Here is a 65,690-nt window from a genome sequence, read left to right on the forward strand (position 1 = left end):
GTTTCCTTGTTAGCGTTTCATCAGATCCTTTGTCGCGACCGTTTCGCAGATCGTGCATAACAATATGGCCAACGCTAATATATTTTTAACTCTCTGCAGTCAGAATGCCAGCTAACGTGATTTATTTGATCCAAGAAACGTTGGTACAAATAAGCCGCTTATTCGCCAAATCGGTTAACTCCGTGAAAGAAAATGTGAAGAAAGTCGGAAAAATTATACAAGATAAGCATCGATCAAAGTGCCTTGGCGTTAAAATATAAAAGATATCCGAAAGTGGAGTTAGGATCAGTTTGATCTGTGAACAGTTCAGATATAGTTGATCGTGAAAGTATATGAATACGTATAGAAAGTTTTCATACAAATGGTGGAATGCCAAATATGCTGGCACGATTTTTTCGGTTACGAAGATATCCAGTTTATTAAGCACGAACGTTGTATTCAAAAATATCTCCTTTCATCTCCAAGATATTGTCGTGTGATCGATTCATGTAACTTTTTTTGCGTTATATTGAGGAAGAAATCAAGCATGAAATAGGAAGACGAGGCCAAGGATTCTGATAATCAGCGACCTTTTTGATTCACTCCGCATTTAGAAACTCATAAAGCAATTCGTTCTACGAAGAGATTTATCAATATCAACATCTACAGCGAAATTCAGAGAGTGAATTTCTTTTTGTAATTACTCTTTCAAGTAATCATACGGGCATAGATTGTTTCCGAAGATATCGGACTTTAAAATATTATATTTTAGAATTATGAAATGTAAACCTAACGCGATAACGTTTCTTGACCATAGAAAACAAATGATCGTAAATCTTTTCCTCGTGAATTCATTTTTGAATTAGCAAGTTGATGGAAAGTAATGTTACAATACTCCTAAATGGAAGCAGTTGCAACATTGAACAAACGACAAACGCTGGAACAAGAGGTCATAGAATAATTCAGCCCGCAGCGAAGTTAACAGCTACTACAAATATAATTATTCATTCCTTCTAATACATCCTTTGTTCTTTAACTTCCACGAAACAATTGCTTTTTACCTTGCAATAATCGTTTAACTTTATACTCGCGAAACAATGGAGAACGGAATCAATTTATTTCATTTTATCCCTTGGGAAATTTTATTTCGCCCCTCAAAGTATACATGCGAAGTAGGGAGCCAAAGAGGAAGTTTCGCGTTTCACAAAGAAATAATAATCGTTGTTGGGAATTTTTTGTTGGAATTTAACCACGTCACTTGTCATTTTGGAGGTTTTGTCTCGTCGAGGAACGAGGTCGTGCTTATTTAATCAAGATTCTCAGTCGAGGCTAATTCCTTATCGCTCCGATTGCCTCGGTGTCGACTCGTTTACGTCCGGTTGGCCTGTGCATTCGGAATCTTGGCAGTCGCCTCCGAAACACATAGGTAGCTTCTCCTTACGCGTAGGACACGGCACTCTGTCTGGCATCATGGCGCCTGATAAGAAAAATTGTTTAGACTATCGTAGGAGTGTTGAATTTCAGAATGGCTTTTACTCGATATATTATAGTAATAGTATAGCGTATAGGGAATATCTGTCATATATGGGAATAGATTGTTTGTTTATATATTGTTGCGCCACATATCTGGCTATTTACGTGTATATCGAACCTATTAACTTTGATTATTTTAATTGGACCTATCTATCGGGTCTTTTACCATTGACTATTTTAACTGCGGCTATTTTACTTGTTTATTTATTTTGACGGTACATTTTCTATTACGGCGTTGAGCATATAAATTCTTTACAGTCCAACGTTCCAGACGAGGATTGATCATTTTCTAGCGGTGTGTCAGGTTTTATCCCATTCTTCTGTAAGTGCCCTTATGAACAGGTGTCACTCGTTATTCGTACGAATTCCCACTTTCACTCTACATATATGCAGCTGCGACGTATAATTCAAAGAATTCTTTTCTCACTGATCGATCGTCATCGTCACTGATACGATTTGGTTAATACGATGAAAAAGGCGGACCGAGATTAATCGATTGGCGATTCGACGAGGTTGCAGTTAACTCAGCCGGCTCGATACTCTGCGTAAATCGATTCCGGTTCCTTCAAGCTTTTGTCGAATTGGCTCGGACCTCGTGATGATTCGCGTAACTCCATTATCCTGGTGGCTAACTCGCGAACAGCTTGTTCAAAAGCTCGTTTGAATTAACATCTTGGCATCGGCGTCGACGAGCCTATCGGAGTTGCATAGCGCGCGAATTAATTCCTCCCTTTCCGGTGCTCCGATGTTATCGCTACGACGTTCCGTGGGCAAACTTAAACAGCCTCGAGCTTTCTCCGTGGGAATACAAAAGAAGCTGAGAAAACTTTCGACTCCGGCTGAAAGATTCCACAGTTGATTTTAATTGTAAAAAGGGATGAGGACGAAAATGTATGTTTGAAGTGGCAGACCGGCGACCCAGAAACTTCGTTTCTTCTCCAAGAAACCGAGTCAGAGTTCCTTGTACGTTCTCTGAGAATTGCAGACAATTTTTAATACTAAGTCTTTGATCCTTATAAAACCAGGTCCTTCGCAAAAAGACGACGTGAACGTAAGGGAAAAGCTAATTTCCCCTTGGGTCTACCTGCGAACTATCCCTCTAGAAGGTCGTCTCCGAAAACGACGAAATGCTCAATTAGGAACACGATTTTGGCCGACGATTCCTCCGAATTTCGGCCAGAGAGACCGGGCATTAACGGTGAATTTGTTGCAAATGTTACGACACTTACCGGGCGTTCCGACGGGATAACTCGCTATCGCCGGCTGGCCATAATCGTAGCCATAAGTGGGCACAGGTTTTTCAACCGGTCGATACCGAGTTTCCGATTCAGGGGCGCAGCAGTTTCCAACGCGATTGCAGCACACTCCATCGCAGCAGGTCCGCCTCCATGAACAGCAACTTCTGCTGGTGACATCGGACGGCCTATCGTAAATAGCGAATGTTTCTATTATCTAGGAACCAGTTTTTCCACGTGGAAATGTCACCCAGTATGGAAACATTTCTACGTAAAATTCGTTTTGCGAGGGAACTTAGAAAGAATTGGGGCGCTTATGACGAAAACGACCCTTGTCAAAGTTGTGGATTTTTTTATGTAAATTATAATGCGTTATAGTAGAAAGAAACGAGAAGAACAACATGCGGAATCCGTGTTATGAAAAATGATCCATGACCTGAGTTATCGTGAGAATGAAAATTCTCGTGCGTTTCTTTCTGTGTTCGAACAGGTAAAAGGGTAGGATCTAAATAGCGGTTTGTTTCATAGTTTGAACGTTGTAAATACTTCGTTTTGGATATTTTATATATTTTTCCGTATTATGTTCATCCTATACATGTTTGAGTATTTCAATTTTTCACGAACGTATAAGCATCCACATTCTACGATAAAAATTAGATCAAGGATCACTTTTGTTAGGAACCCTCCAATTGTAAGGAGAAGTAATCTCACGATCGAGGTGCCATGCTATTTCGTGGTGGCATCGCGCTATTTCTTGGTGGTGTCACGCTGCTGATAGTTGGTCTGTCCCTTTCATAATATCTCGTGGTGTCCGCCCCTTCAAGCAGCGGTTTGAAAGTTCTGAAAGTTTAAAAACGATTTACGATTTTCCAACGGTATGACACATCGTAAAAATCGTCAATTTGGAAACATTTATTAAAAATTAATTCTAAGTTTAAAAGTCCGAGGGCACGAGTAATAATGAAATAAATTAAACAAAATGATCGCGGCGCGCTCCTCTACCAAATCGCCCATATAGTTTATAAAAGAAAAAAAGTATACCTGCAGTGGTCACACATTATACTGGAAGAATTTGGAGGTTCCGTAAAATCTCAATGACGCGTGCTGCCGGATAATTTCGATAGTAGTTGACTGCGTATGTTTGTACAAATTCATATTTTTATTAACTATAACTATAGAATTTAGACATATATATATCACTTCACTTTAGATACTTTATACATTTTTACATATTGCTTCTATTATGTTTAATTTTCTATCTTCCAATTTTCCACACATGCATAAAAATCCCCAGTCTACTCATGCGTACAAGGTTAAGTTTCCATAGTAACAAAGATGCACATAATCGTAAATACATATATCAAAGCATCGTTTATTGTTGAAGAAGTGATATTACATTGGTCGGTATAGAGACTCGGAATTTTTTTTATTTATCTACAGGGAGATATCATTTACGATCTGCGCAACATTTCGAGGGAGCTTCCGGTTCCTTCTGCTTCGCTTTATCCTTGCAACAGCCGGACATGCAACACCCACCGGCTGCCTCTCTCGCTCTGAAAAACGACACGAATTTGCATCTTATTTCCCTAGGAATGGTAGAATTCGTAAAGTCAAAAGATGTCCTAATTCCAATAAATTCGCAGTAAACCTCCCCCGCTGTTTTTTTTTTTTTTTTTTTATTTTTTATGCTACGGTTTCGCTTACCCGACATTTTCGAATTGCGAAAGTATATTTATAGTTTGTTACGTGAAGTACTTTCTGTCGATTCGTGTATCCGGGTGGAAAAAATTTACGATGGTGCGTCGCGTAAATTCAATGATTCCCTTTGGAACTATTACCGTGTACCTATATGGCCGCCGAGCCCGTCGCTTAACGCTTATAATGTTTACCGGTTGGCTCTTCCCCTCTGAAGCCAGCTCTTTCTTAAAGGCTTCCTTAGGAAGAAAACTCGGTTAGTTTTCTTGGCCACAGCATAATTTCTCCTTCGGTGGTGGCGATATACCTCCGGTACAACACCCTCCTTCCTCCTGCGGTCCCGCGCAACATTTAGCTCCGCAACATCCGCCGATTGTCTTTTTCTCTCTGCACATTCAGTCGGGTAATTCGATTAAACGCACGACTTAAGTGTCCGATTAAACCACCGCTCTGCTGCCCCAAACTTCATTCTGTTTTTTAACCTATTTCATTCTTAAGATTCTAGATCTTATCTTTTTTTTTTTTTTTTGTTTTGTTCCTTCATCTTTAATTTTCTCATGCTGGCGGCCATACAGGAAGTATTCATATAATATCGGAAGTACGATAAAATGTTGAAAATACTAATGGCTGCAATAACGATTAATAAATGAGACTTTCGATAGCCGAACTAATCAATTTCGTTTTACACGAAGACCTTAATTTTAGTAATCAGGTACATAATTAATATTCAACGTTTTAGCGATTTAATCGAAGGACTTGTTTCCAATAATGTAAGCGATACAAATAATTGGAAATTTCAAGCCATATTTTGCAAGATAATGTTTGTAATTGTCATCTTTCTGTGCGTTTCAAATTATGAAGTTAATCAGCGTGGCTCCTGAGCGTATAAAATACTAACAGGCTGCGGATGTTTATGCAAATTCTTGTGGAGAATATGGAAATAGTAATGGAATAATAATAATTTTAAAAAATGGGACCTGAATAGAGGTTTCTTTCGCTTGATATTTCATACCACAAAAGTGTACATTTCAAAAATGTTACGATTCAACATAATTCAACCCTGTGCTAGAAAAACATCAAAACCGCAGTATCAGAGGGAAATTTCAAAAACTACGAAAATAATGTTCGATCATTGGTTGCAACGATGTATTCTTTTCGTGAACATTGTATGGAAAAAAGTAATTTTTTATAAGCTTCCAAATAAATTTTCGTTTTTGTTGAAAAGCTCGTTTGAGTTGTGTCACGTTTGAAATATAGTACACGCGAGATATATATTCGTATTATTTATATTCCGTACATTTCTACATCTCCAAATTTCCCATAAACACTCGCATTCTAGCAATAGCTACATTTTAAAATCTATTAAGGATGTTAATAGAAAATATAGACATCGTACTTCTTCGAGCAACATCCACCGAAATCCTTTTCCTTGGCCTCGCCGTTCTTCTTCTCGCCGCTGTGAACGTAACACACGAAAGTTTATTGCAAGACGGAACTTTTGAACGATCAAGGAATCTTACAGAGGTATATATATATATACTAACTGGTCGCATTTGCACGTCACTTGTCCTGCGTATCCCTTTTGGCTCGTAACTTTTCTGTAGGACGAAAACAGGCTGCTTAACTTTTTAGTTTTTACGCATTAAGTGGCTCTAAACAAATTCTGTCATTCTTAGAAATTCAGAATGCAAGATAAGAGCCGGCATTGCTCGTTAAATCACCCTAATAGATTTACAATCATTTTTCGATTAATTTCGAGACTTACGCGCAATGATCGCACATGATGGATTCGTTTGGTTTTCAAGACAAACTAAAGAAGATGAAGAATTTGTGGAATAAGCCGTGAATTTTGAAGGTTTTGCGGGAAAAAGTCCAGCCGGAGATCGTAATACGAACAAACGCACTGCCGATCGAGCCTCTTCATCTTTTTCTGTTGGCAATCTGCTCGCCAATTGGCAGCCGCTCGATTTCGTCTCGGGTCACGTGCTCCACTCGAACGAACCTCCGCAATCAATTCAATTAAAATTGTCACACAGCGAAAAATTTGTATTGCTAAGCAAATACATCGTATGCGTTTCACGGAAATCAGTTACCTCGAAATAAGAGGCAATCACATTTACCATATGTCATATTTTGCCTTCGAATACGGGGGAAAAATGCATTTTGTCGAATCGATATAAAAATCGATGATCTTTCTCGATGTCTCAAAATATGTAAATGATGAAAGAGAATCATTGAATGGCGGTACGTGGAGTTGTCGTTGAACCATGCAACGACGTACTTGAATCAATTTTCGGTATTATTGGGACGGTTCTGTGTATGCACGAACCGGTTGGTGAAGTATAGTTCTCGAGGATCTTGCGGTGCATACGTATATTCCGTGTCCTGTACAGGATGTCCCGATATTTAACAGTCAGACTTTGTCAGTAGGGTAAATTACGGTTATTTGAGTCGAGCTAACAAGCAAAGCTCAGGATTAAAATTTGGCTGAGAATTTAGATGGAGGATTTTAGATGGAGGATTTTGGATGTAGGTGTTTTATACACTTTCGAGAATCGTTCGTTGACTAGTACTTTATCCTAACACGTTAAAAAACATTCTATTTTTATTAATAAATATTTTCCCATCGGCTTCCCATAAGGGATCGGATATTGGAGGATGGTTTCACTCTTTAAACTTGAGGTGTCGCTAGTAAGAAGAAGCGCGCTTTTGGCTGTTCTTTAAGCCTACAAAATTTCATCGAAACCGGAGCAAAATTGCGGTTCTTGCTTGTAAATAAGTAATTTACCTCGTGATTCGCCAAATTCGGTTATGAACAATCGTTAAGCTCATTATTACCGACGTGATGAACGACGTGTTATCGTTGTAATTATTTTATTACAGCCATAATTATTTACGAGGATATAATTCCTATCGATCGAAACAAAAGAAACTTGCTCAATGTTAATATCATCAGTCGTAATTATCATACTTGAGCCTGTATATACATAGCGTGTGTATATTGTTTTATTCTTGGAAGGTAAAGAACAGACGTACAAAGTTTGGCTGTTAAGACCTAGGACACCTTATGTAGCCCGATATGAACATTTTCGAACAGCTGACTGCCGCGACTTTCATCCCTGAGAACCAGGTCACAAGGTTGAACCATTCGGTGTGAACCACTTGAGCGAATCTATTATTAAATTGCTTTTCACGGACCGATGAAATCTTTCGTAGCAAGAAAAGATACGTGTATACCACGTGAACATCTTCTGGGAAACGTGACTTTCAGAAATCGATGGAAATTCGTAATTTACGAATGGTCGTTCGAACGCAATAAAATATTTTAATTACACGCAAATTGAAGATGTACGTACGTATACACGTGTGTATATAAATCTTTGCACGTGTGTACATGATATTATTTTCCAGTTGGAATATGGTCGGATGAGAGGTAGAATGTTACGATATCGGGAAAGTGCAACGAAACGTTTATACCAGATGGAATGAAACACGCGGAATAGCCGGCATGAGTGGAACCAAGTGGAAATACGAGCGTCGACAAAAAGAGGCAATTACATTTTCGATGGTTTGCAGAGGTTGAATGAACGAGAGGGCATGAGTTTATGGGCATCGTTCGACGAACTTGAGAATTTCGCCGTTAAGTTTATGGCCCTATTTTCAGGAGCCGGTATCAGGTAAAATTCGCAATTTATGAACAATTTATCAACATTCACCCTGTCGTAATCGCGGTTGATTTGGCAGATTAAGTATTTTTAGACACATTGTACAGTTCGTCGACGTCGAGAGTAGCGAATGATGCTGTTAGTATACTATAATAAATCCTTATGTATTCATCGCTTGAGATTGAAAACGGGAAAAAAATGGGAGAGAAGAGGAACGGCAAGAAGGTGTGGGAAGGGTGGGAAAGAAAAAAGAGGGAAAGAAAAGGAAGAAAGATGGAAGGGTGAAGAGCAAAAGAAGGAAACAAGAGGAAAAAGTATAGGAGAGAGCTAGAGGAAAAAAGGAAAGAATGGAAATGAGGTGTAACAAGGAATGGAAAAGGGAAGAAACTAATGGTAGGAGGGTCGAAAATAGAAATGAAAGGGAGAAAAACAAAATGGGGCAAGGGAAGAAAGGGAAGAGGTGGAAGAAAAAGGAAGGGTGGCGGCGACTAAGAGAAAGGAAGAATAGCAGAGACTAAGAAAAAGGAAAAAGGAGGAAGCGGCGAAGAGAATCCGCTAAAATAGCAGTATATGTATGTTTGATCCTGCTCCTATATGACAATGAATCGCTCCCCTTTATACAACACACCGAAACAAAACCAACAAATGCGTCTCAAAAAATCCCTAACCGAAAATATCCATAAAGTTACTTCTAAATCTTGGTGGATTCTAAAACGCTAGAATCCTGTGAATGGAAACTTTGGATGGCGCAAAATTAATGTTCACGATTTCCGACATGAAAATGTATATAACACGGATATACGAGCCCGCGCACATAGCAGGGTTCCTTCTTTCCGTTTCTCCTGGTTGTAAATTGCACGAATTATCGTCGCTTCATCGGACAACTCGCGAAACCGAATATCTCAACAATTAGAAAACATTGGGTCGAACTTCGCTTTTACCATCGTTCCTGATCTCGAGTGGCGCACGGTTCGACTGTTTTCTCATAAATAAATTCACCGACCCCCTTTTCGGAGAATTTGTTTTAACAACGTTTTAAGAATACTCGTAAAATTTTCTTCAGAGTTTAAAGGGAAGAATCGTGTACGTTCGACCCCTCGTTTCATCGATACTTGTATATCGTAGTCGGGTCATAACCGAGCGGTATAATAAGCGAAATATTCTGGAAATTTTGGAGCTCTCGTTCGGGAAATGAGGTAAACACGATAATCGTGCTAGGATTAGATGGTCGTTCGTCATTAAGGGCGGCGGCTTAATGAGGCGTGGTCCCTTCATTAATAAAGTTTAAATTGAGCGTTGTAGTTGAGAAAAATTGTTAGGCAGTTAATTACCGGCGTGATAAAAGGACAGTCGCGTCCAGCGAGATTGAGAAACTTCCCGTACAATGGGGAGAATTTCATTTTCCCCTTCATTTTCCCCGACGATCTTCGACGTGGTCTTCCGCTGAATTACCTTCGAAGACACGTCGAACCTCCTCGAACTAAAATAATCTAGCCGATCGTAATTGAAGACAGAAACTTTACTTTTCTATTTTTTTCCAACGAATGCGCCTCGTTTCCGCAGGATCAAAGTGTCAACTGATTATTTTGCGCTCTGTTTGATATTTGTAGACAAATGTATCGATGGAAAATGTTTACAATTGCACGAATGACGCCTACGGGTGGTTTTGGTTTACGTCAAATGATTCGACTCCGGTTCAAACGTAACCGATAATCGAACGAATTCCCATCCAAGTGCGATTAAACACGTGTCATCGATGTAGATACATCATGATGTACTTTCATCGCGGGCAATTGACAAATGCATAATATTCGCATGAATGAAAAATCGAAATTCATTAGAAGAATCGGGGTCGCACATGCGATACTGCGTTTCGCTCATTAATTAATGAATCGTGTTTTTATCCAATTAGAATTAAATTCTAGTAAGTTACAAAGCGAGAAAAAGAGAAAGAAATTTGAACGTATAGTTATTATGGAAATATTTGAACATTTATGAAATCATATTATGAATGTTGTATGTTACACAAAATACATTAAAATTTCATCAGCGCTGTAATGAGATACGAGTAGGATGACTGTATTTGGTAAAGGTTAAAACAAAACCGAAAATGTACATACAGATATATATCGAAGTTACAAGATAGTTATTACAAACATATTATACATTTCACAATGTTTGCTAAAGTATTTGAACAGTTAAATGTGTATTACATTCATAAACGTCAATGTTTTATAGAACAATCCTTAACAGTAATTGCTCGTTTAAGAGGATTATTTATATTATAAACTATTTTTTTTTTTTAACTTGAGAGACAAATTTGATACATATCAAGAATCGGTAGAGCGACATACAAATATTTATTCTTTAGATATACGACCCTAACCAACACCATTGACCAAGTCAAGAAAATCCCTGATTCGTTCTTTCGCCACATTTTTACCTGCTGTCAGCTCCACGTCCCTTGCTTTTTCACCATAGTCGATTAGTCAATAGGAACCTTTCTGTAATTAGTCAAGATCAAACAAAAACACGTTGATCCATTCGTATCATTTTTTATTTTCACTTCCCCAAATGTTCATGCACACACACATACACATGCACAGTAATCGTTGTGTGAAGTACAATAAATCTTCAAGATGTTGAGAAACTTACATTCTTATATTAGTATATCTTCCGTGACGTATATTTTCAGATTGATTTCAATACCAACGCGATCATGATATTCGAATCTCATTACGGTGTTATTGAAATTTCAAAAGCTTTCATATAACACAGACATAATATATTCATAAAAGCTGTCCATGGCAAGTATTCAAATGCTTTCATGAGTCACTGTCTAGTGGCAAAACTAGATAACGATACGAATCTTGCTTGGTTTTCCTACTCCATCTTCAACGTACGTACATGTACATTTGTAGATACATTTGTACATACTCTCGTTCCAATTCTAGAACAGGACTAAGGGCAGAACATGAGTCCGATATATGATCTCCCCGACCTTTGCGGAAAATTTGAAACTCAGAAAATACACAAAATGTGCATAATATGTAGGAGTATATAAATTATGCCAAAAACAGAGTACATACTCTCGTTCTAATTCTAGAACAGCACTAGAAACGTACAAAGTCCGATATATGATCTGCTCGACCTTTATAGGCAATTTGAAACTGAGAAAATACACAAAATGTGCATAACACGTAGGGATATATAGATTATGGAAAAAATAGGCTATTTATTATAATATTCAGTAAGCGAAGTATATCTCTCCCTAGATTCCATTATTTTTTTTTTTTTTTTAATCGTGATTATAAAAATATAATTTTGTATAAATATCTGCAATGTAGAGACATAGAAACAAATTGCAGAAACAAATTAAACCAAGTACGTCGTGAATGGTCTAAAAGTCGATGTAAATTTCAAGTTAAAACAAACATGAAAAGATATTGAGAACGTTGACGCCTCGGCTATTGCGAGTTTTGAGTACGCAAACAGAACTTGAATATTTAACAAGAGGAAAACATTTGGATTTATTGAATTCTTTATGAAAATCATCGAAAGAAACACTTTGATTTCATTCTACTGGTACAGGATAATGCTTGAAGTACTTCGTGATAACTAAAGAATGTAGCTGATAAAAGCCATCTCAAACCATCAGAAATAATAGAGGTCTCTTCAAAGAGCAATATAAAAATGGTAGAAGAGGGCACCGCAATAAGATTAACGACGCAAAAAGGGACAATAAACTCATAATTTGCAAAGGACGGAAAAAGGAAGAAATTAGACGGTGAGCAAAATTAAACGACCGCGATTAAACGATCAATTGGTCTTAACGAAATACACATGCACACATAGATAGGCGGTGGGTCCGGACAGCGCTGAGAAAACGTCAGGCAATCGACGTAGTGGGGTGCGGCACATGAATTTATCGCGGAGTAAAAAGTGTGAACACATTGTTGGAAAGGCGCCAGGTAACGCCACCATCCCCGAATCGCCCGCGAATCGAATACCATGCTCCATTCTGACCGGCCATAAATTCCTTTTTTTCTAATTCTGTTCTTCGCACAAAGCAGGTTTACGACCAGACGTGACGCGTTCACCGTGTCACGGAAAGTTTCGCTCGACTTTTTCGCAGCTAATTGCAGGCTAGCGATTTCTTGACCATCTGTGGGACACGTAGTACGACGTATACGCCTTTCTTATCGATAACCAACCGGCCATAAATCATTATCAGACCGATAATTCTACTTTTTCTTTCTGGTAATCAAGGGGAACTTGGGAGGTAATTCCAGATGACTATTTTTTCGAGCAGTTATTACCTATCGTATGTTATATCGTTACTTCGCGAATAGCGATAGACTATTCGAGAAAACAAAGATGATCGGAGAACGCTCCAACGAACGATAAACTATGGTGGATTGATTCCATTCTTTTCGAACTACAGCGAAAATACGCTCACCAACTCGCAACAATCGATCCTTCGCGCGAAATGCTCGCGGTCCAAAACTTGAACATTTTCTGACGTTCCCAGGAACGATTATAATTTTCAGTAGCCATCGTGGCTGTAGCAACCACATCTTGGACAGTTGCAGAATTTCGCAGTTTGGAGATTCCCTCAGGACTCTCCGATACACGGTCTTTCAAATACTGAGCGTAATTCCCTTAGAATCGGGGATTATTTCTCTCGATTCCGTAAACATTGATCCATCTTAATCGACACGCCTGACCAAATCTTCGTCAACGTTTGCTATCAAGAATCCCTTGGTGATGCACGGAAAGCTCTTTTAGAGAATCATGACGATCGGATTCTGTCCTTTGATCGATCGTGTTTGACGACTGGGCTGGTTCTCGCGGGCGTCGAGAAGATGTTTTAAATAGCCGGTTACTGCCAAGTTTCTGCACTCTCACGGCCAACGACAGAGATAAACGAAGCCTTAATGCAACGTCATCGACTACCGACAGGAAACTCGGATATACTTGATGGGAGTGACGTGGCAAGGTTGATACAATTGGTCGATTGTTAAAGATTCTTCAATCTTCGTTTAGCACAACGAGTAATTAGTTCTTAGATGTACTTAGGGCTTACAAGAAGCAACTGTTCTTCCTTCGCAGAATTTCCAACTTATATTTTAAAAGTTCTGATTTTATTATGACTCGACGGTTGAAGTTCACTGTCGACGATTATAGACGTTGGTTTCAAAAATTTGATGCAGAGTGCAAAATGTGCGCGTAGGGAATAATAGTTCTAGTTACAGCTACAGTTACTACACAAAGTATCGTTACATACTCTTACTTTCTAACGAAAGGCTTTTTTATGGAGTTCTACGTTTCATTTTTGAAGTATCAGATTTTTTGAAATCATACAATAGTACTATCGAATGATACAAAATTTAAGAAACGCAATTGATGAGGATTTTTCAGTATTTCGCGTTTTATTTTTAAATCTTACTGTATCACTTCCACCAAATATACGTTTCTCTCCGGTCGCTCGAATTTTCGAGCAGAGTCGAACAAAATTTTTTTCGGGTTTATGCCACAGACATCTGGATAAAAGGATAACGGAACGGCGGGTATGAAGGGAAATGGCCGAACGCTCCTTTTCTCGACGACCGTGCACCGTCGAGCCGGAAAATTCGGTGAGCTCGGATTAATCCGGCCAACGAGGATTAGCGGCTAGATCCCTTAGATCACAGGGTTAGCTCGCCACCTAACTGTCTTTCTCGTACCGCCGCTTTAATAACGGTATTTTGTAAAGCAGACTCAATGTATCTGAAGCTGTGAACCTATCTGCAATCTTACATTCCGGGCGCAACCCCTGCAGGCTCCAGCTCGATTTTTCCGCAGTATTTTACACTCTACCCACGCGAAACTTGCAATTTTCTGAATATGACGAGCGAGTGACAATAAACAGCTCACGTTGGAAAATTCGCTTATTTTACCGACGTTTATCAACATTGACTGTAAAAGTTATATCGTCGTTCATGAAACGGATGATTAACATTCCCTTGAACGCTTCCCCTTTTTTATAGTCGCTGTAAGTAGAATTTATCGTATTTATTGTACGATTTTCAAATTTTGAGTCTCAAACTCTTAATCCATTGAGAACCAAGCACACGCAAAAAATAGTTCGCAATGTTATAAATACTTCAATTTCTTTAAACTTGATAAAAGAAATATTTCGATAGTTAAAATACTATAAAATAGATATCGATGAACATTTACAAACGAGATTTTGCATTAACGCTTAATCCGTAAAAGAAAACAAGATTGGAGCATAAAGATTCGAGATCCATAGTAGGATTAATTTAAACACTTACGACAAAATCGATATTTCTACCTTTTATAGCGACCGCTCTTCTATTTTCCTCCATTAATTGCCGAAAAATAAATTGTTTTGTCAAAGTTGGAGACCTCAACTCGACGAAGTGTTAAAAATCACGACCCCACAATAAAGGAAAGATAATTCCGGGAACTGTTAAGGGGTGTGTTCTGTAACTGTACACACACGCATCCTCCGGAAAGGAACATTCAAATCGTCGCATTGAAAAGCCCAATAGAAGCGAAGAAACAGGAGGACGCGTCGACTGGTGCATCATTATCTTTCGTCGTTTGCCTCGAGGTTGTTTAGCCTCTTCGCTTTTCGCAGTACTTTTGCCACTTATAACCCCCGTTCAGCAGCACCACCTTCTTTTTTTCCTACTAGAGTCACCCTTGCTCTTTCTCCTACGCGTGTTGTCCGCCTCCCTCGGTGTGTTATTTACCCCTTCCCGTGGCTGACGCCCACCGTTCCACGCCACCCCTTGGCCCCCCCGCCCTTTTCCGGCCGCGCGCACAGCTTAGGGATTGTTTTAATACCCCGATGGGGCAGAACTGTGTGACCTACTTCCACCACGGTGAATATAGACGCGACCTAAGCCACGTTTTCAGAAGTCGGTTAGAGGTACATTCACGTTGCTGGCCCGAACAAACTAGCCGTGTTTCTTTCGTCCGTCGACTACATTACCGAAAATCCTATTAACGATAATTTTCTCTTAGGGAGAAACGAGTTTCGATGGTATCTTTCATCTGCTCGTTGAATGGCTGGCTCTATCGAATCTCGTTCAGATTAGTCGAGTTATCAATTTAGTGAATTATCAATTTAGTTGTCTTAGTTATATCACATGACTGTATTTAGTTCACTTTAAACAACCATCGTTTCCTGTTTAATTCACTGTAAATAGATCCATCTATCAATAAATTTATCGCATAGGGTAGAAATCATTGGAAATCCTAATTTCTAATATTTCTGAATAAATAATCCTATAATAGTGTATATCCTTTATCCTATAATAGTATATAAGCCCTTTAAGTATCGAACCCTTCCTTTTTTTAACATCCTGTATGTGTGAAATGTTAATTATGATGTTAACGTCATAACTGATGTAGACGAGGTACACCAACGATACAGAGTCGAGTTTTGGCTTAGGCAACCAATATCAGATAAAGCTGGAAGTTAGAGTATTATCATAGACATAATTATTACCTAATCAACCGCTGTTTTGAGATTCGTAAATAACCGCAACATTTTGGTTGCTTACAGAGAGGTTAATACCGACCTGTAAGAGACATCGACGCGTAAACGAGGTTGTAAACTTACAGAGGCAAAGGTAAGAAAAATAGCATCGTCGAGGGAAGTTAATTTCCGCCAGACGCCAATATCTCGGTGAATATGCTACATTGTCGGAAGTTTCGAACGTTCGCTGAATGATTTTCCTTCCGCGTTCCTGTAAGGAATAAACCTCATCCGCTAAGCCGATGAATACCTTAAGGGACGAAACTTTCTCGAAGTTTTGACAGTTTCGAAGAATTGAAGGAGCTGAATTCGCGTACGCGATTAACCCCTTTATGGTCATACACGTATATAGCAAAAATAAATAACGTTTCCACCGCAGCTAAGTTGGTACAGTAAATTCAAGGTCATACCCTAACGTTAGCATTCGAGCGTTAAAAATATAAGATGTAGCGATATAATCACAAAAGTATATGTATCATTTGTATATAGTCGAAAAACAATTACGCTGAGGAGGATAGTGCATCTTTAACCGATTAGATTGAGAAAAATCGTACGTTGAGGAATTAAGACTATCGTTTTCTTCCCACCATTTATCCCGTGCTACATCTCCAATTTTATTTAACGTTGAACCATGCATACAGCACTATTTCGTTCTTTTGTCTCTCATCGCACAATGATTACACGAAAGCGGAGTAATATCGTCTTCTTTCTTTTAATACTCGAGTATCTCCCTGCGGCTCTCCTGACGAGAGCTCTAGAGGAAAGGTACGCTCTGCAAAATCTGTAACGCGAATAGGAATGAGTTCGTCTCTGTTAAACGAAGAAATTCTGAACAAATGAAAATGTATCTACCTCTGGGTGATGTCCTACGTAACATTTGATCATCGTGTAAGCCTTGTCGCAAGGATCGTCACTCTCTGAAAGTAGGTAGTTCGATGTTAGAATCATAATAATTGCGCACGAATGATCATGACCCGGTAGAGCAAATTACCGTCTCCTATTTTGAACAAAACTTTAGAATTCTCAGCGATCGTGTATTTGAATCATGTTTAGTGGAACGCTGTTAACCTAATAATCCTAAGAACTTAATATCCATCTACATAGCACAATTTACATGGAGAACGAAAACGCGTGAAATACTCACGAACAGATTTACACTTGTTAAACAATTTCTTAGACGAGTCTTGCATGCTTCGTGGTAGATGTCGAAGCGCCCTTTGCACATCTACCTCCGCGTTCTTATCTAAGATACCGTGCCTCATCATGAAGCACTTGAGGTAGCACTTTAAGTTTTGATCTTCCTGTTCCAAGTCTCCGGCTTTCATCCGTCTTAATGCGGCTGAAACGTTCAAAGAAAGATAGTAATACTTCATTACCGAAGCCTTTGGCTTCATAATTACAGATGCTGTATAGCATACCCCATGAAACCTTCGATTCTCTGCGACAGTCCTTCCTAATATCTGCCTTACCAAGATGCTAAAAAAGGACAGAAATAATTGACTGAAATTTTTGACAAAATTTGTATCATTGAATCTTCCTTTCTTAAAGTACAATCGCTTACCAACAAAATTAGGATCGTCGATAGAACGAGAAAGAAACGACAATTTCTTAACATGTTTCTTCTAATGCTCTTGATTCGCAAGCAACGATTTAAAACCACTTCGAACACCAACGCCTCAACTGGAACCTTATCAGCTCAATAGCCAGTTGTTACTCGACCATTCGTATAAACGTCAAGATTTACGTAGATCAAAATTATGTCGGGCAATTAATCAATAAATGGAACTCAAAGCAATTCGATAATCAATGGCAAACGTATCAATGAGTCTTACTAGCGCTCCATGCTAAAACAGATGTCAACTTGTCAGATTTACTTGTCCGTCCATCGTCGACATAATCGATCAGACATAGCAAATCGAGCCACGATAATTCAACTAAGGAAACGTTCGAGCAATGCATTAATCATAAGTTGTCTAAGGGTCAATCGGGATGCGCTAAGTATCGGAAATGGCGCGTGTCATACTAGAAAGATTCTAACATCAAGAAAAATCCGAAGATTTCCCTTTCCTTTTTTTCTTTCTGCCAAAAAGTCGGGAAAAGAAGAATTGAACGACAGCAAGTTTTTTTCCAAGAAAACTTCCAATCCCATGAATATTTCGGTATTCTGTCTGTCGCGACGCCGATCAATTCGTCTCGGGAACAAAAAGCTCACGAACTTTTTCCTGGCGACCGGCGTTGAGATACGTTTTCGATCAACCTAGATATTCCAAACGACCGGGAATATTCTATTCCCTGGAGCATCCCGTTTCTGGTTCCTTTCGTTAAGAATTTCTTACCTTTTCCCTCACTTCGGAAACTGGCGAATCATCGTCAATTTCTTGACGATTGATCTTGTCCTGCCAGATGTTCCATAAATATTATGCTCTGCCTGTTGAAAGATAGCAGCGATATTTAACCTTGCGACAATTTATCTTAAGTGGACACGTCACGTACTGAACAGTACCGAGCAAGTGTCGGAGAGAACCTCGAATACGACACGATTACATATTGAAACTTACAATTAGTCTACTATAACGTATTTACGCTTACTATTGCACGAATAGTTAGCTCTTGTTCTCTTCGTCTCTATATAAAGTTGTATTTTGTCCGACATCTAAATTAGAAGAAATGTTGCGTGTATAATTTCTCGTTTCTATTACTCTAGAATTGTTGCTAATTATTTAGAAAGCTGCCGTCATCTTGGATTTCGATGATTCTACTAATATGGTGTAGAAGTCAACATTTCGGGCAAAGTTTTTCTCTGCATGTTACAACCTCACGCCTAATCCAATCCTATATAAACTATGAACAAAAGATAAAAATTATCTCCGGGTTAGGTACTATTTTATCCAGCCACCGTGAGACAGCCGGCAACCCATTATGCTAACGCATACGCTGTCACGGACACACAATAATAGGTAGAATAATGTATTCTACAATGTTATAGTGTTACTGACAGTCTTTTACAAATACCTCGCAAACTAAGAGCATACAACAATATATAGCATATATGTAACTCGCATACAGCGTTATGCAGACAAAAATACATAGTGCCATTTAAAAAGATCAAGGTATCCTTGGCTTGTCATCGAAGCAGAATCTTTTTTGAAATTCGTAATATTGCAATTTATAGTCGACTGCAAGCCGATTAACTTTTGATTGCGTATTGACCAGTGAGGACTGATTTTTAGACCACTCTGTATGTGTAAATCGTCAGATTCCTTTCAAATTTTGTCAGTATAATCACGATAGTTGTATTTCGTCCTAATGCTAATGAAATTCCAAAATTTTATATAGCATTGTGGCGGCACTCGACGACTTCGCGACACAAGCATAATGTCATCAAAGTGTAATGCCTAATGTGCAATCGATATCCCTACGGTCCTTCCGCCGAATATTCGTAAGAATGCGTAGGCGGCAACGGTCGCAGACGTCTAACAAACGCGTGCATAGTGGGAATATCGAGAGGTAACAAAAGAAAAGAATCTGTTCAAAGATTCATTCGGTTTTGAACAGCAACAGAAGTGCAAAGGGTCAAGTGTAACAGCAAAGTGCAAAGGGTCAAGTGTAACAGCGAAGCAAACATAGTCGAAAAGCGAGGATTGTTGATTGTTGGTAGGTGACTGTCGATTGTTAAATAAATTATATTGTTGAACATCGAGAGTATTTTTTGGGCACCTTACATCTAACACCACGTCAGCATACATAAAAAGTTTCTAATAGTGTTCGTATACTTTCGTCAACCATCCTATTTCTAGTAGACTATCCAAGAGTTAAAAAGAAAAAGTTGATCATTCGAACTCATCGGAATATGAACTGTGCCAATCGTTCTTATGGAATGATCAAATTACAGCAACCGTTGTACAAACTTATTGCGTCAGTTATATCTTTCTCTTCGAATGAATAGGGATCGAAATGGAAAAACTCTGTGAACCATTATCGTTAAAACAAAAAAGACGAACGTACAAGTTGAGAAGTACGACATTGTTTCTTTGATTCACGTATTTTTCCAGTATCCAGATATTAGTCATCGATGATATCTTATACAGGGATTCCCTGGCGGTAAAGTTTGCTTCGGCGTGTACTTAAACCGTCGTGAGGGGTCACGACGTTTAAAATACGAAGAGAATTACGATTCGCGACTTCTACTCCACTGAAGAAGCTTTGAAATTGTAGAAAATTGAAAATAATCACGTGATGGGCAAGAAAACGGGAAGAAAATTACCATTGATGACGAAAACAACGGTGAACATCTTTTTCTGTGGTTTTGCATGCCGCGCGTGTGCTATTTTGTATCTAATAGCTGTGGTTTTATTTATAGGAGCAGAAAAAGATACTTCCAAGGCGGGTTGAAGTTTTCGTATGGCAAAACTACCTTCTGATAAAAATACGTGAGTATCTCGAATTTACCATTTTATCGCATTCATAATGTTCATTATTATTCGAAGATATGAATGAATTGGTATTATAGTAGCACAATTAAGATGATACATGTTCTGAATGGCAAATATACTACATATGTGCTATTCTTTGCACGCATAATTGTTATGTATGTAGGTTATAAAAATGTGAAAAGAAAAAAGAAACGGATTTTCTATGTTTCCGTGATAATCGTGCAATGCTATTTTTAGTCATTCTCGTAACATAAAAACAGGATGTCATATCCATCATATACATCTTATGTAAACATTCATGTGTCTGTCTACGTTACACCTTAAACTTTTCATGCGTCGTTACGCTGATTCTAGCGCAAGAGTCCCGTCGACTCGCTTTTGAATCGACTCTGCGCGCGAGTTTTCTTTGTCGTGTGCGTACTGCTCTGCGCAATAAACAAGCTGCGCTACTTTGAATAAGAAGTGTGTTGTTATATCGGACTGATTAAAATCCGCATCCACGATTGCCCGCTTTCTTTTTCTTGTGTCCGTATATCATTTTCTTAAAAAATTTGCGATGTAAATACGCGCGATAAATTAGGTTATGTCGAGACTAGCAAAAAAACAGCAGTGGCGCTGCGGACATATCGTGACACGAGTATAATTAAAATCAATGTAACGTACAGTGCTTCAAGACAAGATTATTTTCCAGTGCATTTTCCAACGCATTTGTTGGACAAGAAATGTCGAACGGATTAACGGTGTTGCATAATGACAAAGACTCTAACGAAACAAGTATGAAATTCAAACATTGATCTTTTATTCATCCATCGCGTACACAATTTTCATAATCGTATTCTTTTCATTTCCGATCTCCAGACTGCAATGTATCCACAGTCGGTGCTAGCACTGCTGCATCTCCTGCGGAAGGATTGCAGGAGAGTCACTTGACAGGGGTGAGTTTCATTTAATTAAGATCATTTTTGGAATAGATACCTGTTCCAAATCCATAGCACTGGCTTGTTGTTGTCCTCTTCACAGATGGAGCAGCCAAATATCTCAAGATCAATCTTGAAGAGACCTGCCGAATCAGAACCTGAAGGTCAGTGGCTGGTTGCACGATCTTATATCACGCTATTGAGCAGCACTTAGTTGTTACGCATGTGCATATTAAAGATGATTTGATAGAAACAAGCAGAACATGGATCATCTTATAAGTCTTTCAGGTTCAAGTTCTTTTGAGCAAAGGAAAGCCAGCTAGAATACACCAAGTAAATTAATCTGTTTCTATTATTTTTGTCAGGTACAACCAGTCCAAAGAAGCGTCACAAGAATCCACAGCCCAAAAATGCGGTGTGTGCCCTGAATGAATTGAAAACTGGTGCGGTATACAAGGTAGTTGACCAAACTGGTCCTACACATGCTCCAATATTTACGATAGCAGTACAAATAGATGGACAAACTTACGAGGGCAAAGGACGTACCAAGAAAATGGCAAAACATGCTGCTGCTGAGCTAGCTCTTAGAAACATTATACAGTTTAGAAATACACCAGAAGTTCATCAAGCAATTAACACTTGTCAACCTTCTATTCCTCTTGAACCAGATTTTACAAGCGACGTTACGGAACGCGATAATCATCTAGTAAATGCTTTCAAAACTTTGACCCAAGAACCAAAGAGCACAAATAAATTTTTAGAGAAAGGGCCTGTAGCGCTTATTAATGAATTATATCCTGGTGTAGTGTATAATTGCGTATCTGACAATGGAGAAAGTTATGCAAAATTTACGATATCGATCACAGTCGATGGAGAAACATTTGAGGGAACTGGACCAAGTAAAAAATTAGCGAAAGCTGCAGCTAGTAAAGCAGCGCTAGCTAAATTAAGGAACGTTCATAGTTCTTCGTTCTGTATACCTCTTCCGGTTCGTGTATTGCCAAACTTTTCCAGCGGACATTGGCAAGATCAAATGACGTTACCTCAAATGTTAGCTGATAAAATTGGCAAGATGGTAAACCAAAAATTTAGCGAATTAATTCAATCGAAGCCGCAACATGCTCGTCGTAAAGTTTTAGCCGGCATTGTTCAAACTAAAGGATCGGATGCAGAGTTAATATGCGTAACAACTGGTGAGAAATAACTTTTTTATATAATTTCTTGTATAAAAACTGAAAATTTATACAAAGAGATTATATTATTTTCTTTTTTCTTTTTACATAAAAGGTACCAAATGTGTTTCTGGGGAGCACCTTAGTGTTAGTGGTGGTGCTTTGAATGATTGCCATGCAGAAGTAGTTGCAAGGAGATGTTTGTGCGAATATTTGTATAAACAATTGGAGCTTCATACAGAGGATCGTGGTGCGGAATCTATCTTAGAACCGGCAAAAAAGGGTTTCAAACTAAGACAAGGAATTCAATTTCATTTATATATAAACACTGCTCCTTGTGGAGATGCCAGAATTTTTTCACCTCACGAAGAAAATGAGTCTGTCGACAAACATCCAAATCGAAGAGCAAGAGGTCAGTTGCGAACCAAAATAGAATCTGGAGAAGGTACCATTCCTGTAAAGAGCTGCGAAGGTATCCAAACATGGGATGGTGTACTTATGGTATGATGTATTCTATGTCGAATACGATCAAGTAAATACTCTTCATTTCCGTGCAGACTTTAGTGCAAATATTTATTTCAACTTATAGGGCCAAAGACTGCTGACGATGTCGTGTTCGGACAAAATAGCTCGGTGGAACGTACTTGGTGTGCAAGGTGCACTTCTAAGCCACTTCATCGAGCCAATTTACTTCCACAGCATCGTTCTTGGCAGTCTATTGAACCCAAGCCATATGTACAGAGCGGTCTGCGGACGTATCGAAAACACAATTCAAGGGCTACCACCACCCTATAGACTCAGTAAACCGCTAATGAGTCTTATCACATCTTCCGAAGTTAGACAACCTGGAAAAGCACCTAATTACAGCGTTAATTGGACAATCGGTATGTAGAGGAAAGGAGGGTGATTTAAATACTTCATTGTAATTTGTTGTATCTTATAGGTCAACCAGAAGCTGAGGTAATAAACTGTACCACTGGAAAAGACGAGTCAGGTAAACCCTCTAGAATATCCAAGCAGGGGCTCTTCAGGAGATTCTACAATTTACTAGGTAAACTTGATACTATAGACGACGCTGATAAAAATCAGTGCCGCCATTACTTGGATGCGAAATCATCCGTACAGAATTACTCGGTAAGTCGAAATAATCTCATTAGACACCGATACAAGAGCTGTGTTCATCATTATTTCGTTTAATTTTCCCCTGCGAACAGCTTGCCAAGCATCAATTGAAGGAAGCTTTCGTAAAGGCACATCTTGGGAGTTGGGTTAAAAAACCGATTGAACAAGATATGTTTGAAGTCGATATCTGACTAAATCAGGGTAATAATAAGATCTCTGCAGATGATACAGTGTTTCGGTTATCAAACTATGTAGTTCCTACTGCAAACTAGACCGCTCGTTCAGCGTGTTATGATATGGCAGAATGTGGCATCAGTAAAGCATAAATCATAGGTTCTCACGCATGTCTGGGACTTTGGGTTGTACGATATGTTCATATACAGAATCGTGTTCAGAATGTGAAGAAAAACGAGCCATTAGTGGCTTATCTAGTCTTCGAGCCGTCGAAGGTTTTACGATTCGATAGTTGCTCAGTTTAGATATAGGGTTATCATAACTTTCGATACTTCGAATCTTAATCTTAATCGTTAGTATGATGTCAATTTCGACAATTTTTATAGACTGTTAGATGAGTAAAAAAATTTTCGTTTCGCAACACAAATCATGTTGAAAAAAGTGAAAAGTTGCGTAGGTATTCACAAGTCGATAAATTTCCACGTTTTGACACATATCTAAAAATTAGTTTAATGATTGGAAATTCTTGTACTTATTCTATTTAAAAAAAGTAATAACCAACAGGTAGTTATTTGAAAACAATCGTGTAGGGGGAAGGAAAAATCCAAATTGACGAATATTTCGGGATTTTATTCGTGCCTGCAGTATTTACTAGGCTTTAGGAATAACAGTGATATAACATGCATCAAGTTACATCCCTAAAGGCTGTGACTACCGAGTATAGGATCTTCATGCAAATTAAGTACTCTGTTGCAAAGTTTTAACGAAAAATGACAGGAATCGATTCCTTGTCGGCGTATTCGATTGTTTCGAGTTACAAATAATTATGTTTTTTTAATTATCAAACTAAGTTACATTGCGTTAATATTTTATGATACTCGTCGACAAAGAATCGGCCCTCGACAGTTCGATGTCGTTATTATTGGTTTTCATAGGGAACAAATGGAAGAAGAAATGTGTGAGTAAGAATAATCGACATGAAAGTATGGATGAATTATATGAGTCAGTAGGTGAATGAAGAAATATACATTATATTATTAACAGTTTTAGAGAATCCTAAGGTCATTGCCTCACTGTGCCAGTATTATACACTTACTGCTATTCTGCCGTAATGACACACTGCCCGGTGTCGGTCCAGTTTTGCGTGAGAAACTCGACAAATGTACAAACTAATCTCATTTCAAGTATTACATACTAGTATTAGAAGCAGCCATTACGTCGAAAGGACTAGTTGTATATAGTACAACATCGGATGTTGTTAGTTTGATTGTTATCAATTAGATTGTTATCAATTTGATTGTTAACAAGTATTGTTATGTACTTTCTTTTTTTTCCTGTTGCGATTTTCTTTTCTTTTTTATGCAACAATTCAAAAAATGTGTACATGTTTGTGCCAATAAGAACTGGAAATCAAATGCAATAATGCCAATGATAAGCTAATTTAACCGATGTTTGCTATGTTTTCTAAATTTTTCATGAACATTTATTTAATATGAAATAATTCTTTGAGTTGAACTTCTCCAGTATTATCAACGATTAATTCTTCTTCGCGCTTAAAGTTTCAAACAAACGAATTCTACTATAGCCGCCTTTTTCTGCTTGCTTCTTGCCATTTGCATAATACATATATTACACGTGGATCCAATCTTTACGAACACACATTCAATTTACATATTTACAAGTGTGTATTGAACCTTTTGTGCATAATAACCAAACTAACTTATACAGATACTCACTTGATCTGGGTCGGCTATGTTGTTCTCCGTATTACGGAATTATTTTACGCATACCAAGAAAAAGAAAAGAAATAATACTGAGAGAAGAAGAGAGAGGAAACGCAGGTGTACACAAAATTCGTAGTATTATAAATGGCGAAGAGTCATAAGAGAAATAGATCGCCGGAAATGTGTGATACAAGTGACAAACGTGAAGTCCACGTTGTTTATCGTTCTTTCATATTACACGAAAATCAGTAGTAAGTTTTATGACGAACTAGTTTACATTCATAGGCTAGTGTTTTTATTAAGTAGAGACTAAAGGGGTGCGCATCGGTTTCTCTTGACTTTTCCGTATTTTCCTCGTATCTTTACGAATTGCATCACGTATACACTTTATGTATAATGATATATTATTATATTACATCACACACGCATATACACACACACAATCACATACCGATCGGTACCTATAGAGAGAAAAAGAAAAAATGAAAAAAAAGAGACACTACTTAGTGGTCAATGATCAAAACTCGGAGTGAGCATAATAGTTGTTAATTAATTTACTAGTCCTATCTAGTCAATCATTGATGCAATTTTCGATTCTTCTCCGAATCATACTTGGGGGAACATAGCTTAGTATACCGATGATAATACGAACTCGTAGTTGGCTAGAATTTAAGCTTGACTAGTGCCTCTAGATGTAACTTTGTCCAAAATAAGTAATACCGATATAGGCAAAAGAATATCGAATAAACCTTTATTTACCAAGTACTGGGTGTTATCTTGCGATCATTCCCACTAATTCTTACTGTATCTTGAATAAAAAGAAACGAAAACGAACAAAATGTTTGCTTATTACGTCAACTTCATATCGCATACCTGGAATTTCCAACTGATATTGCGTCATTTTATGGAACTTTTATAGAATATTTTGAACAAATGGCTACATAAATATTGGACAGAAAAATTTAGCGAGTGTTCGTAATTAACAAAATATTAATTCATTCATCCGTTTTAAGAAACGCATGATATTCGCCTCTTGCTTTACGCCTTTGAATGCATCCTATTGCTTGCACAGGTTAAGACCTCAATTGATTTCAATGTGAATAAAATATTATTTATGAATAGCTATAGTGGCTAGAAAAAGTATTTGTACACTTTATTCTTCCAGCGAAGCATTTTCTATGAAGTGCTAAATTTCACTTTTACAATGTCAATTTTTTGCAGTCATATGAAATTACTTAGTATATAGAAATTAATTATATAATTAGCATGTAAATGCCATGATAAATACAAATAATGATGTACAAATACTTTTTGTAGCCACTGTATATGCATGTTACGAATTTATTTTACGTTTGCAAACGGGCAGGTCAGCTTAGTCGTGGAAGGAAAGCGTAAAAAAGACACGGTTCTCTTTTGTTGAAACTGTATATTAATTACATCGTTACTATATATTATATCTTTTCTCTGTTAATAATCTATTAATGACGCTGTACCTATCGTACAGCTATCGTTTATCTCGCTTCGCACATGAATCCCTCGACAGGCCTTTCTCAATACGAATACAATGAATTCCTCAGCTCGTCGATGAACAGCTCGAATTGCGAAATGAACCGAATTCTATGTACGTTACTTCAGTCATTTGAACGCGAGAACGTATTTAAAAAAAGAAAAAAAAAAGAAACACGAAATGTATGTACGAATTGTGATCGTATGACATAACAGAAGATATGATCTCAGCCCGTTTGTTCGCGATCACGTCGTATTCCTTTATCGCGAATCGTTCTCTCTCGAGAAGTATTAGAAACGAAAGACGTGTTATCGGTCGTTCTACCGACGATACCAAGCGAGACGAAGTAATCACGTGCGAAGCGGCTGTTCCTCGAATGTTACATCGATTTTTCTTCAACTTAATCGCTATATGATATGTATCGAGTTCGCCAAATGTTCCCTGTCATGCACTTTTCCTATATCCTCCACTTTGGTTACGGTGACTATCACGAGATACGCGTTGGTATGGGTGAAAAGTATGCTCGAGCAAAGTCGCTCAAAAAAGAAAAAGGTAAAAGGTACGTCGAAAGAAGAGGAAAGAGAAGATACGTCGTGTGAAATATTAATAGAAGGTGAAAGTAAAGTTAGAATCCACCGTATGTTTTGTTCGATCGCATGACGTTGGCTACATTATATTACGCAATATGTAGCGATTCCTCAGACGTTCCTTGCTTTCCTGCTACTTTTTATTCCTGCTTTTAGAATTCTTCTCTGACAGAAATTTCTGATCTCTTAATAGGTCTACGTGATAGGAAGACTTGGAGTTAAATGTCATTAAAAAAGTGTTCTGCCCGGTTGGTAACGACACGCAATATTGCTTGTTGCGAATCGTACGATTATTATTAGAGAGCTAGTTGTCGAAGAACGCGAAACAAATAATTGATAACTTCATTTATTTCGAGCACGCCTTTCACCGGATGCCGTGTAACAAATCTAACAGGCTTGACAGCGATTTTTCTTAAATCTACGAAAGCAAACTATAAATGGGACGCCAGAAGCATTCGTTTACGCAATGTCCAACAAAGTATCGTATTCAAATTATTAGAAAATCACATGCATCGGGAGTGTGGCCGACCAATTGCAAGCGCTAGATCTATCCAATCTACTATCATTCGATATTTGTCTTTCGATGATTAATTAGATAAGTGATCTCATTGTGTATCGTGCACGTGTGCATGTTAGTCGCGAGACAATGAGGTTCGATCCACGTTGTTCGCTGTCTTATTACGTCCATCGGACATTCTGATGGAAACTGCGTTTACAACATCAGCTACTACGTTATGATTATCCGTTTCGTGCTTACGGGCGCTGTTGGCCTAATTCTATTCGATTTCGGTGGAAGGTGTCCTCGAAAACCGGTGTTCATACAGGGGAACAGTGAGAAAACGAAACACCCCTGTGACACGTGTTCATTCTGACGCACACACATACGATTAATAATAATGTAACCGTACCGACTACGTAACAATACTGAGCTAAAAAGCACTCTGATACGTACAACGCTATGCCTTAGTGTTTAGACTTCATTTAAGGTAATGTAGGTACAACATTACGTCTAGCTTGTGCCTCGGGAAACGAGATTCCGCTTGGTTCAGGCTATTCGCACACTTAGCCGAACCAAATCGAACAAAAATACCCCATCGAGTGAAAAACATTCCGGGGTATGTGCTCTCGGATCGCTTTATCTTCGATTCGAGCGGCTTCGAATCGAGCTTTCACTTCGAACAAGATCGAATTGAGTGCGTTTAAAACGATACATTGTCTGACTGCAACTAAGTAGTAAGAAAATAGCGATGGCTCGAGAACTTCAACGTTGATTCGGGCAAACGCACGACGTTAATAGTTTTATTGAGATTCCCACGATAAAGACCGGGTTACGCTTTCCATCTTTATCACGAATCCGCTTAATTATCTCTCATTATTAACAATATCATACACCTATCGCGGAGAAACGTGGTTTCCAGTTCACATAAGAAAACAGTATTTGAATTAACAACTCGATAGTCTACAGTAATTACAGTACGTGTGAAACATTTTACAGATACAACACGCAACGAGCAACGTTCAGCCTAGAAACGGAAAACAACGGGCGAACGAGAGAAGAGTCAAGGGTCATTCTTTAATATTCACACGCGAAGAGAAGCAGAGAGAAAGAGAGATAATAGTATTTACAATGATCTTTAGCGATTCACGACTTTCGTCAAAGAATACTAGATACGCAATAGTGGAGAGAATCGTAACAAAACGAGAGAAGCGAAGGGAGTAATACGATTTTGCACATCAAGATACACGTAATAGTTACATCGAATTGCTTGCATTCGAGGGCGCGGCCGTGACCCGAATTTCATCGAATTTTCGAATCCGTACGATGAGAAACTCGCAAGTCGATTTTCTTCGGCCGATTCTGTTTCAAATCGCGAAAGTCTCGACTGACCGGTTAGAGAAGATGGAATCTTTGAAAATCTCGTACTCGTCGATTCGTATTTGACAACCGATGAAAATGCACTCGAACGCTACCATGGAATGCAAGTCCTTGTATAGGATATGAGTTTTCGTTGAAGCGACCCCGCAGATCGTGTTGTGCCGTACTACACGTGTCAGGTATATTACGTACATAGATTTCAGTCACGAAAGACATTTGTTTTCTTTGCTGTACATCGTGGCCTTTTATGCATATACACGAGATGATCCGTGTGGTACGTGAAGATCTTGTCTTCACTTGCATCTCAAATTTGTTAAAATAACGTTAAAAGTGGATTCTACGAGACGATCACGTATCACGGGACCAGCACGTTTATATCCTAACAAAATATTTCTATCGGATGGCTTTCTTTCGATTCGCGCTTGGACTTTCGTCTCGTATATTTCGCAGACGTTCCTCTCATCCGATCGAAGCTGCCCTTCGGTGCCCCCAGCGAGCGATCCTCACCTATTACGCATGTTTTTTCGAATGTTTTTCGTCGATTACGTTAGCGTTACGAAACTCGTAATCCCAGCAGTGTTCAACGGTAAACAACAAGATCATAGTGAGCAGGCACTTTTAAATCATCGTTCCATCGATCAGTCTCATGGTCAATTCTTTTTTATCTTTTTGAATGTTGCGCTTTATCCTTTCGATGCTTCTCCAAGCTTGATAATCGAATTGTTAGCATCGGAAAGAATTCTCTCTGTTTATTTGCTCTTTATACCGTGATTAATTTGTCGCAATAGTTTGCATCGACGCTATCAGGCGTTTTTAATGCGAGTATAATGAACGGTGTTGCTCCAAGGAGGCACCAAGGGGTTTTCATCGAACTTTTTTAACCGTGTAAAAATTCCTTCTGCCTAGCACTCCGAAGCTGGTTCTTCGTTTTCGGTTCTCCAGAGAACATGCCGGTTATCGACCAGCGTTCCATGAGCATCCTAATCACCTCAAGTGGGATCGAACGTCCCGGACTGTTACCATTCGTAGTCGTGCTGATGGAAGGGGTTGGTGCATGGTTGTTGAGCGTGTAGATGGGTCACTATCGGCGGTGGTTTAACCAGGTCGAATTCCCTGCTAATCACCTCATTGTAAAGCTGTGAAACAGAAGAAAACGGAATTTTAGGGGTAACCAGCTGGCACGACAACGGTGTTGATCATTGTATAAAAATAAAAGCACGAAAAGAAATAAAGAAAAACGTGTTTTTCGTTCAGAGAGTATAGCCTTGCGTAGAAGTTTTCTCTCTTTTTTTTTATCATTTATTTTCCAACAAACGTCTTCTTTGTGGACGTTTTAGTTAGAATGATTTTACTAAACCTGGAAGCTCCTACGGATATACTCGTCCTCGCCATTGCCAGTCATACCGTAATTATATCCACCTCCGCCGCCGCCTCCAGTGTTCAGAAATGGATTCGTCGGGTTTACTGGGCCTGAAAATGTATTTCATCGTGTACACGCTCGAATGAACAATGCAAAAACTTTCTTTAGAAAGGCCCGTAATAATTATTATTAGCGATGAAAAGATCTTCTCTCATCGACAATGGCTACCGGCAAGCATTTTAATCATTTGATTCATTGGGAGTTTGGTAACATATATATACTGGCTATAAAATATATTTGCATATATCCTTATTTTCCAATGAAGCGTCTTTTTTACCGTTTCTGCATTTCGTTTTCATAGTATCAAATTTTTGTAGTCATGTGAAAGTATATATTATTAAGTGATACGAAACTTGATGTGAACCTAATTAATTGATACATAAATTCTGTAATAAATACAATAGCGTGCAAGATAAACTTCTTTAAGGCTCATATTGCAATTATTAATTGAAACGCAGCTAGTAGTATTGAAAGACTAGAATTAAAATCTCTCACCTATTGTGAGATTCTTATTTATTTTGCAAATATAAGAGCCATTGTATGTAGTTAATATTGATAAAAAGCTATAAGTAAATCTTTCAACGCAAATTTACTGAGTTTATCATCTATCTTGCGGATCCTTTCTCTAGGAAGCTTCTCAATTACGAACAGAGAAGCGGAAATCTCACCTCCATTCGCACCTGGCACGTTGAGAGTATCGCCAGATTGGTAAGTGGCGCCGTAGCCCGTGTCTTGATTAGCCAATTCGTGCAGTCGAGTAGAGCTGAGAGCTCGAGGAATGGCGTTGCTAGGTACACCGTGCGGTGCCAGATGTGTCGCTTCGGCTACTTGACGAGGATCCTCCGTCTGTGGCAGCTCGGAGACGAAGCCTGTATCCTTTCTGTAAAAGTTGATGAACACGAACGCGCCAAGAACGACGATGCAGATGAGACCGTAAGCTCGGAATGTCGCAGTTGTTCCTAGGAAATTGTACGAGAAAGAGTCCCATTTAATGTAGGAGAAGTACAAAATGCATATACATGGAAAGACACAACGTACGTAAAAGGATATGTCTTTGTGAAAGTCTGTGAATGAAAATTCTGAACACGTTGATAGAATTGAAACGCTAGCAGGAATATGACCAGTCTTAAGACGCAAGTCAATCAATTTAGAAAGTTGCGAACGACAGGTAGTAAGTAAAGTTTCATCAATCAGTTTCGACAGGAAAAGTATGTTAGCATTTCTTCGATGTTTAAGAGATTTTGTAATACATCTTGCGCAATAATCTACCAATCAATGATATTGATGTATTGATATGTTACGAGTCGTAGGTCATAGACATTCGAATAATTAGGATTATCTACTGACTTGTAACTTGAAAACTTTGTTCGTAGAACTTGATTTGTTTCATTAGCAAACTTGTTGCTGTTACGTAAGGGAGTTTATTAATTCCTACAACCTGTAACTCGTGACTTAGAAAATTTCACTAATTAATATTCTCCCAACTTTCTGAGAGAATCCGGATTTGGCAAATCGATGTTGCATAAATGTCGATGAGACACGAATATTTTTTGGTGAATTTAGCCTTGATCGATTTATTTAAGAAACGACGTAGGCAACGTTGGAAAGCTATTAATAACGTAATCTTGTGAATATTCCAAGAATCAATATCGAATTACTTGCATTTCTCGACACGTGGTCAACGTGAATCGATAAGTCATCACGCAACACAGGGTACTAAGAACTCACCGTAAGCGTCGACGAACATGCCACCGATCACAGCTCCGCATCCCCTGCCAAGACCATGATGGATACCTTGAAGAACACCCTGCGCGCTCGTACGCAATTGTGGAGGCGTATTATGAGAGATGTAGCTGCAACACGCGGCCCACACAGCCGCATGGGTTATTCCCTGGATGAATTCGAAAGGCAGCACCCACCATGGAATCGTCAGATAAGAAATATAAAGGAAACGAAACACGTTTCCACCCAGTCCCATGCACAACACCTGAAATTGCGCGTGTGTATTTACTTTAAAAATAAGTTTCGTAATCACTAAGTGGCCTAAAGGTGGTGCACGCGATCCATGTTTATTATTATGAACGTATGTTGCAAATATGATGAAAAATGAAGTTAAACACAAATATTCTACTGTATCCTATGTATTCTATTGTATAAGAAGTTACCTTCTGCGTAAATTTACTATGAAGATTATTTTCATGTTATGTCTAACATAGATAGTTCTGTCCTGGCATATGTTATCGCGTTAACCCTTTCGAGACAGATTTTTCTCAACCACGAACACAAGAATCATGATACATCCAGATTTGAAAAAATGGAATAACGTAAAAGTAACTTTTGAAATAGGATACGTAGCTTGTTCTAAAAGTTTTCAGTAGATTCGGCAACAGAGAACCGCACGATAATTCGGCAATCTTCGTAAAAATTAATTTCAAAAGGATTAAATTTAAGGGTTCTTAATGAAAATTAAATGAACGAACTACCTTCACGTGACCGATTTGACGGATCAGTTTAAAGCTGAAGAAGTAAGCGAATATCTCGGAAATGTGATTGATCACAGAGGCGACACCAAATAGAGTCGGTGTGCCATTGTAGTCCTGAAGATGCCAAAAGAGGAAGGTAAAAATCAGCCCGATACCGAATCCCATGAACCACGCGACGAAAAGGAAGGATGCGCACTTGAGGTCTTTGAATTGCTTCAATACGGTCACCCATTCCGGGATCTCTCGCGTCGTTTGAGCGAACATTTTCGTCTGGAACAATACGAAGCTCGTTTAAAATGCATAATAGTCTCACGGGATCGATATCATCAACCCTTTGCGCTCCAGAAACATGTTAATATCTCTTTCCATCAACCTGGTAATTAAAATGTAAATTCATGAGAAAATGTGTATATTTCAATGTATTAATGTAAGTATATTTATATTTTATAATGTCTCAAATGTCATCTTAAATAATCGCACATATGATTTCCTGAAAGATAAGATTTAAAGGAATTCATCCCTTTCGAATTTTATTGTAGACTCTAGTAAAAAATTGATAGATATTCCTCTGGAATGAAATTTTCTGTGAATTTCACCGAGAAATCGTGTCAGTACCACTTTGTAGTTCCGAGTAAACACAAATCAAGAATACATTACCTTGCCTTCAGGCGGTTGTTGTTTCACATTCAGATTTACCCCTGCAGACGAGTCCTGAAGACTGGGCAGATTCAACTGTTGAGACAGTTGACTCTGCAGCTGCTCCTCCCTTGTTGGTTCTGCAGGAGGCTTCTCCACTTCCTGCACAACGAGACGGGTTACTTGATTCGACATTTGGTCCGTGATATTGGTAACCATGATATTTGATCACTCACCAGTTCCGTGACCGGAAAATCGTACTTAAAGTTGATCTGCGTGGCAGTGATCAGAGCGGCACCCATGAGGACGCTGAAGATCGCGAAGCAGATCGTATAATTCTTCTCCATTGCATCTGGACCGCATGGATGCTCGGAGAACGCAGTGCTGTGATCTAAAGCGATACCGACGAAGAACATAGCAAGACCCCAGCCTAAACTACCGAACATTCGCTGGTGACCGTACCTGTACCAGAAAAGAAGCTCGAAATGCAAAGAAATAATTAGAAGTTCGATGTTAAACAGGCAAAATTTACTTGTCCGCGTCTTCGCCTAATAAAGTGATGACGGCAGAGTCAGCTAGAGTGATCGCAGGCGCCGAGAAGAATTCACCCACTATCACCAACAGTAACAGGAGGAAGAAAGTTTTTTGGATGTCCTAGAACAGTAATTGCTTGTTAAGCGATAACACGAAAGTGAAAGAAAAGCAGCTGCAATTGTCAAATACGAAAGCGATATGTACCGGCAATCTGTAGACAATCGAACTGTAGAGAGGTTTCACCCATCCTTTGTTCTCTTCTTCGTTGTAATTCGCAGCATTGGAAACACTATGAGGACTCTTGCCGGAGTGAGGTACGTTGACGTAACGTTTGGTCCTAACCAACGGCATCTGGACATCTTCGTCATTATTTTCGTCATTTTCGTTCGCTTCTTCTTCTTCCTCTTCGTCCAACAAGGATACTTTACTTGGAGAGTTCACGGTGACCGTTTGAAACTTGGATAGAGACTCCTTCTCCTCTGAAATTTCATCATTGGCGTCTCTTTTCACCATGACCTTCATTGGTGGTGGTTTCACTCTCGTCTTGGTATGCGTGTACGCCTTCTTTGGTGGTCTTCCATCGTCCAAAGGTTGGTTCTGAAATTAATGAAAATTAAACTTGATGACTCTTTGATTGAGCTAAATAATAGTGATAATTAGACTGTGGATTTTTATGTATTTGTGGAAAGTTTAAAGGCCCCGAAAAGCACAGAACGTATAGAGCAGAGCAACGTATTTGAATAAACAAATAATAATTCTGTGTAACATATTTCAGTGCCACATTCTTCATTCCGTCATTTTCGCTGTTTTGTCACATTTTGATACATTTTTCTTAGTGGCACTGAAATTTTTCAATTTTGTTACGCACTTGTAGGTACCTCTGAAACAGAGAACAGAGCTTACATTTAGGAAACGTTTGTATTCGAGCACATCAGCTGGACGGTTTTTCCTTTGCAGAGTCTCAAAGTCGATAGTCTTAGCTTCGGGATCGTTTTCTTCGAACACCAGCTGTTTGTATTTTAAATCTTCGACAGGGCTCTCTTCTGTTGAAGTACTTGTTCCTTCTTGCGTTTCTCTTCGAACTCTATCGTTATTGAGATCGTAATTTTCTCGTACATCGTTCATCGTGCCCTGATTCATTTGTAAACTGAGAGCCGCCAGTGGATTTAGCTTGCTGTCTTTACGCAGCCTCTCGAAAACGACATTGTCCGCTATCTCTAAACATTCTTCGTCATTTCGATGATAAAAATCGTCAAGATTGGCGGACCGTTTAACTATTCTTAATTTAGGGTTCGGTGGTTCCAGATACGGCGTGTTGTTTCGTATAACCCAACACGATGTGGCCGGTGGTTGCATGAAGGCCAAAGGAAGAGTGAAGATGATCCAGCAAGACAGAGAGGCTAAAAAAATCACCTTGCCCTTTTGCCACCTGAAAAAGAAACAACCATTTCCTAAGTAAATTTGGAACTGTGTGATTTGGCTTGGTCAAATCGCGTTTCTTTCTGTCCTCGAGGCGGATAAATCGATAAGAGGTTGAAGCTTTCTCTCCCAGCTTTGCTAACCCACGCAATATTGGATTCTGGATAATATCCACTAACATTAACCGAGCAAACTGTTTATATATGCAATCCAAACATACGTGTATGTAATACCAGTTAAAAGGGCAAGTAAGCAGAGACACGTAAAAGGAATTCTATACTCGTGTCATTCGTCCAACTTACGTTTCTTTAAAACATATTCATTGATATTTGAATTTTACCACTAGCATTTTATTTTTCTATTTAATAACATATATACATACACATAGTGGGTCGAGAAGGTATTCGTACACTTGTCGACATTCTTTATGAACATATTGCGTGTGTTACATGAAACGTTTTGAAATTTCACTAGTACTGTAGCTAAACACTAATATCGTGGTTATATTTTTGGTAGAATTTGGAACGATTCTAAACGTTATACAGAAGTTACAGGATATTTAGTACAAGCATATATCCTGCAGAGATCACGAAAGTATTTAAGCAGATGGTCATCCGCAATATTAATAAGCCTCAGTATTCGGAGGGACAATTTGTAACGCTTATTATATGCTTAAAGTGGATTATGTAAGTACTTACGAGGTATCAGGATGTCACGTTATTTAAAGGAAAACGTAGGAGCAGGGACCAAAGCATTATAGATAGAATGAGACGTGGAAACGTAGAAGAGAAGAACAGATATTAGAGATAGGGACAGGAAAGAAGGTGTAACGTCTGTGAGAGGAATATTGAGACGTTAAAATATTTGATAGAAGACTGTGCACACGAGTAGAAAGAATAAACACAGGTGTGGACAAGACTTTGGAATATAAAAAATTGGAATAGATGATGGAATGACTAAGGAAGGACGAGAAGAGAAAAGATAAAGAATAGCAATAGAAGTGGCTGATAGAAATAATAGTTCTAAAATAAGAAAAACTTCTAACGTAGACTCTTAATATGCAGTAACTAGGTTAAGGATATTGAAGGATAAATGAGAAGATCGGAAGAGGAAGTGTGTGATTCAAAAAACTATAAATAAATCGCATTTATTGACCGCGAGGTCGAAATCAAATAAATCGTTACTATTATACTTAAAGTGGCTATTTATACTGAACTTTTACTAAATATAAATTTGTAGCAAATATCTTGCAACCCCTGTATATATTTTCAGATTAAATTCAAATTTTTCCAATATAGTCTTGCCAATCGCGATCTCGTTATAGTGTTAATGAAATATCAAAATGTTTCATATAATACGCACAACATGCACATACAAACTTTCTACGGCAGGCGTACAAATACTTTTGCGAACCATTGTATAAGCAACATGTGCAATTTACTACGAAAGCATTCGAAATATAGTTGAACCGAAAGATTTAAAGCTTGTCAAATTCGTCGATATTTGAACTTTGCCACTTTGGTATTCTTTTTTTTAATAACATATATATACAACATGTACGATATGCCATGAGAGTATATAGTACATACAATTTACCGAAAAGACTTAAGATAATTGCCATCGAATTGCACGAGTAACTCTCTACTGAGAGTTACTGTGTTTACCAGTCTAGTAGATCGAACCTCTCACCTGTCAGCCAACGAACCCCAGAAGGGCGCGCTAAGGAACTCGATGAAGGGTCTTAGTCCCATCAGGAGACCGCACTGGCCGGCGTTCATGCCCATCTGCTTGAAATAAACTCCCATCAGAGGAAAAAGGGAACCAAAGGCAGAATAGAAGAAGAAGTAGAACGTTTTCACGGTAAGCAATTCCTGATCTACGGAACCAAACAGGTACTCGATCACGTCGCTCTTGCCACGAATCTTGTGCGTCGCCTCTTTTGGTTGAGGATACAAGGTGGGATCGACCTCTCCTTGGGCTTGTGGGTCCACTATGGGCCTGGCTCCTGGCACCTGTTGTATCGTTCTACCAGGACCCTCCTGCGATGTTCCATCGGCTGCCCCATAATCGTAATCCTCGTGTGCACAGTAATTCGGCATGACTGGAGTCCAGGACTGTGGCTATCCTATCCTCGGATCTACGCTCTTTTTCCTCTGAGACACTTAGATTGAATCGAATGGAGGAATCGACGACCACCGTGGTATCCAGAATTGGAGAAACGATATCCGACCGATTCTAAGAATCGGCCCCACCTTGAACTATTCACGAGTGTAGTTGCTCGAGTAAGTTCTCCTTCGAGCGTCTGTCGTCTTTCGGGGATCACCAGCTACAATCCTTTTAGACGAGCGTCGAATCGATGGCCCAGCGTGTGGCACCTTCTGCTCGCGAAATCGATAATCCTGGCAGTGCGCCCGCGCAACTTGCACCCCCTTGCGCACCCTACCGACGACTCGGCCGGTGACACATCGCTAGCGATGGACGCTCGATCCTATCCCGTACCAGCTTTCGAACAAGTGGTCTAGGTGCTCTTGGAAATCGTGTTGTATTTCTTTCAAATTCGATATTTGACAAAAACTGGAGATCTTTGGTAAACGAAGGATTAATAAAAGTGGTTAATAAGAGTTGGATAGAAAGAGTATGTAGATCTTCGAGAATTATATCATTAGATAGTAGAAGAGTTTGGATACATGTAAAGCGTACTGGAATTTTTCATTACTTAGAGAGAATCTCGTGGGCAGTAGGGATTTAATAGAACGTAGATTTTGGAAAATTATGTAATTAGATAACGGAAAACCTTTTAGAATACTATTGTAGAAATCCTTAAAACTTCAATACGTATTTGAAAATCTTTCACGAGTGAGAGACGCATCTCTTGTTGGATATAGAAATTGAATAGAGAGAATACATAGATCTTACGAAAGTATACGATTAAATAATGGAAGATAATAATAAATAAACAGCGAGTGATGCAAGAACTCGAACGCTTATCGCAGAACATTTTTAGAAATATATTATTTGCATTACATGAAATATTATCAATATTATGAGTCTCAGGACTATCGTGATTAAAATAATAAAATTAATGACCAGTGAGAACGTATATAAAAAGTGGAAGATACTCATTGCGACAGTACACGTGAAAATTAACACGCAATATGAAGAGTATTGTATCGGAATTTTCCAAAAGTTATTCAAAGGCTAGACGCGTCTCAAACCCTTCGCTAGAGTTGGCACTAGTTTCTGACCAAATCTCGAAACCCTTGGCTTTTTCCACTTTCATCAACCCTCTTCTTCTGCGATTCTTGCGCAGTTGACAGTACGCCGGATATCCGGCTTTCAAGCGTAGCGGCCTGATACCATTAATGATTTTATCCCTGTTTTTTCTTTTCGCCATTATCTTATCGCTTCTATTTTTCTTCGCGCGTTTTCTTTCTATGAGATATCGATTGACCTGTTAATTGATCAAACGTAATAACCAAAAAAAGAAAGATCGTAATAATCTAAAGGAGCTTGTTTATTTTTTGTTTGGAAGAAACAAGTTGTCTGGAGGTTATCAGTTGGATGTGAAGCGTGAAAAAGTTTCGCCTGGTGAGTAGAGTAGTCTCCAGACTGTTTAGGGAAACCTACTTCATGCTGAACGAAGACCGTGCATCGAATGTCGAAGACCTTGACCCGCAACTTACGTTCTTTCCTTTATCTTAGTAAAACCAAGCGTTCCGGTCGATTATTCTTATCGTGGGCGGCACAGGGGGTTGAAAGTTTGTCGTTGCATCCTTTTTATTTACGTGCAATTTCTAAGGCATTCTATCAGCTTGAATTGCATCTACATAGGTCACAAATATTTATTAATTACCAATAATTATACAAATCTTTTATGACTCTATTATGTTTGTTAGAGGAAATATTTTGAAACTTCTCAAGTTTTGCAACAACAGCCAGCTGCTATTTATGATTACACTGGCAAAGTTTAAAGCAAATCTTAAAATGTACAATGGAAGCTACAAAATATACATTAGGTTGCTCCGAAAAATTCGTAGAGAGAAGTAAAAAGGATTTAGCTGGGGTTACACCTTTTACCATCACTATTCCTTACGTTTTCTCTTATATTCAGCATCCTTAGCCCATATCTTCTATCGCAATTCCTACAGTACATATTTCCTTTTCATATCTTATATTTAATATGTCCACGCCCTTCATTCTATCGTCATTTTTCACATGCCTTTTTCCACATTCTGTTTCCAATGTTTATTAAACCGTGCTCCATAGCCCATTTATCCTTCTCTACATTCCATATCCTGTACTTTAGTTCCTTTCCCCTACATTCCAAATAGAACTACCAATTTCCTCGAACTCACGCTCCATATTCCATGGGGCGTATATGTCCAACATATATTCTCCATCGCGTATCTAGTGTACACGATCCAATACTAACATCCCATATCCAATATTCTCTACCCCATGACGCTATTCCATTCTTTTCATTCGACATTTTTCTATGTCTCATATCCTGTTTCTCGCGTCGTAGTTCATTAAATCTGCCATTCCAAGTCAGACGCAAGAGAAAACCCAGAGAATGCACACAATACGTAAAATGTACCTCGCAAATTGCCTACAACACATTTTCACTTCTCGCAAACGAAATCCGTTGCCCGCAAATTCCACAAGAAACCGACGCTTTCCACGACCAAAAGTCGCCATCCGACAAAATGAATTTCGTTGGCCACGAGTTTTAAAGTATGGGATACTGGGAAATGGATTTAGAAAAATTGGTCATTTGAATTGGGATGTAGAAAAAAGGAAATAGAATGTTGGACATGGAATATAGAGTAGGAATGTATATGAATAAAAGATATATGAAATGTGCGAGAAGATATGTGATGTGAGAATTAAGATAGAAGATATGGGCTAGCCATACTAGATGTGGACTAGAGAATATGAGAAACTGCGTATAAATTATTAATTATGACACGAAGAGATGAAATAAAGGGAAGTAAAATGAAAAATGAGGGTTGGGAATATTAGTTATTGGACATAGGATATAAGATAAAATATACCATGCATAGAATGTGAGATGGAAATGTAAACTGTGGAATGGGCTTGGACATGGGATAGTGGATGTAGCGATACGTCTCCGAAAACTTGATACAACCTGGAAGAAAGCGATTCCTGGTGTAAAGCTAAGTCGAAAATATAGACTAAAATTTTTTCATATGGAGCTGCGTTCTCGAAAAAGTCAAGTTTGAATGTTCGTTAAGTACGCGTGCACTTAACCCGAGCTTATCGTTTGCCCGATACTATCCTGTATTAGCCCGGAGAATTCACGTCAGCCCAATTCACATCGAAGTACGTAAGTTTCCACTTTATATTTAAGACTCCGCGAGTCGTAGATGGAGAAGAAAAAGCTCGCTATTCTCTGTAGTTTACATTTTCCATCCGAGATGGTCTACGGTTAAAGGATGACGTATCTGATATCGTTGAATCAGAACAGAGCACGATGCATGTGCATGTGCGTGATCGAAAAATTTTTTCTCGCGATAAAACCGGAACTGGGATTTTGCAAGAAGTTCACGCACGTAAAAAATTTCATAATCTTCACGAAGAGATTGCCTTCAGTCGAGAAATTATTTTGACCCGTCTATACGCTGCGAAGGGAAAGTTTTACAAAAGTGTACACTAAGTGCGTATTACTCTGCTCAAATAAATTGAGTTCAATGAAATTGAAGTTTGAAACGCAAGATCGCAATATTGTTGGGACATTTTTCTTGCTCCTTTTATGATCCAGCATCGATCGTACCGCTGTTCACGGATAAAGAGACCACGCTTGTTCATACGATTAATCGTTATCATCTCCAACAATTTACGATTGGCATAAAAGGCTCCTATTCTCTACCTAAGAAGAATCAGTGACGCAAACCCGCATGGCCTTATTTCAAAGTTCAAGTATGAAAGCTCGCAGAGGGAGCATTCATGCCTAGCTTCACCTAGACGCATGGCGATAATTCGCGTGCGTCATTATTTCGATGATACACTCATTGACTTCGAGATTCGATTGCTAATGGAGCTTTGCACAATGATGCGCTAAAGAAATTCACGAAGAACGCGTAAATATCGATAAACGAATATTCATCAGAGTATTGAGTTCACGAACTCGATGATTATAGACAGGAAACAAAACATGTAACTTACGAGATAGAAAATAAATATATTTTATGCTATAATTATATTATACAAATGAAACTACGACTAACATATACAAATATCGTTTTAAATTATTAAAAACTATTTACAAAATGCAGTCGCCAACCCCGAAGATCTTTTTATTCTTCCACCCTCCCTCCCGTAACCCCCGGTTATTTGATTCAGTGTCATGTTAATTGCCACCTAATTTCTATAGTTGAAGATGTCTTTTGATATAGGGTCCATATGGGATTGACCCTCGAACGCCGTCTTAGCGGACGTCGAGGAGGGTGCTGGTTTTGGAGGACCTTGGAACATGCAGGTTTTCGCTGTCTTCAACAGGCGACCATCACTCGCCGTTCGCCAATAAATTGTGCGAACTGCTTGTTTGCCAGCGACGTAGCTTACGGCTCCACCGATCAGCATCTGAAAGTGAAATAAAACGGAAGATTGATTTATGGATTTCAACGATCCACTGGGAAAATGTAACGATTCAGTATTGTAGATATTTATGGTCTACGATCAGAAGTTGGAAGTTACAGTTGGAAAAAGGAAGGAAATGAATAATTAAATATCGTGGGCATTTGTAATCTGAAATCGAAAGTTGAGAAGTCAAGAAGAGAAAAAGAATCGAGGAAAATCTTGCAAAGCAAAGTCTTTTACGAACGAATCATCTCGTATAAGTAATCACACGTATATTTATATAGAATAATATAGAGTAATGTAATTTTTGGAAATATACGTATACCACAGCGAAGAGTGGAAGTCAAAGTTCCGAAGCAAAGACCAGGAAAAAGAAAGAACGAAATAAACGACACCAAATAGAAGCGCTCACCTTTGTTTGCTTTGCTCAAGTCGATATACCGTGGACTGGATGTTGGAGATAGAACTGTGAAGTTCTATTTCGTAGCTGGTCGAAAACTGGTGGAAATAACGAGTTGAACTTGTCGTAAGTGTCTCTACCTTATGAGTACACGACCGTACGAGGAGGAAAGCTGAACTGGCGAACTGGTCTTCTCCGGTGGATAATTTATACGATAAAGACGACGTCACGGGATCTCGCGATAAGGGGAAGTTAGCGTCATTCACCGTGATCACCGAATCCTGAGAAGACAGCCACTGGTGGGATACTTTTAAACATGGCAGCGCAAGATTTAGATAAACGCCGCCGCGTCGTTTCCACTTACCTATCGGTGCATCGTTATCGAAGCTTCTAGCGTGTAAAAGCAAAATTCGATAAACAGTCGGCCACTGTGGCGCAATTGCGGAATGCTCGGTCGGTTTACCAAAATGTGGATTGGTCAAGTAAAGCATAACTAAGAGAAACTATAAACGCGTGGAACGCGTTAATGCGGTCATACATCGATATAGTAAATCGGATCGTGATAACGTGACCTTGTATCGTTACTTCCGAACGATCTTCTTTTTCATACGAAACACAGTAATTACGTATTATGTATGAATACAGAGAAATGTTAGTAAATAACGGCGAAGTGAAGCATACGAGGTCCGTAAATCATCTATACGAACGATACCTTCTTCTAAATCATTAAACAGTTTTTCCTCGATCGCTTGCCGCACATGGAAATTTATATGTGACGACACGCGGCTCGTATCGTTGAAAAAATAGTCTCCTGACAGAGATAACATTTCGCATCATCTCGATGTACTTTGTTTCTGACGACAGTCGATGTACAGTTTCTCACGAGAGTACTCGACACTTGTAGAAACCTTTCATGAATCTGTTATGTGCATCATACGAGACATCTTGAAATTTCGTTAATGCCGTAACGAGATCCGACTAACGTGACTATATTGGTAACGTTTGGAACAAATTTGGAAATGTATGTAGTTGCCAGTCTTATATGAAAAGCGATATTAACGTAAATATTAACGACAATTGACGTAGATTATCAAAGAAACGATCAGTCGATCACAATGTTGCACTTATGCAGCAAAACTTTTTGAAACATTAGCACTGTAGCGAGACACGACTATCGTGACGATATTGGCAAAATTTGAAACTGATCTGGAAACGTATGTGAAAGTTGCAAGATATTTATTGGAAGCATACGTTTCCCAAAAATCGCCAAAATATTTGTACGGTCGATCAATGGCTGTATTAATAAGCCACAATATTTAACGAGACCATCTTTAGTACTTATTGTATGTTTAAGGCTGTATGCTGTACTATTCATGCTGCGTTTTTGATTTTCCACCAAGCGTATATTTGAAATAAATGTCTTGGAACTTCTCTGTCTTACAATTATAAATGAATGATAAAAAAGCGATATAAAATATCGCTAACGAAATTTCAAAAAAGGTTTTTATGATAAGAGTTCGGATACTTTCGTGAGTTACTGTACGTACGATTTATTCATATGTCGTACATTGTACGCGTCGGAATACACAGTAGCGTGTTCTTCCTGGGTATAGTACAAAGGAAAACGCGTGCTGCTCATCTGTCATTGTGTCTGGGAAAATCACAGATCATTCTCGTGCGCGAACACTACTTGTCAAACAGAGAAAGAGCGTTTCTAAAATTACACGGCTACATAAACATAGATAGGTTGGAAATACGTCCTCTTGTCGGAAATACGCGAATTCTAATCACTATGTAAATTGGAAGAAGTCTAGAATACCTCTTACTTTTCAAACGAAAATTCTTTTTTTTTACAAAAGAAATCATTTCGGAGAATCTTCCCTTGCAAAAATTCAACGATTACGTGTATTGAGTTTAAACTATTTATTTAAAATCGCTATATGTATAAATTCAAATTTTAAAATACGTTCCAGTTTAGAAACTATAGCTTTAATAGAAAATACTGGCTTTCCTTGTGAATTACACATATAATTCCAAAACATCTCTCTTATTATCTAACAATTCTACGTAGCGAGCTCTAATCGTTACTCATTGACCAAAACTGACGCGGAAGTTTGCGTCTATTACATCTGCCGATCACATGTTCGGGATGTACAAAGATCTATATCGATTCTTTCAATATCGTTGATCTATTAGATTGGAGAGTTATTTTTATCCTTATCACTAAAATCACCAGGTTATAATTTGTAACGAGTCTCGTCTCGATAATGTTCATTCGAGTAACGAGTGCGCTTTTATCGGTTAATCGTTGATACAACGTATAACAGGGGCCTAATCTATTGTATATGATTTTCCTGGAAATTGTGCTTCATTTATTTTCACAAAGGCTGGAAAATTCTGCCAACAAACGTCGTTCTACGCGATAAAAAAATTAATTTGCAATTTTATTATATATATTTTTCACTTTTATTAGTTTATCAAAATTAATACTATACGATATAACTGCTCAAATATTAACTCTGCCGAAGTCCTCGAACTTTTCTTATCTGAATCATACTCTCGTTTTAACGAACAAAAATAAGTTTACTGTTTCCGATGTTTGAAACTGAAACGTAAAAGTTACGTAGAATTTGAGAAATTCGAAGAACAATATCACTGGATTTTAATATCAGGATGACTCGAAGAATATGACAGAGTTAAACCCAAGGAAAAGACGAGAAATACTCTTGAATAATGTGGTCGACGATTCAAATTCCTCTTTCCTCGTTTCTCTTCATATTGACATACACGTTATATGCACTTCAGAGATACTTCTGAAGAATCAACCTCCTACCGCCTCATGCAACAACCTCCGCTCAAATAAAATGTTTACAAACGATCACTTAGATCATGATTTAATGGAATGTTAACCGTTTTTTAATTGCGATCTCCTCTTAACCTAGTAATCTACAACCTCCCCTCTCGTATATAAAAAAAAAAGTGCCAGCATGTTTATACGATAAGTATGAGAAAATAAACGCGTAATACATATCACGTTTAGCGAAGCGTAATTCGATAGTATAATTTGAGTATGATTTGATATATAATTATATCGATATATTCAATGTACATATTCCTATAATCATGAAATTAAAAGTTAAGGACGACTAATTTTAGATAGATTGACTTGAATTTTTCCAGATATAAACGTAACTTATTCTCGAAAGTGAAAAACAAAAAGAAATAGCAGGAGTAAAAAGCTATGAGATGCGTAAATAAAGAAAGTATTGTGAGTTCAAGGAATTAGAAATCCCAATAATCGACGACTTAGCTCGTCTTTCCCGATTATCCAGTTAATGAGATACTTGGCAAGAAACTGTGGATGCGAGATGTAACGCACTTTCGAAAATGTTATGATCCAAACGATCGATGGAAAGTTTTCCCAGGGAGGGCAAGCGGAAAAGAAATCGTGGAGTTCATCGCGTGCTGCGTAACCCGAAAACCACTTGAAACGATGGAACAGATAAAACGATGCGTTCAACGCGCAAAAGCGCGAAAAACGCGTGCATACGATCTTTTACGAGGAACTGAGAAGTCGTGTAATTCACGTGAAGCCTTCGTGGCGTCGCGGAGAGAAGCGGAGAGGGGACGACGTGATCGCGATAGACGATCGTCGATTTCGATAAGAGCGGCTCGTGTCTTGTCTTAGCTGCCTGCGATTTCCATTTGCACATTCACCGATGTGAATGACAGTCACCGATTACTGTCACTGAGCTTTCTGCTTACGCCTCTCGAGCCCCATCGGTGACTGACAAGCGACAAATGTTTCAAAGTATATGTATAATAGGTAATTAATTACACATTCCGAAGATTATTATCATTATTTATTAATACGTTGAACGCGGAGCTAGTTCTATTCTACTTTCTATTTAGACGATACGTAAATGCAGGGAATAATAGAAAATCGAATACTTGCGGAGGATTTTTATTTGATTAATTTTTATTTAAGACGTTTCGACGAAATCCATTAAAAAAGTGTAAACATATTTCTTAATATTACACGATTATAAGATATCTTTTTTAATTTGTTGTTGTTGGTTTCTCGAAACCGTTGCCTCCTAAACGGAAGGTTTAGCGTTGGTCTCTAAAGATGTAGCGTACATATGGATATAGCAAGGAAGACATAGCGTTTGGCGTGTTAATAGTACTAACATCCTATAATAAACAAAGTGCATTGTTAGATGATACATTTTTGTTTATGACATCGGGTATATTGTGATGAGGGTTGTAGTAGTGCCATCTTTACAGAATGTAGTCTTTTTAATTTTTTTCTTTTTTTATATGCTTTTTGCAATTCTTCATAGCATCTTTCGCATTGTCTAATTTACCACATGTTCTCATTTTTACTTTGTATTTCGTGACGTTTGTAAAAAGTGGAAACATAATAAAAGACGTAAGTGAAAGATTTGTAAAACGCAATTGGAGGTGAATTTGTCAATGAGCGAGCGAGACCCCTTTCATTGCATGCTTGCATCGTTCGTGTGCAGTACATATGTATATACGAGTACATATGTAAAAAATTCAATGTCGAACGATAATCGAAAAACGAGGAAAGCGAGTAATTGCTTTGAAAGAAAATTATATAATCGTAGACAGGCCATATAAACAAGTATACTATATTATATATGCGTAAATGATAAGGTTTCTGGAGTGGACGTACATATCTTCGCTGGGGGGCATGGTACTATTCAATTAATTATATATCAACCTTATCGAGCATTATCGTGTTCGTGTTATCGCGAGCACGAGTCACTCGACCGAAATCAATTTTGGGTATCTTCAAATTGAATCGTGAAACGAAGATCTGGGAATTCTGAATGATCCACTAGACTGCGCATTTTACAGAATAAGTACATTTTTATCTCACTTTCAAATTTCTATGCCTGTTATGCAATCTTGCGATATTTTGTTATCTTTTTAATGCTATTATATACTACGCCATTCAATTTTCCTACTCGCATATAACGTACAAGAGCATATAGAATATATCCAATATCCATAAAGTATTCATTCTAATATCTACTAAGTATTTGTATACTTTTTCTTATACAGAATATATGTTATATTCTAATACAATCTATAAATTTAATTGTTTTAATGTGTTATCTAATATAATCAATAATCTCGAATCCAGAATCTATAAATCGTAGGTGAAATATCTGCTTAAGTTCCCCTTCTTTGAATGTATCTATAAAAGTATAAAAGCGCATATATGTCCAGAGTCTATAAACGACTATATATTCGCGGAAAACCTATGAAAATAGATTAATCGACGGATTAAAAATAAATGAGCCATTTATTGAGCTTAGTCTATTTGAACAAAAGAATATTGCTGTGATAAGGAAAGATGGGAAAATTACTTTATTGTCAAGCTTCGGGGCAATACATTTTATTTATTACAGGATACACTCGACGATGCGAGATTTATCTTCCTAGAATTTATTTCGATGACTTCTCGGTAATAAAAGATAGGTGACCAATTATATCCAGAACAAAGCAGATGATGTTGATACCGACAGGAATTACCAATCGCTCGATACCGCTTATCAGAAACACGTTGTTACATGAACGAGACCTAATGTTATTATACTGGTTTGGCAGCTCGTGGTTGTTTCTACGAGTTAGAATCGAGAGGAACGTGACTCCTTGTGGGCGTATGCTCGCGCCAAGTATAACAATGGGAACAAATATGAACCGTTCAGAAACCATATCGATTGACTCCGCAAATTGGAAAGCGTAGAAAAGCTAAGATGTTATAATAACTATGAAATTTATCTTGGAATTTACCATCACTAGACCGCGGATTTTTATTAAAAATTTCGTAATTTGATATTTCGTACACTTTCGCAATTTCATATTCTTACGAAGGAAAAAACTAAGGGAACAGAATCTACATAGTAATTTGTTTCACTCGAGATGCTTTACATATTTTTCTGTATTATCCGCGTTCTCTGGATCTTTGTACCTTAGTTAAGAGATTCATAAAAAGAGGAGTTAATTAGTTCGGCTTATAAAAGGCTCATATTACACGATCGCTTGTATCGTGCCAGTGGTGCCAGCGAGTCTACACTGTTCGTCTGCTTATCTTCGTGCGATTCTCCCTTATCTCGTGTAATCACGCAATTTGTTCTTTTCCTCACGTATGAAAACAAACGACGGCTTCTTCGAGACAAGAGCAAATATGGAAATTCTTTGTTTCTAAATCATTTTTCACTTTGAAATCGGAGAAAGATAGAATTTAATCTATATACAGCGGCTGATGAAGTTATTTGAACACTTACCATAGAAAATTGTTATGTATATTTGGAAATTTAGTTTGTACTATAACGAGACACGACCATCCCGATTATATTCGAAACAACCGGAAAATGTGTGTAAGTATGCGTATATAGAGCTCACGATATATTTACTGCAAACGTTTAATTAAACATCGAGACTTATAGTTACGCCAAATGTCTTGTGATTTTTACATGTATTTTCAGACTTGTTTCAAACTTTAGCAACATAACCATGACAGTCGTGTATCATTACAAAGCCGATAAAATTTTAAAATATTTGATACAACACATATAGTGTATTCGCAAAAGATGTCTACAAGAGTTCGAATACTTTCGCAAGCCACTGTATATTCATATAGTTTTCTCATCTTAAATTCTTCGTGATTGTTGGAGAAAGGAAGTTTCAAGCTACAGAGCTTGCCAATTTAAAGATCACTTCTCGACCTCCTTATAATCGTCAATCAGAGCTATGACGTTGTCGCGAGCTTCACCGAAGGAATCTTCCTCCATGCCTTCACCTACGTAATGGTGAACGAAAGCTCTTTTCTGGAACATCAAGTCGAATTTGCGAACAAGCATCGACCATCTATATCTGATAGCGGTATTGTTGCTGGCCATCACTACCGTCCTCCTCGACTTCGCCAGGTCACCTCCGGGAACTGTTGTAGTTGGCTGATAGTTAATTCCTACCTATGAAAGTAATCATTTGAATTTCAGAATTCTTAAAGAAATAAAATATCTTGTTCTTGTTCGTCTCTAGGTTTTAGAAACATGCTTTATACCAATTTACGTAGCGATATTATATCGTCTACTATACGGCGGTTGGGATGAAAATTATTCGAAGATTTTTCATTTTTTCATTTTTTAGAATCGAAATCGCGATCTAAAATACACTGTTACATTAGAGGATTTATGTGTATATACATATATAGTCTAAGAAGGGAATTTGGGAAGGGACTTTGATAGAAACTAATTAAACTATTAAACTATATATGACACCTATTTTACCTTACTATGTAACTTACAAGATATGGTTGGTGGAGGTTTGTGATTAAAGCAGTTAAAGTTTGAAGGAAGGTGGAAAGTTGGATGAAAGTTTATGAAGATATGAATGATTCGATGGTAAAGGTTCGGAAGAACGTTAGTAATTCAAGAAAGGTATTTTGCTCGACTACCATAGCGCATCTTTGAAAGCCTTTGACATTTTCCATGTGAGATCTGAATACTAAAGCTCCTCTCGGTAAAACTTCGTTTAGACTAGTCAGGTTGCTCGAACTTAAACGACTTGATGTCAAGCGAAATGAATACAAATTTGAGAGAATATCTCAAATAAACATGTAAATAATAACTTTACGCCAGAAAAATTGTCTGCCTGATTCGGGTAACCAGGCTAATCCGAAAAAAGTTTAAAGATTCAGAATTATCGAGAATTCTATCTTTGTTTATTAAATAGATGATGCAAATCGTCTTAAACAAGCTCATGAATGATCGTACAAAATACGGAATTATCTATTTAGAGTTCAACGTACCAACTTTTGTTACTATCAGACGTCAACGTTGTGCGTATGTTAAACAACGAGCTAGAAATTCGCTGCATCATTTAACAACGATCCAGTTCCTTGTTGATCGCGAGTAATCGTTTGTTGCAAAATGAGAAAGGAAAAATGCTGCGCAATTACCTTGAACCCAGTCGGACTCCAAGTGACGAAACGAATCGACTTCGCCCCCTTCAACGACGCGATCGTTCTATTGACATCATTTGGAGCCACGTCTCCACGATACAGCAAACAGCAACTGGCGTAAGCTCCTACGCGTGGGTCACATGATACCATCTGAAATTTATGAAATGAGATGGCGAAACTTTGGAGGAATACAGTTGTGATGAACGAATCGCGAGGATAAGTAGGAATAATAAAATTTGCTTGTACACCGTGAGCTTAAATTCGTGGCACGGAAGAAGCCATGGAAGCTTCTATCGCTCAAAGTGGGACGAAAATTAAACATAAAATAAAATTGTACCGCAGGCTCCATTCGCGAAGAAATCCTGTTTAGGAACTTCTCAAGTATACGCGAATTTGCCCGAAGAAGATTAGGCAGAAGAAAATTCTATATACGAAAATAAGTCGAAAATGTAATATTCGAAGATCATTAACATATTCCAAGTTACTTGACTGTCAGGATTCTTAAGGATCTTTTACAGAACATCGATTATCCTCGAGATGTTTTCATTTTTACTTCACCTGATTGGAAGGTTCGAAGCAACTGTAGGTGATCTGTTGGGTGGTAATTTCGGAATGCATGGCTTTTCTGGGAGAGATCAGCGGAGCGTACGTAGCCAAAGTGAAATGAATTCTATGATAAGGCACCAAATTTGTTTGTAGTTCTTCGAGACTAAGATTTATGGCACCCTCGAACCTCATCGAAGCTGTGATGCTCGAAACAACTTGAGCCATCAGGCGATTTAAGTTGGTGTAAGTTGGGCAATCAACATCCAAGTTCCTATAAGGAATAAACAACAGGGCGATGCAACAAGTTACTGATTTTTATTAGTTTAACGGTTTCGCTGCTTCTCACGTCTGTTTTAGTCGAATAGACGAATCTTTTTAACAGCGAATGCGTTGATCAATATACCTGGCGCAAATGTTGTATAAAGCTTCGTTGTCGACGAGAAAGGAACAGTTCACGTGGTCCAATGCACCGTGGGTAGTATGGACTGCATTATAGGGTTCCACGATAACGGTGGCAATGTTAGGTGATGGAAAGACGACAAAGTCTAGAGTGATCGTCTTGGGATAATTCTGTGATAGATGTTCGAGCAACAGCGTGGCGAAACCACTTCCGGTACCACCGCTAATTGACCTTTACAAACGTTGAGTTTTAACCAAATTGAGCTAACACAATTCAACGAGTAAATTCATAATTTTTTGAATATAATTAAAACGTTAGAACCTAGATGAAAAATTGTTTTACGAAGTAAACATTATAGAGAGTATTATACTTTGGATATCTACGTATGCATTTACAAATTTCTCATAAATGCATAAACATCCGCATTCTAAATCCGACAAATCTTAAGCTTTTATATAATTTTTACTCCTACTCTTTCGTCAAAATTCAGTAACCTGAATACGATAAATCCAGCTGGCTTCGAGCATGTTTCCCATATTCTACAAACGCGATCCAACACAAGGGCGATCGCCTCACTACCGATGGAATAGTAACCCCTCGCGAAATTGTTCGACGCGTCTTCTTTCCCAGTGATCAATGACTCGGGATTGAAAAGAGCTTTATAAACGCCAGTCCTAATCTCGTCGATCACAGTGGGCTCTAAATCGATGATTAACGTGCGTGGCGTCAATTTTCTTGCCTAAAAATGAATTTCCATGTAGTCAGAGTGTTTGCATTCACTTCGGTGATATTTTTTTATCGAAATTCAATAATGCATAATGCACGTAATACGCGACAGAAGTGAAAGATAACAAAATCACGTTGAAGGCTTTCAAGCAGTATTAAAATCAAAAAATCAATGAATATATATTTATTACATTTTTTTACGATTTTCGAACATAGAACAGCTTGCCGTCAGTTATCTGTATCTACTCGAGAATCAGCCAAGTTCACGTATACTTGACAAGTTTTGAAACTCAATTTTCTCAAGAGTAAAGCCTCCAATGCAATTTTTGCAGATTTTATATTCTTGATTTTTATTTCATTTTGAATAGCTTTTTATCAGTAGTCATAGAATCTACTTTCAATTTCACTTCCAACACGAATTACAGTATGTAACGTATTTATATAAGCCACAGTGTATATTAGTATTTGAACGATCGCTTATTATATATTTTCTCACTTGTGTCTCTGAAAAAAAAGCATGCATAGAAGGGTCCATTGGATAATAGCCCTGACGAAGAGAACCGTTTGGGGATACACCATGTTCCAGACAAAATAATTCCCAACAAGCATTTGCTATTTGCGTGCCAGCCTGTCCTATGAAAATCGTTATTATTTCACTTGGTCCTTCCATCCCTTAACCATACTCCAAATTATAAATTTCCGATGAATTTCCATTTGCGATGAATGAACAACGAACGCCTCATGTTTCAAGTAACATGAGATTACGCCAGAAATTTTGATCATTATCTTACATTTTTTTTTTTTTTTTTTTCTTACTTTCTAACGAAACATTTTTATTTATATATCTGTCAGAGTGACATGTTCAAAAGACAGTGAACCTGTTCGTTTATGAAAGAACGTCAAATTTTTCGTCATATCCATAGCAATGTGAAAAATATTTGAACGAATCTGTAATGATAAATCAGGGATGAGTGTCTGATTCGGGAAATGTTTATTGCGTGACATTACATAATAAATAACAAAGTTTCTCAAACGTTACCTACATCTTCGACGATAATTTTTAAAAGTGCGCAATTTCAACAAGATTGCGGATTAACAGTGATTAGGTACATTTTTACATCAACTCTGTACAATCTCGTGGAATATTCATTACTGCGTTACATATTTACTTCTAGTTACGAACATCCAGCTGGCAGTACCATAATCGATAAATCAACTACTTTATTATTCACATACATGGACGCATGGTCTTTGTAAATCCACTTTCAAACGAAATACACATTTTGTGTTTCATTGATATGTATTTTGATCCCTTTGAAGAACCCCAAATGAACAAAAATAAGTACTGGTATACATTAAGTTTGGATACGTTACATCATTTCTCCTCGTGTTACGAAATGTTAATTGTAATATATTTGAACTTCAAATTCTACGGTAAGAAACTCAATACTGTAGCAATTTGTCATGTTAGTTTTTGTACTATTACAGACCTGACTTAATTTTGTATACAGTATCTGTATCTTATTTGGCGAAATATTTTAACAAAAGAATCACGTTTGTCGTACGACACTTTATGTCGACGTAAAGTCAAAAAGTGGCATCTCAAGAGGAGTTAAAGGTGGCAAAGGTGCAAGTCTTAAGGAATGTGCATTATCTAGTCTAGTTTCGTCATTAAGGTTAGCAGACACTACATGAAGTTGTTCGGTCAACTGTCTCACTTCCTCTTCCTTTGCCTCCAATTGACTTAGCAAGCTACCAACCAGATAACGTAATTGGCAATTAACAGTTTTGAGTTCCTCTATAACAGTGCCTGTATCCTTTGGATATTTGAAAGCTTTGTCGTCGCTGTTAGGTATTAAGATTAGACTTAAAAGACTATCCTGCTCTTCGATGGTTCTATATATAGCTTGCCGTAGAGATCCGTCAAATTTATCATTTGCAAATTCAGACGTATCTTTCTCGACCTGTTTAGCTGCCTGTTTGCGGAGAAGTTCCCTTTGTTGATTTTCCAATGTAGTTTTGTACTCTTCGTATTGCGCTTGTTTCATTCTAAAAAGTAAATTTTCATAAGAACAAATATCCTTTGCGTCGTATAGCAAGAAAAGAGACGATTATTACCTAACTACAGCAGCTTGTCTTTTATGGTAATCACATTGAAGGGCCAGAGATTCTAAAGTAATGAACGAATGGAAAGAGGAAATGACGATTGGCTGGGTCTGACTAGATAAATTAGAAGTCTTCAACTGAGCAAATCTAGATTCCAGTTGTGCGTGTGCCTCTGCTAGAAGACTAGCCACTGTTTCATGACACTTGGCTGCCTCTTCGAAACGACCTTCTTGCAACAATGCCTCTGCTCTCCTTTGTCTTTCGTGCGCCTTTGGTAGAAAAAATTTCATATCAATATTATACAACACATTAATCAAAAAAAGTCCAAAGTCTAAACAGTACCAAACAAAATTAACATATGACATTCGACAACTCAATATCAAAATACGACGTAGCTTGCACAGTCGTATGTTTTTGTAAAACTCAGTCAACTGACTGATGCAAAAGTACATTGTATATAGCGATTAATATTTGAATAATGCATAAACTACGCGCATATGACGGAGGTAAAATTATTAGTCACACATGACGATAAGATATTGAAGAAAATACAATGACATTTACCGCGTTTAGGATTGATGTCTCCATAGTTGATCAGCTGATTGAATCACAGAATAAAAACAGAGAGGCAACATGTGGGTTATTTTCTGTTACGGTAGAAAATGACGTACTTACCGACCGAGCATACAGAGTAGTGTGCAACAAGTTCAAACGATACGGGCGGTACTAGACAGAGAGAGAGCGATAGTGTGCCACACAAGTATAGAAAAATTTTAGATCGAAGCCTCCTGCGTTATCTGTACATTCAAGGCTAATGCATTTAGCTCTCAAGTATTGCTCTTAATGCTGTTTCATCTATGTTATACTAAATGTAATTGTTTATACGTTAGTTGCGGTATGAATGTAGAAAATGGAATGAGGTTGGAGGTCACTCTGGTAGAGTGTACTTCATTCTGGTGGATCCATTTTCATCCTCGAGAATCGAAATAATTTATTAACATATAAGTATGTACTAGATAATTATAGGTGTAAGTATATAAGTATACACATCCATTTCCGATCACGATCGATGAAATTATGTATGTCTTTTATGCATCTGGATTTCCACGCAATAGATATTGAATTCCTATGCAATTATACTGTAACTAAATATCGTATTTCTTACAAAAATGTATTGCATAGAAAAGAAATGAAAAGCTTAGCATTGAACTTCAACTAAGGCATACAGATGAAATGTCATACATATCGTTAAAGAGATTCAGGAATTTTATATAAATCACTTAGTTTTCCTATATGAGTGTACGTATGTACATATATATGCCTATACTTTAGTGAATAAATATTAAAAAATAAAGTAGTCTGCGATATTACCGATCGATGATAACGGCAATTTTGTACATTGCATTTTTCGTTGTTAAGAGATGGCATTGTTATACATACGTGAATGCAAAATTGAACGATTTAAAAGTTTAAACTTAAATTGAGCTTTGTACGCAGTAATATAAACGCGAAAGAACTTTATATTAATACTTTGATTAAATTTGCTTACATAAGTAATTTTAAAGCATTACTCGGACTGTATGCAACATTTATCAAGGTAAAAAGCAAGCGAAGATTAACACATCTGCTAAAACGATCGTGCATAAATCAGCCAATCGGTGACCGAAATATAAAGTGCGAGAAAATGTGTCAAGTAGATAACGAGTTATCGTTTATTAGTAACGTAATAATCCTTGACGAGTATTACACGCGTAAATTGAGAAAACATCATTAAATTCTAAAACGGCTTTGCAATCACAGAGTCCTAGTCACACAAGAGTCGAAAAGGAATTGAGCGTAGGCGTGAGCCCGATGCCTTTATAGGAATACGAGGATCAACGTGGAAACTTAATTATTCCAACTATCAGCGGTGTATGTGTGTGGTACCGTCGAGTGTTTCATCTATTAGAAAATAACGTTGACCTCATCTCTTCCGCTGGAACTCGAAAAATTTCTCGGCCTCTTTAAGGTACGACGTCGGTCTCGTAATCGATCCAACACATGATCAACGATCACCGATCTGGACGTGAGGTTGAGCCAATTAATATTATCGATCTATCGTAGGTATTAGTATATAAAAAAAAAGGAGTTAAAAAAAAGATTAAAAATGAGAGAACTAGGGTAACTCGTGTCATTTAAATCCGAGTAGGTGTAACCTTACAAAACTGACAGTACTTAATCCTCGCTGAATCATTAGAAACGTATTATGAACCCGTGGCATTAAGTCGATTAGCATAAATTTTCATCGAGAACGCGAGCAAATTTGCCATGTAAATAACTGATCGCATTCTTCATTAAACGAGAACGCCGTATACGGCGATAGAAAGCCAGTATATTTTTACGGTCCACCGGCACGAATTAGTAAGATCCTCCCGTCTGTTTCCTTATGGCATCAAGCGAATTAGCGCCCGATTAGTGAGCGCCCCTTGGGAGCCGAAAAAATTCTCACGGTCTTCGAGTGTATCGAGAGGAGTCGGTGTGAGAAAGTAAAGAAAGAAACGTTCAAGGTACACTACACGATACGTAGACAATTCTTACACATTTTTAAAAAAAGGAGAGAGAGAAAAGGAAACTTGTTAACGAAAGATTCACAAAAAAAAAAAATAAAAAATAAAAAAGCGGTACCTGCATTATCCGCGACTATTCACCGCGCAAGCGTTTTGTGACAACTATAACGTACTCCCCTTCTGACATATTTCAAATTTTAATGCCAAAGCGTCTATACGACCGATTACTTACATTTTCTATTTTGCAAGAAATTAACCAACTTGACAAATAGGCAAGCGACTCGACCGATCCTCCGTGCGCAAGTTTCTTTTTACTAACGCGGTGTGCAACGTGGGACGTTCGGAGCCGCCAGGTCCTGTTCTCAGTCTCTTCGGGGCGTACAAAAAATCTAGAAGTATTCGTGGCTACTTGTCAACGCCTCTAACACGATATCCAATGGCTCTTGAAGTCGCATATTTTGGAATTCGTTTCGAGAAAAAAAGTCCAAGTTTAAGCAAAATTGCGCGAGGAAACACGCGACCGAGAAATCGCTAGGGGCCGTTAGACCGTCTGTTAACGTCTCGCATTGCGCGGCCAGGGTTAATAGCGTGCAGGCTTTTCGGAATCTCCTGCAACGCTGTCGTTTCCATTTCGTCGAAAGCTCGAACATTACGTAACACCGTACGGAGAATAGAAGGTACAGGCGAACAGACTCACGTGTACACGCATAGAAACACAAGGAATATATCTAGCGTCGATGTTACGCAACCATATAATCCTAGATTACGGCAATTACATTTTTGCCCGCAGTGCACTTCCATCCGAATCATATATGGAGGCGCTATCCTATCGGATAGCCATCGGGCGCGAGCGATCTGGCATGCGCGGCCGTTCTCGTGAATGGGCACGGCTCGTGGTCCAAGCGGCGGCCGTATGAATGAAATAGTAAATATAATTGACAGAAGGGCAGGCGTGGGCAGGCCAGTCAGAACAGGCAAGCAGAAACAGGCGGAACGAGGTGCAAGACGGGAACGGCGCGGCGTTTTATACGCGGCAGGCGTAGGATCGAGGTCATCACCTTTCTATCATCCGAAGAGCCTAGATAGCATTTTTTTTTTACCTCTCTTCCGTTTTTTTTTTTTTTTTTCGTATCCCGCGCGTTTCGACACGTTTTCAGATACATCATTGATATTCTTTATCGGTAGGATGTTTCCATCGACCCATCGTCACGGAAGAGCTTTTCATGTAGCGGTATGATTTTTTAATTCCGTTCGTTGTATAGGAGAACAAGTAGGAGAAGAGGCGGAGAATGCCGAAGTCGAACTTAAGCGAATTACGAGAGCAGAAAGAAATTTTGACATGCAATAGCGGGAACAAGGAACATTTTCATTCGGTTCTTTATTACGATCATTTTGAGAAGTTGATTTATTTGAGTCGCAGTGATGCTCGAAGCGCAACGTGATAATTGAAGATGATGAAAGCCATGAGAAATAACGGAAAGTTGTTCGAACAGCAATATAAGTGCGGAAGAAAACAGAGTGGGAGGTAACAACAAACTCGCAATACGCTGGAAGAATCGTTAGGTCTCGAAATGAATCGGAATGATAAGAACGTACTAGAATTTTTACTGCATTTGTGCGAGATTTAAAGATACAAAAGTGCATAGAATGTATAGAGTGCGTATGACTTGATTGTGCGTATAAAAGTACGCATGAACTTGCTTCCCAATTCCCGCTGAAAAGAAAAAAAAGAGAAACCTGCTCGTCTTGCGACTGTTATGTTTGTCACGGAATTAAAAAACATATCAGATAATCGTTAAAATATACGAAGAAATAATTTAACGTGTTACTTCGTACGATAAAGGAGATAGTTTACGTATAACGTGTATATTAACGCGTTGGATGTATTAATCTGCACGAGTGTCAAAAGTGCATATAAAACGTACTTTACGATCTACGCGAAATACCGAACTTCTCTTAAAAATATTACGTTTCCCGAGACTTTCGAGCGAGAGTGTACATGCAAATTTCATTACCAACGCGAAAACAATTTTTACGAAACAGAGCCAGTGAAGAGAGTACTTTGGCCTCGAGCGTGTTATACCATAAACTCGTGATAAAAGTTTCGTTGGTCCGTCATCGTTAAATCGTTAATGTGGCAACGTTAGAGCGTGGAATTAATTAATCGCCGTTGCGGAAACGGAAGAGTCGAGATCTTCATCTGTATCGGAGTGGTGGATCGGTAAGTAGGAATCCCTGTAGGGTCTCTTGGTACGTGAAAACGTTACGTGACGATGAGGACAGAGATCCGCCCTCGGCCGCGAGTAAGTACTGGCTGTTGTGGAGAACGTTGAAGGAGAGCTGCGCCAGTTCTTGGCCGGTCGGTCTGCCTTTTCTCTCTCCTCCCTTCTGCCCCGGGTGCCCCTTCCCCGTGTAGTCGTCGAGTGACGACCAAAGACGGTAGGAAGGTACGGTTTCCGGTCGCCCACGCGACAACCTAGCCGGAGCTCTCTCGCGTCAGCCAGCTCCGTTGTGAAAATCCTCTCGATTCAGGTGTCCGGATAGCGCTCACGGAGTGGTAAACCTGGCGCAACACCCTGCATCGTGGTGGGGACGCGATTCAGGCAAAATGGAGAACAATTTGTAGATTTCTATTCTGTTCGAATGCCGTTCCCTTAGCCCCCCTCGCGGTTCCACTGATGCTTGTATTTTATGGAGATACATCGGCCAATAACTTTGCATCAGTTGCAGTGAAATTCCTCGATTATTCCAGACACCGATGCGGACCTGGAATTTCAGAGTAGTCTTTGATTTAACTGTATAGCTCGAAGTACACCGCCAGTTTTTCTATCTATTTAGTTGGGAAATTTGAACGCGCAAAAGTGTAGAGAATGCGCACGATATAAAGGATAAAATATTCCAAGTAGGATATTTCTCGTGGTATTTAACAAATGAAAGAGGCGGTTATTTCGATGCCAGGTTCTTTTAGTTACCTTCGTGACAATATGAATTTGCAGCTGACCCGTTATTCCTACAGTTTCTACAATTTACTCGAAGATCTTCGTTTATCTGATTATCGAACTTGGTGTGTTTGTTACGCAAGAGAATTTGTTAGCGTCGATAACTTGTAACTTGCGTCTTGCAAAATTTCACTGCGTGTAGTATCGGTTCGATTTCCTCTAATCTTTTATAATCGTAGGAAACTTTTATAATCGTAGGATATGAAGTTGGCGAAACATTGCCAAGCTTCCATTCAGATTGATTTTAAATCTTGCGAATACAAGTAAGGTGTAGTTAATTTTTCAGAGCAACGGTGAACACGCGAGAGGAAATGCGAAAGAATCGTTATTGATACGCATATCTCTCGTTTCAATTTCGTAGTAAAGATTTTCTTACGTCATTAAAAGTCGTGTTGCCGGTCGGAACGAAAGCCAGATCGAAGCATAAAAGATTGGAGGATCGCAGCAGGGTCTTTTCCTTTTCCAACGACATTTTCCTTTTGCTCGCTCCTTTGCTTCAATGGTAATTAGCTTTCCTTTCAACCGGTCGCTTTCCAATTCGATTACTCAACGACTAATTATTACGTTTCAGCGTTAGCCAAGTGGCCGAAGCACGAGAGAAAAAAGAAGAGAAGATAGAGAGAGTAGGTAGACTAAGGGTTGATTCGAGTCATTGTGATCGAACGTGTGGCCGTTGTTGCGCGACTGGGCGCAGGATTAATGATACGTTTCATACTCATTTTCGTTCATTGTCGATACTAATCGATTATGGGCCGCGCACGAGTTCCAACGCCATTAGTTAAGATCGGAATAAATTTCGGGTGAAAGTGGTCTAGGGCCTAAGGGACGATCGATCCTCCCGGTGATAAATTTACCTGTCAATTAAGTTTCATTTCAGCTTTCGGTTGGTCCGAGAAAATAGTTCGACACGCCGTGTTCATGTCCAACGGATCGTAATTAAAAACGTACGCGCCCTGGTTCATTCGTAAGAAAAATCGATTGACGCAACGACACTCGGTCACACACGCCATAGGATAATACGCGTCCGGTTCGATCATCGAACATTCTCCTCGACTTTTGAAGAAATCCATCGTTTACGTAATTCCTGGCTCGCGTAAAGCACCGTCCAAGAAACCGGAGACATTGTCGCTTAATTAACAGACTTCGTCGTGTCCATGGGATCCGGAGACCCGGCCGAAGGTAGAGGAACTTACGTGCAAGTGCTGTTGGTATCGATCGAGTCGCTCGCGATTAAAAATATTTTCTCTAAAATATTCGCGATACCCGAGACACGTTATCGTTCATGAGACACTTAATACACTTAGGGTCGGTTTAAGTAAACGAAGATTACAGTCACAAGATGAAGTTGAAACATCCAATGTCAAAAATACATATATCGCTTATTTCGAAATTGAATATTTATTAAAATATCGTAGAACATCGTTTAGTAACAAAATTTTGACGAATTGAAAATATCTATGTATTCTTACGTTAAGTATGCGGAATAATTTGTGGAATAAAAAAAGGATGAGAAAAACGTATGCGTGATAAGTATTCGTAGAGTCACGGTTCTGCGGGGAAAATTACCAAGAATTAGACCTAGTATTTAGTAGAGGAAATCACTAGGTTGTTTAATTATTAGAATGCTTCGTGGTGTTTCTTTTTGATTCTATTGTGGTTTGAAACATTCGTGACATTGAATTTATCAAATCGACGAGTACTCGACATGGAACGTCTCTCCATTCTTTTAATAGAATTCTCCTTAAATCATTCTGTCCCATATATTTCCAATAATGTTTATATCTGAGGATTGTGGAGGTGTTTTCAAGTGTTTCCGAACATTACACAAGACCCACACTCGCGTATTAGTAACATTATGCTTCCGATCGTTATCTTACATCAGAATGAAATTGTCTCTCAAACCCATCTTTTCCTGCATTTTGATACAGAGTTTAGTTTTCAAGATATCTATATATATTTTATCCTCCTGCAAAGCTGCAACTGCGCGAGTACTTGTTACGCGTATACTTTTCCCATTTGCTAAATGTTTGTTAACATTTTCACGGGCGGAACAGACGGCGCATTCTTGCTTTTCTTTTTAACTATTCCGCGGTCTTGTATGAATGTTTTACATATTTTTTATTTGTTAAAATTTTGTCAAAGTCAAGTATCGTAGGAATACTTTCTACGCTGACTGTACGTCGTAGGAGAAACTAAATTACGCTATGTTTGGAAGATTTTATTACAGAACTATTTTATTAAAGGTCGCGTATAAAATTAGCAAACCATGATTACAGAAAAAAATGCAAGTATGCTTTTGTCGATTTTACGACTTTAATGTCGTTTTAATGTCACCGACTAAAGAGGAATATCTTTTAAAAATGGAAAATGTGATTTATGGTTTCGTAGTCTCGTAGTTTCCGATCGAAAGGTTCGTGTTTACCAGAAAAGCAAAGAGATTACTTTAAATCTCTACTCGATACGTTTCAATATCTCGTAACAAAATCATAGCAATCAATAACAACATCGTAGCACGCAATTGCTACCAGTGGCCACGCACATTTATACTTGCATCGCAGAAGAACTGTATTTAAGAAAATCTGCTCGCTTTTCTCGCGATAAAATTTATTTTTCTAAACTTAGTCCGCCTAATCCTCATTCGACGATAAATCAAGATATAGATCACTTCTTACGATGGTATTTGCTACGAGTTCATCGAACGTATCGTGACTTATGGATGTTAGCGCGGTTAATCGACTGGACGGTATTGTACCGTGATAAAAATATTTCCGTAGAATTGTACGCGGTTTTTGAGGACTTATTGTTGGATCGGAGGGACGCGGCAACACACGTCGTTCCCTCCTCCTTTCTCTTTTCCTCGCGTTCTATTTTCCTCTCTCTCTCTTTCTCTCGGTACTCCATCTCCGTTCTCTTTGGATGCTGTGTTCTTCTCTGAAAGTCCCTTCGAAGAGGTAGGGCACGCGAATGTGGGAGGGAGAGTTTCCGGTCGCCCACGCGCCTCCGCAACAACCACTTCGCCGAGGTATCAGGGACAAAACACGGGCCGGCGGATGTCTCTTCTCTTCAGCGCAAATGAAGAAGTCGCCTCGCATTCGGCAAATATAATGAAAGCCCCCCTTTTCCTTCGGCATGCATCGCGGAAGCGATCCTCTGTTAGCGTTCCGCTTCTTGCGCTCCCTGTTTCTGCCTTCCGCTCTTTTTTAATTCGCGGCCCTCGATGTCGCGCTTTTAAACGCGCTATATCAACGTGTTTGCGATTCCTCGGCTTTCAATTAGCACGTTGCGCTCTGTTTCGATGTTTCGCGAACGTTTCGCTCCACCTCTTCCATTTAATCATCGTGAAGCTTTACAACGTAAAACGCGTCATATTCGTCGATGAAACGTTTCTCGGTTAAGTCATAGATACGAAACGTCCATTAAGACCGAAATAATCAGCCGAGATTTTCAAGCTTCACGAAAGTTGATCGATTCTAGAATATTAATCTCTCGAGGTTTGACAGCGAGTCGCATAAAGTTTCGAACTTTACGGCGATTGCTTCCTACTGAATAGAATAAATTCCAAGGCTATTTATAATTCGTGTGTATATAGAAATTTATAATATCGTGACTAATAACTACATTGTGAATATTTCTGTGTATATATATACGTAAAAAATTAGTATAATATGCAAATCCTTATGTAGATTATATCTCTTTCATCGTGCTTAGAAATACATGGATTTGTACAAACAGCTGCAACCTACGAATCCAAGCATGTCTATATCGATATATTTTTATTCAATTAAATCCCGACTGGAGACATGTATTTCGTACGGAGACCACAAGTAGAGACTCGACTGATTTTACCACACCGTGTCGCTTCCGTCTACATGTCTTTATATCGAGAAACAGAAAGCACGATAAAACGATGTCCATCTTATCCGCGAAAGATCGCGTATAATCTCAATACATAGCCTTCGCGATCGAGACAAGGATCGAAAAATATCGGCTGCCACTTATACACTGTCCGCCGCGTACGGCTATCCACGAGCAAGTGAACTGGATTTAATTTCCATGTTTGTTAATTGCGCGTTATCTGTGTTCGAATCTTTGCGCGACGCAGAGAAAAAAAGGAGAGATTGTACGAATCGAACGTGATCGCTCAATCGAAGTACACGGTACTCGCAACAACCAACAAGAATACGTGCCGTGGTACCAATCGAATGGGTTGCGCGACGAGGATTTGCGAGGGGTGGTTTACGAGCGTGTTCCCGCGGCGCCTTGACCTGCCTCTAGCAAAGCCTACGACAGTCGAGTCCAAACCGATATGAACCGATCGGTGTGCACGCGTGGACGGATCAGTCGTCATTGCTATTTTTAAGCTCCGCAATCGGCGCTACCTTTCTATTGCTTCATGCCGTTTCAACGTGATTCCCTTCGTAGGACGTTTCCGTTTCCAGTTCAGTTCCTGTGATTCTTGCGAATTAATTTCTATCTTTCGTTAATTCCTGTCCATCTATTTTTGTCAGAAAGATGAACGCGGAGATATTATTATCGATATTCATACAAAGAGAATATTCTTTGCGGTAATAAATCAAACCGGACCTTCTTCCTTATTTCTCGTCTTATTCGTTATTTTCTTCGTTTCATTTGAAACATTTATTCGTCGTTTCGCAAAGACTTGAAAGAACCGCGTTAAAAATTACGTACCATAGTTTGTAAGAACTACATGCAGCTATGTTACGGAGAAACGATAAATAGATACGAACGAGCAAGCTTTGCGAGCTTCTGCTCTAAGCTTACGATGCATGGAATACGAAACTTTGAGAAATTTTGCCCGACCAAATGCAATAAATATCGAGTAGACGAAACAATTATCTACCTAAGTTCCTTCTTTCTGGTAATATTCGTAAAAATGCAAATTTACGTAAATATGTACGGTATAACAAACCGTATTCGTGTTATCGCAAGTGTCCTTATTTTCTTATGAAGTTTCTTACGAACAGGAGTGTACTTACGCGTGCGTGCGGAATGCGGAATGCGTACGATCCAGCTAGATCAATTGGTGACTCTAGTTAACGTTTTATGTTACGACCTCGCTATATCGTTCCCACTTACTATACGGGCAGATGAATATTTTTCAACACGAGACTCTAGAGCGGGAAATCCTTTAGGCTCGCGGTTGCGACCGATTCCAACGGTACATCGGAACCACTCGAGAGAACGACCGCTCTGGCCGGTGTAGTACGCACCACCCACCACGAAGTACTCGAGGAACGAGGATTGTTCGTCCTTCGAGAAGAGAATTCGGCGTTAAAACCATCTCCTGCCCCTTCATCTCCTTTTTTCATCTCTCTTTTTTCACCTTTTTTCTTGACTCGGTTCGGGACCATCTAGCTGGAAAAAGAAGATCACGAAGGGACTTTTAGGGGCGTTCAGACGACCGTGCGAAATCGACTTCACCGTGAAGATCATGGTAATATTGAATAATGATATGATATAATTTAATAACCGTGCCGCTGGATGATGCTTAATGACGATAATGCCGGAGTACCGTGGCCACCTAAGATCAGCAGGGAAGCAGGAATTTGCAAGTTGTTCCGTTTAATCGATACTTGTGTGTTTACGCGTACCATTACATTTTTCTGGATTAATCTTACGCTTTAATGCCTTCGGTTTGCTTCATTAAAGGCCAGGCACTGAAATAATGATTCAAAGTTGCGTAA

General features: G+C 38.6%; 7 protein-coding genes and 1 long non-coding RNA gene across 19 annotated transcripts; 1 reads left to right on the forward strand and 7 right to left on the reverse strand.

Annotated features, from left to right (window-relative positions):
- Positions 1-972: 972 nt before the first annotated feature.
- LOC117205801 lies at positions 973-3,805 on the reverse strand. Its single transcript, XM_033444544.1, has 4 exons — positions 3,789-3,805; positions 3,459-3,587; positions 2,742-2,935; positions 973-1,456 (listed from the first exon to the last, which is right to left on the reverse strand). The coding sequence occupies exons 1-4, from the start codon at positions 3,803-3,805 to the stop codon at positions 1,317-1,319; spliced, it is 480 nt and encodes a 159-aa protein (XP_033300435.1). The 3' UTR covers positions 973-1,316.
- A 276-nt stretch (positions 3,806-4,081) lies between these two features.
- LOC117205751 lies at positions 4,082-6,361 on the reverse strand. 2 transcript variants are annotated; one of them, XM_033444459.1, is made up of 5 exons: positions 6,208-6,361; positions 5,987-6,040; positions 5,839-5,898; positions 4,637-4,829; positions 4,215-4,300 (listed from the first exon to the last, which is right to left on the reverse strand). In XM_033444459.1, the coding sequence occupies exons 1-4, from the start codon at positions 6,222-6,224 to the stop codon at positions 4,700-4,702; spliced, it is 261 nt and encodes an 86-aa protein (XP_033300350.1). In that variant the 5' UTR covers positions 6,225-6,361; the 3' UTR covers positions 4,215-4,300; positions 4,637-4,699. The 2 variants fall into 2 exon arrangements, with proteins under 2 accessions (XP_033300351.1, XP_033300350.1); XM_033444460.1 differs by lacking the exon at positions 4,637-4,829 and having other exon boundaries at positions 4,082-4,300.
- Positions 6,362-16,369: 10,008 nt separating this feature from the next.
- Positions 16,370-21,199, reverse strand: LOC117205810 (general odorant-binding protein 83a-like). Of its 4 annotated transcripts, none has more exons than XM_033444561.1 (6): positions 21,068-21,097; positions 17,221-17,346; positions 17,078-17,135; positions 16,804-16,998; positions 16,512-16,576; positions 16,370-16,440 (listed from the first exon to the last, which is right to left on the reverse strand). In XM_033444561.1, the coding sequence occupies exons 1-6, from the start codon at positions 21,080-21,082 to the stop codon at positions 16,414-16,416; spliced, it is 486 nt and encodes a 161-aa protein (XP_033300452.1). In that variant the 5' UTR covers positions 21,083-21,097; the 3' UTR covers positions 16,370-16,413. The 4 variants fall into 4 exon arrangements, with proteins under 4 accessions (XP_033300452.1, XP_033300454.1, XP_033300453.1 ...); XM_033444563.1 differs by lacking the exon at positions 21,068-21,097 and adding an exon at positions 17,996-18,292; XM_033444562.1 differs by lacking the exon at positions 21,068-21,097 and adding an exon at positions 17,996-18,291 and having other exon boundaries at positions 17,221-17,503.
- Positions 19,853-30,164, forward strand: LOC117205809 (double-stranded RNA-specific editase Adar). Of its 5 annotated transcripts, none has more exons than XM_033444559.1 (9): positions 20,448-20,866; positions 20,951-21,027; positions 21,113-21,173; positions 21,375-22,202; positions 22,297-22,682; positions 22,771-23,065; positions 23,125-23,315; positions 23,396-23,504; positions 30,078-30,164. In XM_033444559.1, exons 1-8 carry the CDS (start codon positions 20,815-20,817, stop codon positions 23,492-23,494), a joined length of 1,989 nt encoding a protein of 662 aa, XP_033300450.1. In that variant the 5' UTR covers positions 20,448-20,814; the 3' UTR covers positions 23,495-23,504; positions 30,078-30,164. The 5 variants fall into 5 exon arrangements, with proteins under 5 accessions (XP_033300446.1, XP_033300450.1, XP_033300449.1 ...); XM_033444558.1 differs by lacking the exon at positions 30,078-30,164 and adding an exon at positions 28,791-28,910; XM_033444556.1 differs by lacking the exon at positions 30,078-30,164 and having other exon boundaries at positions 20,449-20,866; positions 23,396-25,966.
- On the reverse strand, positions 29,719-37,762 carry LOC117205808 (major facilitator superfamily domain-containing protein 6). Of its 2 annotated transcripts, none has more exons than XM_033444554.1 (11): positions 37,353-37,762; positions 35,148-35,673; positions 34,449-34,841; positions 34,243-34,364; positions 33,947-34,172; positions 33,732-33,872; positions 33,075-33,344; positions 32,320-32,578; positions 31,260-31,550; positions 30,576-30,641; positions 29,719-30,307 (listed from the first exon to the last, which is right to left on the reverse strand). In XM_033444554.1, the coding sequence occupies exons 1-11, from the start codon at positions 37,760-37,762 to the stop codon at positions 30,297-30,299; spliced, it is 2,715 nt and encodes a 904-aa protein (XP_033300445.1). In that variant the 3' UTR covers positions 29,719-30,296. The 2 variants fall into 2 exon arrangements, with proteins under 2 accessions (XP_033300445.1, XP_033300444.1); XM_033444553.1 differs by having other exon boundaries at positions 29,839-30,307; positions 30,529-30,641.
- A 5,028-nt stretch (positions 37,763-42,790) lies between these two features.
- LOC117205626 lies at positions 42,791-43,590 on the reverse strand. The gene is made up of 2 exons (XR_004487261.1): positions 43,028-43,590; positions 42,791-42,959 (listed from the first exon to the last, which is right to left on the reverse strand). It is a non-coding gene; the product is annotated as an uncharacterized LOC117205626 (long non-coding RNA).
- Positions 43,591-48,056: 4,466 nt separating this feature from the next.
- Positions 48,057-53,176, reverse strand: LOC117205623 (tubulin alpha chain-like). Of its 2 annotated transcripts, XM_033444234.1 has the most exons (7): positions 52,911-53,176; positions 52,831-52,838; positions 52,103-52,347; positions 51,612-51,839; positions 51,221-51,479; positions 50,660-50,812; positions 48,057-49,670 (listed from the first exon to the last, which is right to left on the reverse strand). In XM_033444234.1, exons 1-7 carry the CDS (start codon positions 53,002-53,004, stop codon positions 49,413-49,415), a joined length of 1,245 nt encoding a protein of 414 aa, XP_033300125.1. In that variant the 5' UTR covers positions 53,005-53,176; the 3' UTR covers positions 48,057-49,412. The 2 variants fall into 2 exon arrangements, with proteins under 2 accessions (XP_033300125.1, XP_033300124.1); XM_033444233.1 differs by having other exon boundaries at positions 52,831-53,176.
- A 126-nt stretch (positions 53,177-53,302) lies between these two features.
- Positions 53,303-55,138, reverse strand: LOC117205625 (nuclear receptor-binding factor 2-like). 2 transcript variants are annotated; one of them, XM_033444235.1, is made up of 3 exons: positions 55,005-55,138; positions 54,453-54,709; positions 53,303-54,383 (listed from the first exon to the last, which is right to left on the reverse strand). In XM_033444235.1, exons 1-3 carry the CDS (start codon positions 55,026-55,028, stop codon positions 53,906-53,908), a joined length of 759 nt encoding a protein of 252 aa, XP_033300126.1. In that variant the 5' UTR covers positions 55,029-55,138; the 3' UTR covers positions 53,303-53,905. The 2 variants fall into 2 exon arrangements, with proteins under 2 accessions (XP_033300126.1, XP_033300127.1); XM_033444236.1 differs by lacking the exon at positions 55,005-55,138 and adding an exon at positions 54,778-54,927.
- Positions 55,139-65,690: the final 10,552 nt, after the last annotated feature.

The sequence above is a fragment of the Bombus bifarius genome, unplaced genomic scaffold (assembly GCF_011952205.1).
Source record: "Bombus bifarius isolate JDL3187 unplaced genomic scaffold, Bbif_JDL3187 scf7180000007992, whole genome shotgun sequence".
Lineage (NCBI taxonomy): Eukaryota > Metazoa > Arthropoda > Insecta > Hymenoptera > Apidae > Bombus > Bombus bifarius.

Coding starts and splice junctions, on each gene's coding strand:
- LOC117205809 (XM_033444555.1), top strand. CDS start 19,896: ATGGGCAAGAAAACGGGAAGAAAATTACCATTGATGACGAAAACAACG. Junction 20,090..21,374: donor CTACCTTCTGATAAAAATAC/GTGAGTATCTCG, acceptor TATTTTTGTCAG/GTACAACCAGTCCAAAGAAG. Junction 22,683..22,770: donor CATGGGATGGTGTACTTATG/GTATGATGTATT, acceptor TTCAACTTATAG/GGCCAAAGACTGCTGACGAT.
- LOC117205801 (XM_033444544.1), bottom strand. Junction 2,936..3,458: donor AATAGCATGGCACCTCGATC/GTGAGATTACTT, acceptor TATTTACGATAG/GCCGTCCGATGTCACCAGCA. Junction 1,457..2,741: donor TTATCCCGTCGGAACGCCCG/GTAAGTGTCGTA, acceptor TTTTCTTATCAG/GCGCCATGATGCCAGACAGA.
- LOC117205623 (XM_033444233.1), bottom strand. CDS start 53,004: ATGGAAGGACCAAGTGAAATAATAACGATTTTCATAGGACAGGCTGGC. Junction 52,348..52,830: donor CTTTTTTTTCAGAGACACAA/GTGAGAAAATAT, acceptor ATTCATTTTTAG/GCAAGAAAATTGACGCCACG. Junction 50,813..51,220: donor GCTTCGAACCTTCCAATCAG/GTGAAGTAAAAA, acceptor CATAAATTTCAG/ATGGTATCATGTGACCCACG.
- LOC117205625 (XM_033444235.1), bottom strand. CDS start 55,028: ATGGAGACATCAATCCTAAACGCG. Junction 54,710..55,004: donor AGACATCAATCCTAAACGCG/GTAAATGTCATT, acceptor TTTCTACCAAAG/GCGCACGAAAGACAAAGGAG. Junction 54,384..54,452: donor AGACAAGCTGCTGTAGTTAG/GTAATAATCGTC, acceptor TTTACTTTTTAG/AATGAAACAAGCGCAATACG.
- LOC117205751 (XM_033444459.1), bottom strand. Junction 5,899..5,986: donor GTGACGTGCAAATGCGACCA/GTTAGTATATAT, acceptor TTACGTTCACAG/CGGCGAGAAGAAGAACGGCG. Junction 4,830..5,838: donor GGTGGATGTTGCTCGAAGAA/GTACGATGTCTA, acceptor CTGAATGTGCAG/AGAGAAAAAGACAATCGGCG.
- LOC117205808 (XM_033444553.1), bottom strand. CDS start 37,762: ATGCCGAATTACTGTGCACACGAGGATTACGATTATGGGGCAGCCGAT. Junction 31,551..32,319: donor CATGTTCGTCGACGCTTACG/GTGAGTTCTTAG, acceptor ACAATTTCCTAG/GAACAACTGCGACATTCCGA. Junction 30,642..31,259: donor CGTGCCAGGTGCGAATGGAG/GTGAGATTTCCG, acceptor ATACATTTTCAG/GCCCAGTAAACCCGACGAAT.
- LOC117205810 (XM_033444561.1), bottom strand. Junction 16,577..16,803: donor TAACAAGTGTAAATCTGTTC/GTGAGTATTTCA, acceptor ACCTACTTTCAG/AGAGTGACGATCCTTGCGAC. Junction 16,441..16,511: donor ACGTAGGACATCACCCAGAG/GTAGATACATTT, acceptor TTCGCGTTACAG/ATTTTGCAGAGCGTACCTTT.